At 47.0% G+C, this 72089-nt stretch overlaps 1 protein-coding gene and 1 long non-coding RNA gene across 3 annotated transcripts; both read right to left on the reverse strand.

Annotated features, from left to right (window-relative positions):
• Positions 1-19016: 19016 nt before the first annotated feature.
• On the reverse strand, positions 19017-23285 carry LOC112883127 (wall-associated receptor kinase 5-like). Of its 2 annotated transcripts, none has more exons than XM_025948359.1 (4): positions 23210-23285; positions 20823-21744; positions 20560-20706; positions 19017-20311 (listed from the first exon to the last, which is right to left on the reverse strand). In XM_025948359.1, the coding sequence occupies exons 1-4, from the start codon at positions 23222-23224 to the stop codon at positions 19125-19127; spliced, it is 2271 nt and encodes a 756-aa protein (XP_025804144.1). In that variant the 5' UTR covers positions 23225-23285; the 3' UTR covers positions 19017-19124. The 2 variants fall into 2 exon arrangements, with proteins under 2 accessions (XP_025804144.1, XP_025804143.1); XM_025948358.1 differs by having other exon boundaries at positions 19017-20320.
• A 19490-nt stretch (positions 23286-42775) lies between these two features.
• On the reverse strand, positions 42776-45424 carry LOC112883094. Its single transcript, XR_003226756.1, has 3 exons — positions 45276-45424; positions 44683-44733; positions 42776-43073 (listed from the first exon to the last, which is right to left on the reverse strand). It is a non-coding gene; the product is annotated as an uncharacterized LOC112883094 (long non-coding RNA).
• Positions 45425-72089: the final 26665 nt, after the last annotated feature.

Raw genomic sequence — 72089 nt, forward strand, 5'->3', positions numbered from 1 at the left:
CAGCCTGCAGCTCCACCTCCTTGTCCCGCTAATCAGCACGACAGCAACGCAGCAGCGCCTCCTCGAAGTCCACACGTATAGGGTGGGAACGCTAGTCACCGGTGTGCTAGCACCACGCGCTTGGCTAGGGCTTCGTGGAGAAGAGAGGCAACGACAACTAGAGTTTGTAGTGCAAGAGTATTGGCCGTCCGCAGCCCCTCATTATATACACCCCACTAATGGGCTGTCACGCCGGAAGCCCATTAGGGTTCTAATCTTTTTGAATCAATATCCGGCCCACGCATGATTTCTTCTTGGACATATCACCAACAATCTCCCACTTGCACCAGAGACAATCATATAGGTAAGTTTTCGTTCCCACCCGTTAAGTTCGTGACCTGTAAGGTTTATGTGTGAGTAGCTATACTGCAAGAACCATTCTTGCACTACTAATCAGCAAAGGCACCTAGTAGGGCATACTGACTCCCACGTACACATAAAGATCATATCGGCGAAAAACTTTTGGATATATACATTCACTAGTCCCTTTGACTCAGGATACCAGTCAAGCTCAAGGCGAGTTTCGTGCCACCCTTGTGATAGCTTGACCACTTAACTCAATCTTGCAGCGGATTACAATTTATGACTAACTCTTTAGTCATTGTGATTACTCTGTAATCACTTTGGCACGGCCATACACTTTCTTAATCCAACCGCATTGAGGGGCCCAGAGATATCTCTCCCATTATTTAGGAGGAGCAAATTCCATCTTGATCCGCTCACATCCCATTCCATATTTCATGATACACCAAAGACTACTTTTATAGCCACCCAGTTACGCAGTGGTATTTGGCAGCCCCAGAGTGCACCACTATGCATAGTAAGAAACAATGACGATCTCAGGTCTAAGGATTTAGCAGGTATACCACTCGAGACAACTAATGGCACATTTAAGACAACTACCTCCGCAGTGTCTCGAGGTGGGTCAATCCAACACCATATTCCCTAACATGTGTCCATATTATTGATTTGATATCTCCATATCTATGATCTGTGAAACATGATCGTCGATCAATACATGTGCTAGTTTATAAAACTATTATTGTTCCTGATAATGGTAAAAATTAGGGATCATTTAGAACAACAATATAATAAAATAAGAGAGTTTCACAAACAAGTCACACACTTGTTAATCAATTTAATTAATTGCCATTCAAGAAACAAATAACACTTTATTGAATAAAACATAAACTTAGATATGATTACAATAATCTCCCACTCACTCTAGAGTCAACCATGCAAATATCTAATATCCATGGAACTCATATGTGCCTCATGCTTCTATTGTGAGAGGGGTTTCATTAGCGGATCAGCAATGTTTAAATCCGTGTGCACCTTGCAAATCTTCACATCACCTCTATCAATTATCTCACGAATAAGGTGATAGCGCCGCAATACGTGTTTGGAATTTTGGTGTGATCTAGGCTCCTTAGCTTTTGCAATGGTACCGTTATTATCACAATAGAGCTCCATTGGACTGGACGCACTAGGAACAGCACCCAACTCAGAAACAAAGTTTCTGATCCAAACAGTCTCCTTCGCAGCTTCCGAAGCTGCTATGTACTCGGCCTCCGTCGTGGAATCGGCTATAGTATCTTGCTTAGAACTTTTCCAGCTCACTACCCCTCCATTGAGGCGTAACACAAATCTAGATTGCGATCTAGATCGTCCTTGTTAGTTTGGAAGCTAGCATGGGTGTAACCATTTACAACTTATCCTCCTCACCTCCATAGACTAGGAACTTATCCTTAGTTCTTCTAACGTACTTCAGCATATTTTTAGCTGCGACCCGTGAGCCTCTCCTAAGTTTGACTGGTATCTACTTGCAACACTTAGAGCATAGGCTATATCAGGGCGTGTACAAAGCATGGCATACATGATGGACCCAATAGCCGAAGCATATGGAATCACACTCATCTTCTCTTGCTCATCAGGTGTCGAGGGACACTGACTCTTGCAGAGACTAACACCATGTGACATTGGCAGAAAATCCTTCTTTGAATCCTGCATATTGAACCTTTTCAATACCTTGTCAATATATGTATCTTGGTTTAATCCAATTAGTCTTTTCGATTTATCTCTAGATATTAATACCCCAAATATATGCAGCCTCACCTAAATCCTTCATTGAGAAACTTTTTCTTAGTGAAGATTTAGTGGCTTCCAACATTGGAATGTCATTTCCGATCAACAATATGTCATCCACATAAAGGACCAGAAATGCAACTGCGCTCCCACTAGCCATTTCATAAACACAAGGCTCTTCTTCATTCTTGATGAATCCAAACCCTTTGACCACTTCATCAAAACGAATATTCCAATTCCGAGATGCTTGCTTTAACCCATAAATGGACTTTTGAAGCTTGCATATTTTTCCAGCATTTTTAGGATCGACAAAACCTTCTGGCTGTATCATATACAAATCCTCACTAAGGTTTCCATTCAGGAAAACCGTTTTGATGTCCATTTGCCATATCTCACAGTTATAAAATGCGGCAATAGCTGGAAGAATCCGAATAGACTTTAGCATTGCGACGGGCGAAAATGTTTCATCATAGTCAACATATTGAATTTGTTAAACCCCTTTCGCCATCAATCGCGCTTTATGGATATGAACATTTCCATCCACTTCTATCTTTTACTTAAAAATCCACTTGCACTCCACTGGTCTTACACCGTCAATGGGATCAATCAAGTTCCAAACTTGATTGGCCTGCATGGATTCTATTTCAGATTTCATGGCTCCAAGCCATTTCTCAGAGTCTAGGTCCCATTATTGCTTCCATATAGATCTTAGGCTCTTCATTATCCGATAACAATACATCGCGCTACCCCGTGGTTAGGAGCGTGAACTTTTCAGGTGCGCGGCATGCCCTTACAGACCTTCGTGGGGATGGTTCTTCTGCAACAGGTTCCACAACTCCTTGTTCATCCAAGAAGGTTCAGTGGGGCCTAAAACCGTTTCAGGTAAGTTGCACCGTGTTCCCACTAACTCCTTTTGAGATAAACTCTTTCTCTAAGAAGACACAATTGCGGGCAACAAACACTTTGCCTTCCGCTTGATTATAAAAATAATATCCTTTGGTTTCCCTCTGGCTATTGTCAGACTCGGGCCCACGGGATTGGGCACATGGCATACATCTTACAGGATAAGGGGTGGGACATGACCCACGCACTACACCAGTTGTAACTACTCGTAACGTAGTAGAGCTACTCGTACCGTAGTAGAACTAGTCGGAACAGAAGGAAGCTACCCGAAAAGTACTCGGGTAGGACTCCTGAGCTCGTATCCGGCTAGGATTCCCATGTAACCCTGTCCCCCCAGACTATATAAGGGCGGGCAGGACCCCCTCCAAATAGGATCACCCAAGATCACCCCGATCAACACCTAAGACAATACAAACCACACACAGGACGTAGGTTATTACGCTCTCGACGGTCCGAACCTGTCTAAACTTTGTGTTCCTTGCACCTTCGAGTTCCTGATCTTGGCGACACCCTACCTACAAACTCACCACTTCGGGGGTATCCCTCAGTGGGTGTGGCGGTAAAACACCAACAACTATTGAGCTCATCGGTCCACATACATCGGTAAGTACAAGTCCCAACAAGTCATTTGCCCTCTCACTTTGGCCGTAAAAGGCGTTTTAGTTATCTTCCCAAGTAAACAAGACTTGCACGTGTCAAAGGATCAAAATCAAATGAGCTTAATAGACCATCTTTATGGAGTTTTTCTATGCGCTTCTCATTTATATGACCTAAACGACAATGCTAAATAAAAGTGGGATTCAAATTATTCGGTCGAACCTTTTTGCATTAATATTATAAACAAGTTTATCTCAAGATCAAGAACGTACAATCCATTCACCAATGGACAATGAGCATAAAGAATATCATTATAATAAATGGAACAACGCTTGTTCTTTATTACAATCTCATAACCATCAACTTCTTCCAAACATGTAGAAGAAATAATATTGTTACTCAAAGCAGGAATGCAATAAAAATTATTTAATTCCAAAACTAATCCTGAGGGTGATGACAAGTGATAAGTGCCGAACGCCATGACCGCAACCTTTGCTCCATTGCCGACACGAACATCCAACTCGCCCCTTCCAAATCTTCGAGTCCTTTGAAGTTCCTGCAACGATTTGCAAGTGTGAATCATCGACCCAGTATGAAATACCCATGATTCACTAGAAGATATAGCAATATTAATTTCTATAGTATTTATAACATTTATACCTGAGGCGGAAGTCTCACTTCCCTTCTTCTTCAGATCCTCCAAGTATTTCTTATAATTTTTTGACCAATGTCCCTTAGCATAGCAATGGAAGCATTCATCATTAGGAGTAGGGCCAGATTTGACCTTCGGCTTTTGCTTAGAGCTCGAGGGCTCATTAGGAACCTTTCCTTTAGCTTTGCCTTTAGGAGGCGTCCAACCTCTTTTTGTTCTTCTTCTGAACCACCATCACATAAGTGGGATTTTTGTTAATGCTCTCCTATGCTATTTTTAGCATCCCATGCAATTCAGCCAATGTTTTCTCCATGCCATTCATCTGAAAGTTCATGATAAAAGGCTCATTGCAAGCAATTGGAGAATGACATCAATAGCCAGGTCAGGCTTGAGTTCAGAACCAAGTTTCTCCAAAGTCTCAATGTAACCAATTATCTTTATCACATGAGGACTGACCGGACTACCCTCTTCCAGCTTGCACGCAAACAAGGACTTTGAGATGTTGTACCTCTCAGCCGTAGCTTGGTTCTCAAACATTCCACGCAGCTCCCCAATCATGGAGTGAGCATCGGCATGCTCGTACTGCTTCTGCAGATCAGGAGACATGGTGGCAAGCATGAGACAGCTGACATCGAGTGAAGTCATTGCAGTGCTTCTCATAAGCTCTTCTGGCTGCAACAGTTGCTCCGTCAGGGAGTTCATCAGGGTATGGCTGCTCAAGAACATACTCCTTTTTCTCTTGCCTGAGAACAATTCTCAGGTTGCGGTACTACTCAATAAAGTTCATCCCATTCAACTTTTCTTTCTAAACAACAGATCGCAAATTTAAAGTGGAAGTGTTACTGGTAGATATGATCTACAACATTAAAATAAAAGCAATATTTTGGCACTAAGTTTTATGTAATGCTTCTATTAACAAGTTTAATAAAAGACTCCCACTATATTAACATCGTCTTCCCTCTAACGACATATAGGGGACCAAGATCCATATTCACTAAAATCCTATTGATAGCTTTGGCTTCACTGCTAGAAAGTTAGTGATATAGGTAAACAACAAATTGCTAAGCATATCTCTATATGACTCTTGTTTGTTGGGTGGCATCCAATGCCTCGGCTCCAACTCCATATCCTAAAGCCCAAAACCATTTTGATAGCTTTGTTAAGTAAACCGATACTATGCTAGTGAATGTCCGACACCCACTCTATTTATGGTGATAGTTGATGGTACTCTACTTTGGTAAATCTACCACACAACGATCAAAATTTAAATAGGTGCAGCTATTGGAAAAGGATATCAAAGTTATCAACTTTAATGAGGGAAGTTATTCTATCATGATTAGAAGCATATTGACCTATGAAAGAATAATATGATAGGAAAATAAACATCACAGGCATATAATTATATTATATTGTGAATAGTATGGCCTTTTGCATCACAATGGGCTCCATCGCCATGGCTCCATGGTGACCTCCATTGCCATCCTTCTTATCTTGTGGTGATCATCATCGTCACCATGCTTGAAGACTCCAAGGATAAATATTAAGCTTTACATCTAATAGCACTAGTAAAATACATTATATGAGGGGATCAAGCATCATATGTCGACATGTAGGCGATTATACAATAATTGGACAACCTCACCCCGGTTGTTTTAATTGGTGACATGCAGGTCACACAACATAATACACATAGATCATCACATGATATTGAGACCATACCATTCACATCATACCCTGCAAAAACGAGTTTGGCGCAGAACGTATTCTACCGAAGGGGTATGAAGAGCCCACTATCAACATATTGCAACCGTGGGTCTCAGGGCAGCGCCCTGAAAGCTCTTCGGAAAAACATAGATCGCATCTTTAGAATCACTATGAAAATCTCATCAGATTGATCCAATCAAGCCGATTTAGAGCCATTCACAGTGTCCCTTATTTTTACTAGATTAATCACATTGACCATCGTGATAGGTGCATCGAAGAAGACTGCAACACACGACTTAGACACGTCGGCTCAATATCTTCTCATTTGCACAGTTAGCAAAGATGGTGATTCCAGCCGGTATGGGCAAGTCGTGCGCACAACCGAGAAAGAACACGAACAAATTTACAGTCATCCTGATGCTATCAACTCATACCGATCCTGTCAGACCCGGGCCTACGGGACTGCGCACATGGCCTACATCTTACAGGATAAGGGGTGGGACATGGCCCATGCCCTACACTGGTTGTAACCGCTCCTAGACTAGTAGAACTACTCATACAGTAGTAAAACTAATCGGATACAGTAGAAAACTATCAGAAAACCACTCGGGTAGGACTGTTGGGCTTGTATCCGACTAAGACTTCCATGTAATCCTGTCCCCCCAGACTATATAAGGGCGGACAGGGACCCCCACCAAACAGGAGATCACCCGATCACCACCTAAGGGAATACAAACCACACAGAACGTAGGGTATTACGCTCTCACCGGCCCGAACCTATCTAAATTTTGTGTCCCTTGCACCTTCATTTTCTGATCTCGGCGACACCCTACTTACAAACTCACCACCTCGGGGGTATCACTCGGTAGGCGTGGCGGTAAAACACCGACAGCTGGCATGCCAGGTAGGGGTGTTCATCAAGTATCCACCGGAGAACTCGATGGCATCGTTCAATTTCACCGGTGCTGTGCTTGATGAGGGCACAGCGTCCGCCTTTGGCTCCTGGTTCTGCATCGCCGATGATGGTGGTGGCTTCAGCAGCCACCTCGCTGAAACAAGGGAGCCGGCGAATTTGCTCCAGCATCCTGCCGCGACATTGACGACCTCGCTGATGGTCTCGGCGGAACTTGATTTTCCGATCTAATCGGAAACCGTGAGGATGAGTCTAGATCCATCCCGGCTCCTACTCGTGATCGACTCGAATTCAGCCCGTGCCACAACGACGACGCGCCATCGCTGCCGACCCTGACGACGTGGCTTGATTTCAGCTAGCGTCGTGGTGCCGACGTGCTGCTACCACTGGCTACGACTACCTCGACAAATCTGCATCGCCAACGGTTACTTCAACTACTCGTCTCGACTAGAAACTAGTCTGGGATGAGCCTTAAACAACTTGGCGACTAGTTCTACATGGTCAACAACTGGTCAGGATCAACTTCGACATGTTGGCTTCATCAACGAACCGTCGCACCATCTACGACTGTTGAGGTTTTGTTGACAATCGTCCACGAGTGAGCTTGTTTCGACTACCCCGACTACTTGTTTCGGCTAGAGAACTTGTCGGGAGTGAGCTTCACACCGTCATCAACTAGTTAGAATCGACTCCGACTAGTCGACTTCATCAAAAAACCATCACGGCTCCATCGACGGCCGCTGCGGTTCATAGAAAATCATCCACGAATCAAGCTAAGTCACTTATACCTTTTACAATTTTTTTTTCACATGATCGGCTACTTATTTGTGTATGTCTCTCGATGGGCATGAAACCCTCCAGAACTACGCTTCGCTACCTCCTTTTTGGGCAACGCGCATTCTCTTCACATGCCATGTCATGCCTGTTCCCGATTGCCTGCACGGTCCGCCCTGCAACACGGGTGATCAGGTTACACCCTATAAGGGCACTCCACATGCGTTCTCTTTTTTTGCGCTGTGCCGATTGCTCTAGTTTCCTCTCAACGGTTGCTATAATGCCCGGTTAGCGTACGCTTTAACTTGTGAAACCTCGACTCTTCTGTACGCCTATGCAACTACGCGTGCATGTGGCTACGCTCCCTGCGCAATGGTTTACGACAATTAGGGATCAGGTGCCTAACGTAATAGGCTACCTACCCGGGGACATTATGTGACCTAGTAAGAGTACAACGCGAAAAAAATTTCATGCATTTTACAATGCTGGGATTTGCTCCCGACACGATATCATGTATATCAATTACAACATACTTTTATGTTTACCTTGCAGGGACCTGACCTGGACCATGCTGTTGGGCGAGTTGGATTCAACTCCGACTAGATGGTTTCATCAACAATCGCCCACAACTACTTGACTTTGTGAGAACGCTCGACTTTACATCGCAGACTACTGTTGTCGATCAAATCCCACCGGCGAGAGATGACAGGCAACACGAGGAGCCGGGAGGCTGCCGGGACGGCTGGTGGGCCCCGGTCCCTCGGTCAACGGCCCAGAACCTGGCACACGCTCTGGCTTGATGAAGTACTTGGCGTGCCACCTGATCTATACCCGACCAGGAAGGTGGTGAAGATGTCACTTTCGCTTTCCTGCATGCACAGACACAACAAAACATCAATCCGAGCCGTGCTCGGCTCTAGGTTGCCCCGGAATCGGCTGCAAGTAGCCGATGGCACTTTTATTAGGTCAAATTACCCAGAATTACATGAATACATAGGACAAAGAGGCATACTCGCTCTGTATTTAACCAGCTAATCCGATCTACGACGGTACGATTCTCACCATACAACCGGAACGTCTTACGCGTGGTTGAGCCTAACGTGTATGATCGATGGACAGAGCATTAACCCAATCAGAGGCCTAAAAACCGACAGGAAGTCGATTCCCGGAACAATCCCTTCTTAGGCTATCGCAAAGTATTGATCATACAGCCGGAACATTCAACTCGTTTGAAAGGCCTAATTACATGGATATTGAATCAAACCTCCGCGGTATGCAAGTTTACCGAAACAGATCAGATCTACTAGTTAATCACAGAGCAAGGTGCTGTACTTTACACAGCTAAGCGCATAAGTACAGCTAATCGCTTATGAAACAACTCAACAGATTAATAACATCATGCAGGATCATAAACGATAGGATAACTAGCATTACTCACCATCAAAAACGCTTCAGCATGAGCAATACCAAAATAGCAGATCAAAGCTACGCCGCCCTGATCATGCTAGGCATGATCAGGGCGGCATGGCAATTACCTGGTGAAAACCCTAGAACAGAGGTGGCGGTGCGCCGGAGGTTGTATTAGATTGATTTTTTATTATTCTGAATTTGTTTGCACGATACATATTTATAGTCCGGGGACTTAATCCTAACTGATCACGACTTATCTCTAATCTTACCATATTTAAACTAATCCTACTAGATACGCGGCCCTTTGGGCCCTTCTCTTCCTGCGCAGGGCCGTTTCCACAACCTGTCACGATACTTTGTTGCAGCCCACATTGCTCTCGGCCCATCTCCTAGCCCAGTCAAAATATGGCGATAACACATGCCCCCCTGGTTTTGGAAATAATAATTCCAAAACCATTTTCCTCAATGACTCGCCCCTTCAACTTCCACCGTTTGTACGGGCTCATGCCGCTTCCCCTGCCACCGGCCGCGCCGCTTCGACTTCCGGAGCCTGCATACGCGCTCAGCCTTTCAGATGCGCCCCTTCAGCTTCTCTCTTGGGAACCGGCACCGTGCCTCCTCGCCTTCCATCCTTGCTCTATAAAATGATACTGGCGGTTCATCTCCTTCCTCTGCCTTTCGCTTGCGCCGACGCACCCTCCTTCTCCCGACCATGGCTTCTCACTCTTCCGTCGCCTCCAACACTTCCCCATCTTCCAGCATTGCCCTTTCATCCCCCAAGTCTTCTTCTCCTCCCGTTTCTTCCCCGATCTCGATCTCCTCCAGCTTCGAGAGTTCTCGCGCGGCGACGCCAGAGTTCGACTTGACGGCATCGTATGAGGCCCTCGCTCCTCTGCATTGGGACGCAGAGGAGTGGGACTTCGACATTTGGTCAGAGGATGACATGTCCTTGACCGACGATGAAGACCTCCAGGTCCTCCTCAGTGATGACCTGGATGAAGCCGAGGAAGACTCTTGGGACGGCGACTTCTCTTCCTCGGAGGAAGACACCGAAGACTCCACCGATGGCGATTCAGCGGCAGGAGGACTCCTATGCCAGGAATCCTTGACGTCGGAGGACGGTGAAAACACCAGCGACACCGCTGGTTCGAGTAGTGACGGCGACGACGACGGCAGCGGTGGCGGCAATGGCGGCGGCGACGATGATGATGACGGCTCCAGTACCTCTCCCCCGTACAAGCGCCGCAAGACCCTAGGGACCTACTGGTGGTAGATCATAGGTCTCCAATCTGTGTAAAGCCGTTAGATCGGCTTCCTATTAAAGTACCCGACTTTCCTTCTTTTATGTTAATCTTTGTATAAAAAATACTTTTGGTGATCTGATGTCTTGAATCTTCTATCTTATGAGGAACCGATGGCACCGCATCGGTCTTTTCCTTGTACTCCGATCCAGATCCGATCCTTGCGTAAAAATCTGAACTTATCAGAGACTCGAGTACTTTGTAGAATCTCGCATATCGAGTAGGACTTGATAGAGGGACGGCCATATTTTTGCAAAGATTATCCCTTCTTGCTGCACCCCCCCCCCCCCCGAGCCCAAGCCAAGGCGAGGGTTATATTTCTAAAGTCGATGGCTCAGCATCGGCTACTCGATCTTCGAGCATTAATCCTGCCTGTGCCCCTGTAGATCGACTTGTTTTGCCCGCCTGACGTCAAACCATCAGTCCCTTAAAGTACTTGATCCCATCGATTTCCAACCTGATGTACTATACCGGCTTTGCTACTCGTCTTCCCACATGCTTGGGAAATACTTCTTGAGGTGCTGACTATTAACTGCTACTGGGAACTTGACTCCATCTAATTCCTCAAGCATATATGCATTCCCCGGCAGAACTTGATCAACCCTATAAGGCCCATGCCAATTTGGAGACCACTTACCATAAGTCGCATCTTTAGTCCCCAACGGTAACACCGCTTCCCACACCAAACCTCCAACATGGAACTCCTTTGGCTTAACTTTCTTGTTGTACACACGGGCTACCTTGGCCTTATTTTCCTTAATTTTTTCCAGCGACCACAACCTGAGTTCTGTTAGATCCTCCACATTGTCATTCATCAATGCAGCATACTCTCCGGTAGTCAAGTCGTCCTGGAACTCTATTCGTCTTGACCCGGCCGTAATCTCCCATGGCAATACGGCCTCTTGTCCATATACTAGATGATATGGTGAGGTTCTTGTTGCTCCGTGGCATGAAACGCGATAAGCCCATAATGCCTCTGATAATACCTCATGCCAACGCCTCGGGTACTCATCAATCTTTCTTTTAATCAGCTTGATCAGACTTTGGTTGGACGCTTCGGCTTGGCCGTTTGCTTGTGCATAATAGGGAGATGACCTAATCAATTTGATTCCCATACTAGCAGCAAATTTTCTGAACTCATCTGATATAAAGACTGAACCTCCATCTGTCGTAATGGTCTGTGGGATCCCGAACCTGTGAATGATATGTTCTTTGACGAAATTGACAACATCTCTTGATGTTACTGACTTCATAGGAACGGCTTCTACCCACTTGGTGAAATAATCCGTGATGGCCAAAATGAACTGATGGCCCTTACTCGATGGGGGGTTAATCTTACCGATCATATCCATACCCCAGCCTCTAAATGGCCAAGGTTTGATAATGGGGTTCATCGCCGACGCTGGTACCATCTGTATCTTCCCGAACCTTTGGCATGCTTGGCATCCTCTATAATACTTAAAGCAGTGTTCCATCATCGTTGGCCAATAATACCCTGTCCGTCTAATCAGCCATTTCATCTTATGGGCCGATTGATGAGTGCCACAAGTACCCTCGTGTACTTCATGCAAAAGCCAATTGGATTCGACCGGCCCTAAGCACCTGAGCAACAGCCCCTCCATTGTTCTGTAAAACAACTCGTCCCCTATCAGGGCATACTTCATTGCCTTGTATCGTATCTTCCTGGGTGCCCCCCTAGCCGGATCCTTCAAGTAATTGAAGATATCGGCTCTCCAATCGCCCTGGTCTAACAAGTGCACCTGGAGATCGACTTCTTCGTCTATGACTTTGTACCCCGAAGCCTGTTGTGCTAGATCGTTAGCTTCGGCATTCTGTGCCCTCGGGATCCAATAAAAATTAATGTACTTAAACTGGGCCATCAACTCCTGGCATTGTACCTACAACGGGAATAGCACCTCGCTGTCACATCTATACTCCTCGGTGAGCTGAGAAACCACCAGCTTGGAATCCCCGAAGACGTCAACTGCTTCGGCCCCAGCTTCGAGTAGCAATTCCATACCTTTGTGCACGGCTTTATACTCGGCTAGATTGTTCGTGCAAGGGATCGGCAATCTGAATGAAAAAGAATACGTTGCCCCTCGGGGTGAGACGAGCAAGATGCCAATACCAGAGCCGTCTCCACAGACTGATCCATCGAAATACATGGCCCAGGCCTTAACAGACAGCACTGCTATGTTGGTATTGATTCTTTCCGCGATGAGATCCGCCAGCGCCTGCCCTTTGACCGCCTTCGCGGGTTGATACCCGATGTCGAATTCTGATAACGCAAACATCCATTTTCCAAGTCGGCCTTTTAATACGGGGGCCGACAGCATATGCTTGATAACATCCGACTTACAGATGACAATTGCCTCGGCAGATAGCAGAATATGGCGGAGCTTTGTACAGGTAAAGAACAAACACAGGCATAATTTTTCTATCTCGGGGTACCTGGTCTCCGCATCCAACATCCTTCTGCTGAGGTAGAATACAACCCTTTCTCTGCCATCGCACAGTTGTACTACGACCGAAGCAATAGACTTGTCGCTAACTGACAGGTAGATGTAAAAGGGCTTACCCTGCTGAGGTGGCACCAATACAGGCGGTGCAGACAAATATTCCTTAATCTCATCGAACGCCTGCTGCTGTGACGCCCCCCAGCGAAACTCTTCATTGGCTTTGATCTTCAACAGTTCCATAAACGGCTCGAGCCGCCCTGACAAGTTTGAAATAAATCTTCTAATGAAATTAATCTTGCCAATAAGTTGCTGGAGTTCTTTCTTCGTAGTGGGCGGCACCATTGTTTTTACAGCTTCTTGGCTCTTCAGGCCGATCTCAATTCCTCGTTCATGCACTAAGAACCCGAGGAACTGACCGGCCGAGACTCCGAAGGCACATTTCTTCGGGTTCATCCTGAGACCGAACCTCCTTGTTCGTTCTAGAACTTGTCGCAAATCTTCCAAATGCTCCTCGACTGATTTTGACTTTACCACCACATCATCGATATAGATCTCGACTAGGTTGCCGATTAAATCATGGAAAATGTAATTCATGGCCCGCTGATAAGTGGCACCAGCGTTCTTCAACCCGAAAGTCATTACCATGTACTCAAATAATCCCACCGCACCTGGGACTCTAAATGCAGTCTTGTGGATGTCCTCCGGGGCCATGAAAATCTGGTTATAACCTGCATTGCCATCCATGAAGCTCAACATCTTGTGCCCTGCGGCCGCGTTGATCAGCGTTTCAGCCACAGGCATAGGGTACTCATCCTTTGGCGTTGCTCTATTAAGGTCTCTGAAGTCCACGCAGACACGCCATCGGCCGTCCTTCTTCTGCACGGGTATCACACTGGAAATCCATTCGGCGTACCTGCACGGCCTGATGAAGCCCGCTTCTAACATCTTCTCGACTTCTTTTTTGACTTCCTTCAGAACCTCATCTTTCATCTGTCGAGCTCGCTGCTGGAATGGATGAAACCCTGGCTTGAGAGGGAGACGATGTTCAACGATACTTCTGTCTAACCCGGGCATCTCTGTGTAATCCCAAGCAAAGCAATCCGGATATTCCTTTAGCAATGTTACCATCAGCTCGCGTAACTCTGGGCTCAACATCCTGCTGATAAATGTCGGTCGCGGCTTATCACCAGGACCAATATCGACTTCTTCTAACTCATCTGCGGATGTGAACCCGTATCCTAACTTTCCATCATCCTCTAAGTCAATATTGCAAACAAACAAGGAGTATGATGAAAAAGAATTTGGCCGATCGCGCGGATCGGCCAACTTGGTACGTTCACTTGCTATCGCGGCTCTATGATCACAAAGCCTGCTGTGAAAGTGGGCTTCTCCATCTTTATTACAGCGGAACATCTTGGTAGACGAAAACATATTTCTTTTTAAATTTTGGGGCCGATCGCGGGGCTCGGCCTTTTGTTCAAATCTTCCTACACCTAGTCCATAAGGCCGGTGGATAAGACCAGCCTCACCCCATTTTTTGTAGCCTCTATGCGGTCGCAGCCCTCCAAACTGATTCCCGAGATAGGCTCCTGATCTTCCGCATCCCAGATACTCATGGCAGCGTGCGAAACTTCCGCGGAACCGTCCGCATGAACCACCTCGACTTCATCTCCGTCCCACTGAATCAAACACTGGTGCATTGTAGAAGGGATGCAACAGTTGGCATGAATCCAATCCCTTCCAAGTAGAACAGAATACGAGCTCTTGCTGTCGACGACGAAAAAGGAAGTAGGGGTCGTCTTGCTCCCCACTATCAATTCTACGCTCAAGACTCCTTGCACCTTCGATGTTTGCCCGTTGAAGTCGCTCAGCGTGATATTCGTCTTGATCAGATCCCCAATTGAGTGACCCAACCGACGCAGCATAGAGTAAGGCATGATGTTAACTGCCACGCCAGTGTCGACCAACATTTTGCTGACCGGTCGTCCATTAGTATAGCCCTTTAGGTACAGGGCTTTGAGATGCCTGTAACTCCTTTCCCGGGGCTTCTCAAATATAACAGGGCGCGGCCCTAAGTCCAACTGGGCCACGGGTAGTTCTCTTCGACTTGGTGCATGGAACTCTTCGGGCAGAACAAACACCATATGCACATCAGCCGATGTCTTGGCATCGGCTCCCGTTTTCTTGGGGCGCCAGACCCTCCTAGAGACGCGCGTCTCCTCAGTTTGATCGTGGCGAACCTTCTCTGCCAGGTCCGGTCGCGCCTTCCGCAGCGTCCCTAGGTATTGTGCCTCGGCTTCTTCTAGGCTGCGCAGCCGTTGCACTCTTCTCTTCTGAGATCGACTAAGCCCATCAGGACACCAGCGAGGACGATGACACCTGTCTTCTTCTTCTAAAGCACCGTTTTCTTGTGGTGACTTGACTTGATCATGACGAGACTGAATCGGTCCCAGACGTCGAAACACCGAAGCTTCTCCCTCTCGTGCCCGAGGTTTGCACTCTGGGCAATCCTCCATGGTGGGAAGTCGATTCATACCGGAATCCCAGCAATATCTGAAGAACGGGCAATGCCAGTGGTCTTGAGTATCTTCCCGTCTCCTCAGCTTCTTCCCAGTGCGACTTTCGTATTCTTCTTCTACTGACTCGTGACGGAGTCGTTGCTGGTATTGGTACTCATATTTCTTCAACAGCAATCCAGCAATCCCAGCAATCCATGGTGGGAAGCCGAAGATGATAGTTGAAGTAGTCGCAACCGAACTGGTCAATGAAGGTTGTCGAAGCAGGTGGCGACTAACGAAACAGTCGACACAGTTGATGAAGCAGTCGATGAAGAACGTCAACGTAGTCGAAGAGGTCCCACTGGGCATGCCAGAATGTGTTGTCGATCAAATCCCACCGGCGAGAGATGACAGGCAACACGAGGAGCCGGGAGGCTGCCGGGACGGCTGGTGGGCCCCGGTCCCTCGGTCAACGGCCCAGAACCTGGCACACGCTCTGGCTTGATGAAGTACCTAGCGTGCCACCTGATCTATACCCGACCAGGAAGGTGGTGAAGATGTCACTTTCGCTTTCCTGCATGCACAGACACAACAAAACATCAATCCGAGCCGTGCTCGGCTCTAGGTTGCCCCGGAATCGGCTGCAAGTAGCCGATGGCACTTTTATTAGGTCAAATTACCCAGAATTACATGAATACATAGGACAAAGAGGCATACTCGCTCTGTATTTAACCAGCTAATCCGATCTACGACGGTACGATTCTCACCATACAACCGGAACGTCTTACACGTGGTTGAGCCTAACGTGTATGATCGATGGATAGAGCATTAACCCAATCAGAGGCCTAAAACCCGACAGGAAGTCGATTCCCGGAACAATCCCTTCTTAGGCTATCGCGATCATACAGCCGGAACATTCAACTTGTTTTGAAAGGCCTAATTACATGGATATTGAATCAAACCTCCACGGTACGCAAGTTTACCGTAACAGATCAGATCTACTAGTTAATCACAGAGCAAGGTGCTGTACTTTACACAGCTAAGCGCATAAGTACAGCTAATCGCTTATGAAACAACTCAACAGATTAATAACATCACGATAAATTACTGCAGGATCATAAACGATAGGATAACTAGCATTACTCGCCATCAAAAACGCTTCAGCACGAGCAATACCAAAATAGCATATCAAAGCTACGCCGCCCTGATCATGCTAGGCATGATCAGGGCGGCATGGCAATTACCTGGTGAAAACCCTAGAACAGGGGTGGCGGTGCGCCGGAGGTTGTATTAGATTGATTTTTTATTATTCTGAATTTGTTTGCACGATACATATTTATAGTCCGGGGACTTAATCCTAACTGATCACGACTTATCTCTAATCTTACCATATTTAAACTAATCCTACTAGATACGCGGCCCTTTGGGCCCTTCTCTTCCTGCGCAGGGCCGTTTCCACAACCTGTCACGATACTTTGTTGCAGCCCACATTGCTCTCAGCCCATCTCCTAGCCCAGTCAAAATATGGCGATAACAACTACAACGACTACTTGCCGGATACGACTTCGACTAGTTGGGCTCATCGACAACCGTTGGCAACTACTTGACTTCGTGAAGAAGGCATGACGACACGCTGGCGACTACTTCGACTACTCGATTCACCTGTAAGACTAGTTGGGGACGACTATGCTTGGCGACACGCTGGTGGCTACATCGACTACTCGTCTCGCCTACAAAATAAGTCGGAATCGATTCCAACTAGTCGGTTTCATCGACAGTACAAGATCCAGCGGCAACTTGGCTAATGCCTAAGCTCGGGGGCTGGTGCCACCGACTACTTGGCATATACTATGCGACTCATCTAGCTCCCAGTCTTTGGGGGGCTGGATGTGATAAGGTACTCAGCGTGCTTTCAGCGACAGCTCTCATGCTTTAAGGCTGGACGCTGTAAAACTACTCGGAAGATCCTGATTCAAGAGGCTTTTGAAGATTTATCTCAAGAAGATAATTGATTAACCATTATTTCTAGGATTTTGGTCCGAAATAAGGGGTTTTTCAAATTATTAACCTAGAGGTCTCATCTAGCCATTGACTCAGGGAACAAGATCTGATTTGAGTGGTAAATTAGGGCGTTTTGTGGAGAAGTTATTTGTTTAACCTTTTTTTCCAGGAATTCATCCTGAAAAAAGCGGTTTTCGAATTACTGAGCCAACTTGCCCATCTTAACCATCAAATCTTTACTGTTATATATTGCATGCCACGATTCTTTTGGATCCTTTATTCCAAACTTTGGAGATTTGGATTTAAGGCTCGGGGGCTGCAGGACACGTGTCATCATCGACTTATTTTTCAAATCTTTTTGGAAGATAAGGACAGAAGATTCAAGATTAAATTGACCCTCAGCCTGATTCTATGAGTCAACCTAAGGCTCGGGGGCTACTTCATATGGAGTGCGAGTTCAACCGCACCCCATATAAAAGAAGACTTGACAACTACTCAGGGCATGAGCACCTCACAGCCTCGATGCAGCCAAAGAAGTACTCGGAAGACACCTTCAAGATGGAGTTTGGCAGTACTTGAAGACGTCTTCAGAAGTACTCGGACGCCTGCAGTACTCGACTATGAAGAGTTTAGGGGCTTATCAGACCCGGACCTACGGGACTGTGCATATGGCTTACATCTTACAGGATAAGGGGTGGGACATGGCCCACGCCCTACACTGGTTGTAACTACTCATAGCCTAGTAGAACTACTCATACAGTAGTAAAACTAGTCGGATACAGTAGAAAACTACTAGAAAACTACTCGGGTAGGACTCCTGGGCTTGTATCCAACTAGGACTTCAATGTAATTCTGTCCCCCCAGACTATATAAGGGCGGACAGGGACCCCCTCCAAACAGGAGATCACCCGATCACCACCTAAGGGAATACAAACCACACAGGACGTAGGGTATTACGCTCTCAGCTGCCCGAACTTGTCTAAACTTTGTGTCCCTTGCACCTTCAAGTTCCTAATCTCGGCGACACCCTACCTACAAACTCACCACCTTGGGGTTATCTCTCGGTGGGCGTGGTGGTAAAACACCGACAGATCCCACACCATGCACCAATCTATACATCGCATATGAACAGATTGCAAAACCCTAAGCAAAGCATATCTCTGTATGCGCATCCAGACCAAAAGCTAAACATGATCGCTGTGATACAGCGTTCAACAAGGATATCATGTAAGCAGATGATCATGGATCGTTGCCACTAGATACGCAGCGCAACGGAAGTAGAGTTGGGGTAACTCGCCCCAATGTAGTCGCGCGTCGGTGAAGAGGAAGCAGATCGCAGCTTGCAGCTCCCCCTCCTATTGTCCCGCCGATCAGCACCACAACAACGTAGTAGTGCCTCCTCGAAGTCCACACGTATGGGGCGGGAACGCCAGTTACCGGTGTGCTAGCACCGCGTGCTCGGCTACGACTTCGTGGAGAAGAGAGGCGATGACAGCTAGGGTTTGTGGCGCAAGAGCATTGACCACCCACAGCCCCGCTTATAGACCCCAGACTATCACGTCGGAGGCCCATTAGGGTTCTAATCCTTCTATGATCAATATCTGGCCCACGTATGATTGCCCCTTGAGTATATCACCAATACATAGTTCATAATTTATAAGAGACCTGACTTCTCATAAATCACCAACACAGAAGATTTTTAATAACCTGACTTATTCTTGAGGGCAGGGATGGTATCTATTTAAATGTAGAAATACAAATTTTAATAGAGTATTACATTCATTTTAGTCACCTTGCATAATACGAACTTACTGGGTTTATCGGCTGGTTCGCACCATCCGGCCCAGGATACCCTATACCACTACTTTCTGTCTCAAAACTAGTATCTGCTGGTCCACGGAGAAGTCGTTGTGTCTCCGTCTCTTCCATAGTGAGTTGTACCCAAGGATGGATTGAAAGTTTCCTCAATCTGCTGAGCTCGTGAGCGATCTCTTTCATGGAGGGCCTATTGCTGCCGCACATATCGAGACAATTCTTTGCTAGCTCTGCAAGTCCTCTAATCAGTTCAGTGCTTTCTTGCTCTGTTACATGGCTTGCCACCACTGTAGAAAGACTATTCTCTTTCATGGCAGACAAGAAATTTGACGTCAAGCTTCGTGTTGCCTCAGGCCCGTACAGTTTTAGTGGAACCTCGCCGGTGAGGACCTCAAGAAGAATAACCCCAAAGCTGTACACGTCACTTTTCTCGGTCAATTGGCATGTCTGCATGTACTCTGGGTCAAGATAACCCACGGTGCCTTGAACCATTGTTACGTACTGCTCCTTGTCAGATGGGGCTAGTATGGACGCCCCAAAGTCTGAGACTTTTGCCATGTAGTTTTCATCAAGAAGGATGTTGGCGGTTTTCACGTCACCATGGAGAATTGGGGGAGATGCGTAAGAATGTAGGAAGCTGAGTCCTTCAGCTGCTTCTTGTGCAACCCTTAGGAGAGTGCTGAAAGATGTTTGCAATTCTTGATTCCCACCATGGATAAGCTCGTACATTGTGCCATTTGGGATGTACTCATAAACTAGCACAGGAACTTCCACCTCAAGGCAGCAGCCCACGAGCTTGACAATGTTTTTGTGATTGATTTGAGAAAGTATCAGCATTTCTTGACCGAACTCCTTCTTTTGCCTTTCATCAATGAGTGTGCATCTCTTAATTGCAACGGGCTTACCCTTAAGTACACCCTTGTAGACCGTTCCATGGCCTCCTTTTCCAATTATTCTGCTCTTGTCGTAGTTGTTTGTGGCCTGTCTGAGTTCATCTTCACTAAATACCGTGAAAGCAAGACCTTTCTCTGACTTCATTGTCTCGAACAAAATCAATCCTCCGTGCTGACGAAAGTACTCCTGTTTAACTTTTTTCAGCTTCCTTTTTTGAAGAATCATGTACCCGAAGAAAGAGAAAATCATGAGACCAAGAAAGCCCACTGTAACTCCTACATAACAGCATCAGCAGATAATTAAGCGCAGAGTCATAAAAATAAAATTGTCTTTCCAATTTCTACAAAGAGTATAAACCATGTTATTAGTCAATTTGGCACCAAGATCGGCAGCCATGTTAATAAGGGTCTTGTTGGCTGCAGATGTTCTGCATATATGTTAATTTTCATAACATTATCACATAACTTACTGAGAGGCAGAACTATTATTGCCTATTAGCTACTTAGAACGTTACCTATTAGTAAGCCAGTATCAAAGACACATGTATTGTTTGACTGAGAATATTTCCTTCCTGTTGGACAATAGCATCGGTATCCTCCGACTGTGTTGCGGCAAACGCCGTCCGGAGGACATGGCCGCCCCTGATTGCATTCATCCACATCTGCAGCAAGATGAGCACCGTCAGGTCGATAAATGCAAAACTTTTAATTGTCAGGTTTACATGATATGCACATTGAATCATTGATATGGGGGATAGCTCAGCTGAATTATTGGTACCTTTGCATCCATCTGGAAGATACGGATTGCCCTCATAGCCTTGGGAGCAGTTGCACACGTACCCTGCAGACCCACTGGTGGAATCAAAGCATTTGCTATTGGCGCTGCGGCACGCGTAACTCCCTGACAGATTCCGCTCGGCCACCTCACATGTCCCGTTTCTAATAGACCAGTCAAGAACTGCAGGTGCCCGCCCAGCAGCCATGTCACTGAATCCTGTCGTGGTGATGTACGTGGTGCGGAAGCTAAACGCCGCTGCCTCCGTGACCACGGCGTAGCTGCACTGCTGGCCGAACCCCTTCCAGGTTCGGCTTGTGTTGGAGGCACCCTTGATGACTCCCAGGCCAACTTCGTTGAAGTCCATCCCCTTGGGTATGGTTGTCTGGCAGCAGCCCATCCCTGAGCACGAGCTGTCCATCTGGGCAGACAGATTTCTGCCGCAATACGAGAAGCACCCGCTCAGGTACTCCGAGCCGCTGTTGTTGTTGGCAATGACGCCAAGGGTGTTGCACCCGATGACGGTGAACTTGTTGCGAATCTCCGAGAAACGGAAAGGGGAATTCCTATCGGTTTTCAACCACTCTGAGGTACCATTTATGAGCTGCTGCTCGGGGGTGGTGTCGTTGTAGCAGTAGGTCGTGATGGGGTTGAGCACCCGGATCGTGCTGTTGGTCAAGGAAATGTCGAGAAGCTCACGGCCACCGATGAAGGGTTTCGGGAAGCCATTTAGGTCCCGCTGACAGGTGACGTCGAAGCCTCCCGGCATGGAGCAGTTCATGCCGATGCCAAACGGGTAGGTTATTTCAACATTGCCACACTGCCTTCTGCATTCAGAGCTAGGAACAGCTGTTGCAGGTGTGCAGTTTGCCGCAACAAGAAGAAGACCAAGGCCGAGCATCAGAACTACTTCCATACTTTTTGGCTGGAACATAAAGTAGAAACCATATTATTGCAGCCGTATGTCAAGGTACTAAATACATATTATCCACAGTGACTTCATATATATATGAATAGGAATCTAATATCCAATGAATAATCTGGTTGGTTGTAATATCGAGGTACTAAATACATATTATCCACATTCATACTATATCTTATTATATGTTATGGAGTTTCTATTTATTACCAGCAGGCTGTTATTATTGTTGTGCTCGATCAGCTTTGGATGGATGAATTGCTTGTGGTTCAAGATCTCCTTGTCTGTTTTCGTCTGCGATTTCAAACTTGCTCTAACTGGGCTTAACATTGGATTGCACTAAATTGGAGCTAAATGTGTTTAGCCTAACGACCAACGTGCGCCCTAGTGGCAGGTTATCAACTATTCACTCCCTTAATTATTAAGTATAGGCAAATTGGATTCTTACTTATCTAAAGTTACTGTTCTGTTTATTATTGAACTTTATTTATATGACAAGAAAAAGAGTTCCACTGTCTTACTACATCCAGTTTATTCATGGTCCAAGTCACAGTAGCATGACAGAAAACTAGTTATAATGTTGCACCTAAACGCTACACGGTAGTCAGTTCGGTCACCCCTTGAGTAGCGAGTAGGCCGTGTACACGTCGTGTAAATGGTGTGTACACAGGCTACACGGTTTGTACGATAGAAATAAAATTCATATATTTATGCAAGTAAAATTCTGAAAATCTAATATTTTATCAACCAAACATTACAGATTACCAAGCTTTAACTGTTAAATAGACCAAATATGTAATCATACGCTGCTTATCAATTGATCATACTTATGTTACGTGACAAATCACAATTTACAAATAACAAATGTCATTCCGTTTAAAACATAAGGTATAGTTGATACTCTCTACAGCCTAAACGTTGTTTTAAACTGTCTACCCGTCCTTTTTTTACACCGTGTAGGCCGTGTAGCCTTGTTTTTTTATCGTGAACAGTTAGACCGTGCAATAGGTCCTAAACTGCACGGTAGCTCGTCGAGTAGCGTATACACGGTGTGTACACGGGCTACACGGCCGTTTACGGCAACATTGGTTGTACCATTATAGCATGACAGTAAAAGAAATGGTTTGAATTTCTGATTTTATGAACAATTTTGGTTTAAAATGATCTTTTAGACCTTGCCTATAGCAAGCTCTCCATTTCTTTAAGAAAATGGAACTTATTTGTATATTACATGCTAGAGGCGAAGCCAGCCACGAGCTCATCGGGGTCATGTCTACCAAACAACGGGGTCATCGAGCACTATTAACAACTATGAACAGTGATTTCTTATTGCTTTTTTCAAAATTCGTTGGGGTCAGCTGACCCTGGTGAGAAGCTAAGCTCCGCCACAACAGAGAGTGCAAAAGCAGTACTAGGAACGAGTTTGAATAACAAGAGAGCATATGAAACGCAACATCAACAGTAGAAGTACCTTGGAGGTGTTCATTTGCCAGCAAGCAAGTGTTCTTTCTTCCCTAAGACGCCGAGAGGATGTCTTCGGTAGTTGTATATTCTAGCAAGGAATGAAAGCCTGGTATGTGTATGCCGTACTTATACTTGAGCAAATCCTGTTGTTACATCAGGTCAAGTCAACACGCAGAAGCATCACGGGTCAAGTCTTAACAACAGCGACCCTATCATGAAAACAACTCTCCACATCTTCTCAAATATGGAGCAAAAGAAAAAAAAAAGGCAAAGATACTGGCGCGTAACGTACAGACTTTCTCTTCTGCGACTAGAATTACGAAGCATGCATACACACCGGTACTCACATAAGTACACTGCCATACACGCATCTAGATCGACTTCTGTTATAATAACACGTAAGTGTGTTGCTATATTACTGAAAGGAGTTGTCTATACAGAAAAGGCGTGCTAGAAAAATGATTTAATTTATTAAATGATGAGGGAAATCATAAATCTAATCCTGACAAAAAATTTCAATTTATTAATTGTTTCTAAGAGCCCGAAGAGATGATAAACGAAGCATCCCCATCGTGTCAATTTTTTTGAAAGCTACCCTGTCAATTTTTTCCATTGCATTTATCTGTGACACATGAGACTGGGGTCGGATGAAACCTGTGGGCTTCTCCTCAGTCCATCTTCTTCCACCACACGTGGGTAACCAACAAGCCATTGAAGTATCTTCCTTACCATATAGTGGTTTCCTCTTTACACACCTGTTCATCTTCATCTATATACCGTGGAAAATACACCGGTTGAGTAGGATCAATCAATGTCTTGAACAGTTGCTCTAATAAGCTGCCCCGTTCGATTGTTAGTTGAAGAGTCCACCAAATAAATAGAGGAAGAATAATCTTTTGCGTCGCTTGTCGTTGCCGATAACGACGCTCCTCATGTCGGCTAAATCATGCTGCTACAAGTGGCAGTGGCTTGGAATTAGCTAGCTAGTGGCTCAAAGCGTGTTCTCTGTGACTGTACATCCGGTGTGACTGTGAGGTGGACTAATAACGTGTCCATCGGCGCTCTCTTCTCCTGCTACGGCGAAGATAATTCCACGTGCACCAGCGCTTGGATTTGGAGGCAAGGTTTGCGTCTGCAGACAGTATGCCTCCAAGCACAAGCCGTCTCATTGGCCGGCTGACTGGGTATGGCTAACTGGCGGTGAGCAATCACCAGTCAGCCAGCTGATGGCTCCTAGACTCCTAGGCAGCGGTCGCTAAGGCCACTAGACCCGTGCGGCAATATATATTTTTAAATTTATTTTGGATCCAAGTGCTAATGGATGAAACTGCTAAACTTTAGCACTAAATTATCCAAACGAGAGTGCTAATAGGGTGGGCTAAATTTTAGACAAGACTTAAAAATTTTAGCACGTGCATGAATGCTAATATATGCTAAAGTTTAGCACTCAACTTTAGCTCCTCCAAACAGACCCTTAATTTGCACTACTATTTTACGTTTCTATTCTATTCTATGTATAGTTTAGCATGTCTGTTGGTGTTAATGTTCGTTTATTTGCGATATTTCATTCCACAAACCAGAACTTGAGGCCAAATTGTTGGCCACCAAGTAGATCATACAACTTTATTTGAATAATTCAACTGTTCACACTACTAGAAAAAAAACTTATAGTGTCGGGTCAAAACACCAATTATTACCGTTTCTACAACCAGTATTAAGCTAGCAACCGAGGTCATTAGTACAGGATGCATGATGTGGTACAAAAGAAACTTTTAGTACCGGGTCATACCACCAACTAGTACCAAGCATAAAATGTAAAAAAATATTTTAAATCCGGGAGGAGGTGCGCACACACGATTTTTTCAAACAAAACACATGCACATGTGGTGTGAGGATTCAAACTCAGGACCTTTTATCTCACGTGTACCTTTCTTACCATCTCACCTACACAACACTTGTGATTGGGGGAGAAATGCTTTCCTTTTGAACTAACCTGTGAACTCTTTAGTGCCGAGTGGTAACACCAAAAGGTACTAAAATCTATATATTAGTACTAGGTTGTGTTACCAACCGTACTAACGTGGGTGGAGGTATTAGTACCAGGTGGTAACACCAACCGTTACTAATGCATAAGTTTAGTACCGGCTGGTGTTACTAACATGTACTAAAAGTCCCCGGAACCTTGCATCCATTCCAAATATACAAGTACCAACTAGACCCGGCAGTAATGCTATTATTAGTACCGGATCTAGTTGGTACCGGTATATTTGAGGTGGACGGATAGCTCTTTTTTATAGTGTCAAACGATATGATTTCAACTATGTTTGTGAAACCTAATTCAATGCTCAACTAATCTGACCCTAATTTATCACCTCGCAGTTGTTCCTCTGCCCTCATTTCCATATGTTGTTACTAAGGCCTAATGTGAAACTTGGCCATAAATAAATGTATTCCTTAATGATTCTTCGTGGCATGTACAATAGGCCAGACGGCTGCTGTCTGTAAGTACATTCTATATAACATAGTGGCAACAAAACAAACAACTTCTAAAATGATATGTCTATTAGATTGTTTGTAAATTATTAATTCATATAGGGACCCTTGAATCAAGGTGATCAAGCATGGCTTTGATCTGTGTATTCCATTTTATTGCTTCTGAGAGGCTCATAGATTAAATATATTAAAACCTATTAAAAATAAAGGAAAAATAAGAGTATAGGAAACTAAAAAAATAGCTAAAAAGACCAAATTACACCTTATCTCTTTCTGAACCACTATCTCCAATAGTTGAGGTCCTCGACTTAATTGTTATATGTGCTCTCTCCCTCACTCCCCCCCCCCCACAGCACACACACCTTTTATGCACGGCGCGACAAGGGGCAACACAATCAGCCTTGTAGGTGACACTACTAAAAAAAAATTCTAGGTGTGGGTCAACAGCCTGCCCCTATTTTTATAAAAAAAAATAGAGCATTTGCAGGAACGGATGATGAAAATGCATTTACAGGGGCGGCCCGGGTCTTCACCCACCCTTGAAATATGCATTTCTAGTGGCACCCGATGACACTGACCACCCTTGTAAGTTTGTTTTCCGCCAGATTTTAGTTTTCTTTATGCCAATTTTTTAAAATCTAGATGCTTGCTAATATCGATATACTTGGAGTTCATATTTGACCAAATACTCAAACTAAATAGATATTGCAAGAATCACACGTTGGTACATCAATACTTAAGATCTTTAATATAATAAGAATCACATATTCATATATCAATACTTAAGATCTCAAATATAATAAGCACCATATGTTCATACATCATTTTATTTAATATCTCTAATATAACAACAGCACAAGTCATATCTCTCTAATTTTGTAGCCTAGCACCTCATCAATCTAAACTACAGCATAAATTAGTGCACTCACCCCCACTTCACATCGACGACCAAGTGTTTTTTCATAAATTATAAACACTATTTTAGAGTGTGAATCCTCATGAAAATTGATATGTTCCTTCCACTTGTCATCTATGGTGCGTTCGAACCCTCCAGTGTGGAAATGACACCCCAATGTTTTAATGGCTTAAGATAGAATAGCACTAAAGTTCATTGCTACAAAGGTTTGTTCATGATCATGACAATAATATGGTTAATAGATAAAAGGTATACCGCAATGAAAATAATATAAGATGAAAATAACATGATTGATTAATAAAACATTCCATAGTATATCATTGTGATTGACCTGTGCAAGCCTCTCATTAATCACAGTAACATTTTGTTCATCCTTCTCAAGCATCTTTAACGTGAGAAGTCTGGCCCAAATACCCATGCTCCATAAGCTACGTTAGACACATTTGAATGATGGATTTTTTTTTCATAACTGAATCTAACATGTGATTGTTTTCTGCTTCCAACAATTTGAACCGTCATGGACATATCTCAAAAGAGAGAGTTCATTTCACGAAGATATATGTGTATTGGAGATCCTTGGTTACATCACAGGAGTACTACCATCTAATGCTTCTACTACATCAGTAAGCCTTCTAAAAAGGTTGATGGCCTACAATGTAAAATAAATTCAGTAGTAGCTATCCATTGTCACATAAAGAAGTTATAATAAGATAAGGATCTTATTATTTTGGGCGTTGATCCGCTATAGCTGGCAGGTTGCAAGTGGGTAAAACCTTGGGGAATGTGGCACACGAGGCCAAGCCATAATAGGAGTATGCGGTGGCAGGTGTAGCCATGGCCATCACGACATCAGAAATTGATATCACGACTCGGACATAATTAGATCTGAAATTTCTAGTCATGAATTTTTAGTTAAAATTCTAATCACCACTAATCACAAATTTTCGTCAAATTTGTAAAAATTCCATCAAATGTCTAAAATAATGTGAAACCAAGTGAATTATACCAAAAATCACTATGCAAAAGTAGGAACGAGCTCATCTTATAATCAATGGTCGTATCCGGAGTGATGTTCTTATCATCCTCCCCTTCTTGACAGCAAACCGTCCTCGGTTTGGTCTTAATTCGAGGATATGTAGTAAGTAATAACCAGTAGTGCTCTACTTCTTGTGACTTATTATGTTTCTTTAAAACAAAACTAGAGGAACTGGATGTAACAAAACTAGAGGAACTGGATGTGACATGATTAGTGTTATTGCAGCCCTCTAATTGATCACATTGTTGCCCAACTAAAGAAGATTTCAAATTTGAACAAATATAAACTCTCTGTACCATATATTCTTCTTTACTATTATATTTACCAATGAAGTGATATGTATGTCTAGACAAGCGTGGCAATCGAAAATATTAAGATAATCTCTCCTCCAAACAGCTTAGATTACACATAACATCAAATTTAATATAACCAAAGTATTTAAAGAAGATAACAATTTTTGCTCATCTTGTGAACCAGTAATGGGAAAGAAAACTTTATTTTCGGCACAAGTGTTCATTCACTAGTTGCGGCATGGACATAAGTGAAGCACTATCACACAACTCTTCTTTATCACAAGGAACATCAAGCAAATCACCTTGCGATAAAGGCAAATCATGAAAAAAGATTCCAATAAATGTTGCTCTATGATAGCATGATCCGTGGATAAATTCGAAACACCAAAAGAATTCTCACCTTGCGTGAGTGCAGCACCATAGGCGTTACATGTATTTTCATTTTCAGCAGGAGTGATATGTGCATTGTGAAGTGATGGTTCTGAATTTGCACATGAGGTTGTGAGCTCCTTATTTTCTTTCACATAATCCTTGTCCTCTAGCTTTTACTCATAATCCTGCAAAAGGTTGGGCATAGCAAGAGATACAACAATAGATTGATCCTCTAACTGATGCACCTTATCATATGAGCTAACTATATGAGATGGATTAGAAAAAGTTTCTCTCAAAGAAATTTCATATCGTCCCAAGTTTGAGGTTTAATTGATGGACTTAAGGTCTCCCACCAAGTTCAAGCCGAATCTCGCTAAACACTAGTTGCATTCTTAACCTTCCTTCTTGCACACATAAAACGATTAGCAAATATTTTATCTATGGCCATTTCACACTTTTCGTAGTCAACAGCACCTATGCCATCATAAGTTGGTGGATATGAACTACCTGCCATTGTTAGAAGATAGCAAAAGATAACATAAAAGTATTATTCCTATCAACTACTACTCAGGTACAGTGGTGCCTCTCAACACATCAAAAGGAAGCGTCTTACCAAGCTCTTACAAGGTTCTTACCGCTTACCGCCTCAAAGCACAGGATAGACAACCAGTGGCTGGTTCTTACCTTGAGAGAGTGGTACAATGATTGCAAAGCTCAAATTCTTGCAGAAACCAGAGAGATATGTGGAGCTTGGGAAGGCAACAAAATAAGTATATGTGGAACACAAGTTAGCAGCAGATAGTAATGCTGAATAAATATCCAAAGCACAAGTCTAGTTGTTGGCCTAAACTTAGGATGAACCAGTTATTGCTGAAGTGATAAATGAAGGCAACACAGACAATGGCAATGGAAAAAAAATAATTCAGCTTACTATGTGTTCTCTTTATGTGCCCTTTCTCTTTCTTTTTTCGCTCTTCACACTTTTTTTCTTTATTTTTCTTTTAGTATTTTTTTCAACCAGGAGCACAAGAGAATGAACCACAGGAAGTTTCATAGCAACTAGATGTAGGCTCTGATCAATAGAAAAACAAGAAGATGCTCCGAAAATTATGTTGGAACTTGTTTGCTCGAAAACTCAATCTTCACAGCGGAATTTTAAAATTTTAATTTTTGTAGAACTGAAAAAGTCAGTCACCAACGGATGGAAAAGTTTAAGTAGATGTCCGTGGAAAAATAGTTTGTCCAATTTTGAGTCCGTATGCAAAAGTTATGACTACTTTATGAAGGGACCTGAGTTGAGAAAGGTTACGATTAGGGTTTGATGGATGGAACAGCAGCAGAAGTATGGATCAACGAACTGATGGATGAAACAAATCTAAACCAGCAACCAAACTCGACCTAGAATACAAATTCTACACTATGGACTCTGAAACTAAATTATGCAAAAGGCTAAAGGTGATGGTTATGGAATAAGAAAAAACAAACGGCGATGAAAAAGGTGACAAAACTAGGGCGGATTGTGGACTATGGGACGAAGGTGAAAATGAGGATGGTGGAAATGCAGACCTAACGGTATACCTGAGTCTCTAATTACCACTTGATGGGAACGTGAGGGTGCCCGATCTTCCGTCAGAAGCATAACTATCGATTTATCGACAACCCGACACAAGCGATCTAGCTTCCGATCAACAAGACCCGAGCCTGCGAATTGAAGAACACAAGCAAGAATGAGAAAGAACACAACCAAATTGCAGATGAATGATTAATCTCACGAAGTTGGGGTCTCACAAATCGATAACAGCGAAACTGTTCTGGATAGAATAATCTAAGCAAAATCCAAACCCTAACTTGGGCGACTCTACTGAATATAAAGTGTTTAGGGCGTGCAAGACCCCTGGATTCATCCCTAATGGGCTCCAATATGATACACGGGCTAACGACCCAAAAGATGGCAGCGCAGCACCTTGACAGATTCTCGATGTCCAGTTGTTTTGAGGATTCCTATTGACTCCGACCTGGTAATGATGTGGAACCGGTGGTATTGAAAATCTTATCTCCTTACCTTTCCATATATATGTAGAACGTCAAATTTGGACTCCATTATGCGACCTGGGCGTCGGTTTTACCATATACTGCTCCTGGAGTCCGAGATGGACTCGAACTTGACATGGGTTGGGCCTCCAACTTGACTTGGACGCCCTTGCTTGCTTCCTAAGGAGATGGCTAAGGGGAAGGACGTCCAAGGGATTTCTTGGTGTGTTCCACATCTCCTTGGGGCATGCTTCAACTTGGGCCAGGATCCCAAGGATGAATAACAAGCCCATGACGATGACGTAGCTCCTGGCAGAAACAGCGACAGCTAGTCTTGATGATTTGGAGACCTTGCCGACGTGACATTGAAGTGGGAGAAGATCTATTTGAAAACTTATCAAGCAAGCTTTCCATCAAGTGCTCATTAACCTCAATTGCAGTCCGGATGGATGAGTTATAACCTTACCAATGAAGCAATATTGGCCTGTTGACAAACTGACAGTTCAACTTTGATGGACTTGCACTTTGAGACACATTTGTACCTACAAGCAAATAATGTCATGTACATGTGGAACCAAGTGAATTGTACCAAAAATCACTATGCAAAAGTAGGAATGAGATCACCTTATAACCAATGGTCGTATCCAAAGGTGTGTTGTCCTTACACCTCCCTTCTCTTGATCCGCCACTATCACAACGCAAGAGAAGGAAAGAGGCACGATTTTCAGTGGGTTGCAGTTGTGCATATCTCGAAGGTTGCCTACAGTAGGTCTATGAGGAAGATCCAGAAAGTATGAGCATATCCGTGTGTTAGAGTCTAGTCTGCGTGCGAGAGCAAAAGGAAACAGAAAATCATGTGGGAGATGATACATGGTTAACTCAAATTAAACAATAAGGTTCTTGTGATCTTCCTATCACAGCCAGTCCACTGCATCTACATCGAGCATCAGCATGAGATGATACTTGCAGTTGTGCATATCTCGAAGGTTACCTACACAGTAAGTTTATGATGTTCCTAGCACAGCCTGTCCACTGCATCTAGATCGAGCATCAGCATACGCTGTACTTAATTTTGTTTGGTTCTATTGTGTGTGCATGTGGAAGTATATGACCAAAATCCATGTTTGTTTATGTGGTATACTGCTGCATAAACCGAACTTATATTAATGTGGCATGACGTAGATGTTAACTACAAGGATCTGCTACTGCGCGATTAGATTAGGAAAAGCTCTGTTTGAATTGGATTAATCGGGTAACAGAGAGGGTTAGAGAGAGAGAGAGAGGAGTGCACGGGTATACCTTCATGCCCTTGGCCGGCGGTTGACGCAGACGTGCCCGCCATTAGTGATGCAGTGCGGGAGCTCGGAGTAGTCCGGCTGCAGGCGTTCGCGCTCGCGGTGGCCGGAGGTGAGGTTGCGTCCGGTGGCTCGGGGTCGAGGTAGGGGCGTCGAAGGTGGCCGGAGGAGCTTCCCGCCGCTGACCGCGCAGACTAGATCGGCTAGGGTTGACTGTGGGTGGGGTGGCGGCGGCCGGTGAACTTCGTTATCCGAGCCGTTGGCCCCCACCTTTCTTTATAGCGCGGCACGACTGGGGCCCACCAGCTAGGGATCAGCTGGGATGCCCCCGATCAGGGCGCGGGGTGAGGTGGCCCATCGGGCCCGTTGGGATCCGATGGTCCAGAAAGAGATCAATTCTAACAGTCTCCCCCTTGATCTCACCCTGTACTATTCTTTTACTTTTACTTTTTTCACGTTTCGTTATAGATTTGTGTATAGAGCATGCCTCATCGTCACGATCATCTGTCGATGGATTTAGCAGCTACAATTCACGCTTCCATTCAGAAACGGATTCTTTAACCTTTTGGGCCCTTGTAGTCCGAAGATCACAGGCTACCCCTTAGCCCCATGCCGGCTACGTGTTCCTTGAACACGCTGGGTGGTAAGCCTTTCATTAGCGGATCCGCAAGCGTTTTCACTTTGCTTATATGCTCGAGATTTATGATCTGATCTCGGACTTTATCTTTCACAACATAATACTTTATATCTATGTGTTTGGCAGCACCACTTGTCTTGTTATTGTGAGCATACATTACTGCGGGCTCATTATCGCAGTACAACTGTAATGGTTTAGATATATCATCAACCATTCTCAGACCGGGTACGAACTTCTTCAGCCAGTTCACCTGCCCTGTAGCCTCATAACACGCAACAAACTCGGCATACATAGTGGACGATGTAGTGACGGTTTGTTTGCAACTTTTCCATGATATTGCTCCCCCGGCCAGGGTGAACACATATTCTGACGTGGATTTTCTGTCATCACCTGCATAATCGGAGTCTGAGTATCCTACGATACGCAGAGATTCTGTTTTCCTGTATGTTAACATGAGGCCTTTGGTTCCTTGCAAATAGCGCAGAACCTTCTTTACCAATTTCCAGTGTTCTGGTCCTAGATTACTCTGGAATCTGCCAAGCAACCCGGTAACATAAGCTATATCAGGGCGTGTGCACACTTGTGCATACTGTAAGCTTCCCACAGCAGAAGCATATGGTACCGTTTTTATTTGATCGATCTCATACTGAGTCTTGGGACATTGAAATTCCCCATATCTGTCGCCCTTAACTATAGGTGCAGGTGAGGCACTGCATTTATGCATGTTGAATTTCTTTAGGACCTTTTCTATATATGTCTTTTGCGATAGTCCTAATACCCCTTTCAATCTGTCTCGATGAATCTCGATTCCTAGAACGAATCTTGCTTCACCAAGGTCTTTCATCTCAAAATGCGAGGATAAAAATCTTTTCGTTTCCAGTAGCAGACTGACATCACTACTTGCCAGTGGAATATCGTCCACGTACAAGATCAGGAAGACGTACTTCCCATTCTTGAACTTTGCGTAAACGCAATTGTCCTCGACATTTTCTCTAAACCCGAATTCTTTAATTGTCTTATCGAACTTCAAGTACCACTGTCTTGAAGCTTGCTTTAGCCCATAAATCGATTTCCTCAGACGGCATCCCAATTTTTCTTTGCCTTCCACGACAAAATCTTTCGGCTGTGCCATGTAGACGGTTTCTTCTAGATCTCCATTCAGGAATGCTGTCTTCACATTCATCTGATGTAATTCTAGATCATAATAAGCTACAAGAGCCATTATGATTCTGAAGGAATCTTTACATGAGACTGGGGAAAAAGTCTCGTTGTAATCAATTCCTTCTCTTTGTGTGTAACCTTTTGCCACGAGTCGTGCTTTAAATTTATCTATATTCCCTTGGGAGTCATATTTGGTTTTGTAGACCCATTTGCAGCCTACTATTTTGGCTCCTTTAGGAATTTCCTCTAAGTCCCATACTTTGTTGGTACTCATCAATTTTATTTCATCTTCCATGGCATCAAGCCATTTCGACGAATGTTCACTTCTCATGGCTTCTTCAAATGAAGTGGAATCATCCTCCATTTGAATTTCTTCACTATTATAGACTTCATAGTCATCAGAAATAGTGCGCTTCCTTATTCTTTGAGGTCTCCCATGAGCCTGAGCCTGCGGTGCCTCATCTATTTGGGGCTGCTGTTGCTCCTCTTCTTGTGCGGCAATGGGCTCATCAGGAGCCTGATGAATAGGTTCCACTTCCTCATTCATCGTCACCACAGAAGGAGCCATTACAGGTGTTGGCATCGCAGTGACTTGCACTGGCGGTGCAGACACAGCGGGCAGCGGGAAAAAAGATTCCTGAATCACGGGATTGGGTGTATACACCCGCTTCTCCTCAAGATCAATTTTCCTTGCTATGCCGCTCCCCTGGATCATTTGATCTTCAAGGAAGACTGCGTGTCTCGTTTCTACAAATTTTGTAGATCTGTCTGGGTAGTAGAAACAAAAACCCTTTGACCTTTCTGGATAGCCAATAAAATGGCAAGATACCGTTTTGGAATCTAGTTTTGCAATGGTCGGGTTAAACACTTTTGCCTCAGAAGGACTCCCCCACACCCGCAGGTGATTCAGTGAGGGTATTCTTCCTGTCCACATTTTATACGGCGTTTTCGGCACCGATTTACTTGGAACTCTGTTGAGAATATGAATGGCGGTTTTCAGGGCCTCCATCCATAAACTCACTGGCAATGTAGAGTAACTGATCATGCTTCGCACCATATCCATCAGGGTCCGATTGCGTCTTTCAGCCACTCCGTTCTGCTGAGGCTCGTCCGGCATCGAGTACTGGGCTACTATGCCTTGTTCCATCAGGAACTTCGCAAAAGGTACTGGAACTTGGCCATATTGGGTATGTCGACCGTAGTATTCCCCTCCACGATCGGATCTTACGATTTTAATCTTTAAATCGTATTGATTTTCTACTTCGGCCTTGAATATTTTAAATTTATCCAAAACCTCCGATCTTTCTTTAATTGGATATATGTATCCATAACGGGAATAATTGTCTGTGAATGTTATGAACGAGTCATATCCATCCACACTCTTTACATTGAACGGACCACAGATGTCTGTGTGAATTATTTCTAATACACCTGTGCTCCTCTTAGCATTTTTCTTTATTTTCTTAACGAATTTGCCTTTTATGCACTCAATGCATTGTTCTAAGTTAGAGAACTCTAATGGAGGAAGAATTTCATTTTTAATTAATCTCTCTATTCTCCCCCTCGAAATATGGCCTAAACGACAGTGCCATAATTTCGACGACGCATCTTGAGTTCTCTTATGTTTTCTATTCGCGAGTGTAGACGAGAATACATTCGCACTCTTATCGCATACGAAATTCACACTTGCGCGTAACGATATCAAATAAAGATCATTCTTTCTGAATGCAATGGAAATTACTGTATCATTACATTCGATCAAGCATCTCCCATCTCCAAATAGACAGGAATAACCATCTTTGTTCAGGCGAGACACACTAATTAAGTTTCTGTGTAAAGAAGGAACAAATAAAACATCTCTGAGAACAATAATGAAGCCAGTGTCGAGTTCCAAATGAACGTATCCTACTGCTTCAACGTCTGCCTGAGCTCCATTTGCCACTCTAACTTGCTTTTCGCTTCTTTGAGTGGTTCTCGTCGAATGGAATCCCTACAACGAATTTGCAACATGAACAGTTGCTCCTGAATCAATCCACCAAGTGGTTTTTGAATATTCTATATACAAGGATTCATTTAAAAATGAAATAACGTTCTCACCTCTCTTCTCCATGATCATCTTTAAATATCGGTGACAATTCTTCTTATAGTGACCCCTTTCTTTGCAGTAGAGACACTGATCCTTCTCTACTAGAGCCTGTCCTTCCTGCGGTCTGTGTTGATGAGAGCTTTTGCCTTTAGAGGAGGAAGAAAAATTACCCTTGAAATTGGTATTTTTCTTCTTGTTTACATAATTTAAAGATCCGCCTGTGGTGGATCTTATTCTTTCCTCCTCCTGAACACACATTGCAATGGTCTTTTCAATGTCCCAAGTGTTTGGTTGGGTGTTGTAATTGACAACAAACGTGTCAAACTCTTTTGGTAATGAAGCAAAAACCAGATGGACAATGTGATCCTCCTTGAAGGCAAGGTCCAATGACTTTAGCTTGTTATTCTGGTTGACCATGCGATGGATGTGTTCTCTTATGCCACCACCATTATATCTTTCTGAAACCAGTTGTTTGATCAACTGGATTGAGCCCATAATTGCAGGCTCAATCGTGTTCTTTACCACTGCCAAACACTTCTTGTTGGCAGGAAACCATTTTGCATAAAGTCTCTCATAATCTGCTCTTGCTTTCTTATAAGCAAGCTCTGTTTGCTTCCAAGAAGCATTTGTGTCTGTGTCCTCTCTCTCAGGAAGCACAGGCTCTTTGGGAGTCGGTGTAGCTAGGACCCAATCCAATTCACCCATGATGAAATAGAGGTCCAGCTTTCTGTACCATTCATTGTAATTGTCTCCCTTTAATATAGGAATATCGTTGATGGAAATCATCATCGATAATCCTCCTGAAAAACATTCATGAGTGGTGAAAACATTAAATTAAGGTCAAATAAATTATTGCATATGTATAAATACGACGTTGGTCATAAATTAAAATATGCAATAACCTTGTGTATTAAATCTAAAACACCGTTGGGCAGAATTAGAGATAATACATGAAAATTATCTATCAAAAATTGAGGCATAATCTCTTTTTGTATTAAATCTAGAATACCGTTGGGCATAAACAGAAATAATACATGAAAAATATCTATTAAAAAATAATACCATTGCAATATTGTTATTGTTAACGTTGGTCAAATAATAACAATATTACAAGACAAAATTATTCATATGCCGTTAAATTTAAATTATCTCGTTCGTTCAAATTTAAATAACAAGGCAAATGTACATTAAAAAATGGATCTATGTAATCTTTGCAGCGGAAAATCTTAATTCTATCAAAAAAGGGTCTAAAATTATCTTGTATAAGCAGTGCATCAAAGTTCATTCAAGTTTGAATTTGAAATGCATCAAATTCAAACAAATTCTATGGAAAAATACTTATGGAAATTGAAAAAACGATGCACGATTCTTTCTGTGGCAAGCGGCCCAGCCGGCCCACTCCTTCCGCGAGGCCCAGCTTAAAGCCGGGCTCACGCGCATGCGCGCGCGGCCTACTAAAGCCGGGCCCGCGCGCCCCTGCGCACGGCTCCGCGTGCGCTCGCAGTTCGGGGCCGAGCCAACCTGGGCCCGGGCCGCCATTTCGCTCGCCCGCCTGGGCCAAAAGTAGCCCACACACGCGCGGAACGATCTCTGCCGTTAGATCGAGATCAACGGACGTGCGTGGTTTTCGGCGGATCAAAAACGCACAGCACAGCCCCTCCCCGGAACCCTAGCTCATTCGCTCTCTCCTCCCCGGCGCCTCCTTCTTCTCCACCCGAGCAAGCGAGTGAACGACGCCGGCCAGTGGCGATGGAGCGGGCAGCGCCACGGCGAGCCCCCTCGCCGGCGCGCGCGTCCACCGCAGGGTGGGCACGCCACCGTCGAGCGGCATCTCCGTGGCGCCCAGATCTATGGCATGGCGAGCGGCGCCACGGCGGCTCGCGCGGCCCCTGTCCACGCGAGGTCCAAGACCTCGCTGGATCTTGTCGGTGCACCGGCGTCCCGAGCACGCCGACGGTGGGCGGCGCAAGGAGAACCAGGTAAGTTCTCTTTTGGCCCCGCCCCTTTTCTGTGTGTTTGCTAGGGTTAGGGTTAGGGTTAGGGCTTCGCGGGTTTTGCACTGGGATTCTCTCTAGGATCTTTTCTGGGGTGCTTTTTCTCTTTATCTTCCAATACTAATCAACCGAAGTAGATTAGGCAACTGATACCAATGTTAACTACAAGGATCTGCTACTGCGCGATTAGATTAGGAAAAGCTCTGTTTGAATTGGATTAATCGGGTAACAGAGAGGGTTAGAGAGAGAGAGAGGAGTGCGCGGGTATACCTTTATGCCCTTGGCCGGCGGTTGACGCAGACGTGCCCGCCATTAGTGATGCAGTGCGGGAGCTCGGAGTAGTCCGGCTGTAGGCGTTCGCGCTCGCGGTGGCCGGAGGTGAGGTTGCGTCCGGTGGCTCGGGGTCGAGGCAGGGGCGTCGAAGGTGGCCGGAGGAAGCTTCCCGCCGCTGACCACGCGCAGACTAGATCGGCTAGGGTTGACTGTGGGTGGGGTGGCGGCAGCCGGTGAACTTCGTTATCCGAGCCGCTGGCCCCCACCTTTCTTTATAGCGCGGCGCGACGGGGGCCCACCAGCTAGGGATCAGCTGGGACGCCCCCGATCAGGGCGCGGGGTGAGGTGGCCCATCGGGCCCGTTGGGATCCGATGGTCCAGAGAGAGATCAATTCTAACAGTAGAGAGATAGACATCTTCTCCTTGATGGACGCGTGACACAAGAAAAACAGCAAAAACATAGCAGCAGTGGCGAAATCCGAGGCACAAACCCCTTGTGGAAATGATCGCTTCAGTGCACATGCAAATCGATCTTTATTGACTATTTTGATCTACATATATATGGTTCCAATCTGACCAGAAACACATAGACATTTATCACGAAGCTAGTGTGTATAGTAAAGTCTTAAGTTTCGTGCATACAAACTAATTCCTCGAACACCTAGTAACCTCATGGAATGGTCTGTATTTATTTGTTACCTTCCAGAACCAAGGCTCAAGAGTCTAAAGGTCCGTAATCCTTTTCGTTTTCTGTTCAATCCTTCTAGAATGGTTACGTGAGGAATTCATGCTGCAACCGATCCTATTTATTTACTGATGCCATAACATGGCAGATATTTTTACAGCTTTAGTTTATCATCCCACCCGCCAATGTTGCTGCAGGTGTTAAATGGTAGCAGTAGCAGTGCGTGGATATATACCAGAAACCAGATGCCACAAAATTTAGGGCAACCGCCCCATGGAAGAAGAGGGCATTCGTGTACTATTGCGGTTTGCTTGTTATGGGTAGGCTTGGAAGGTACTGGGAATCAGCAATCCGCCACGGGTGTGGGGAACTTACTAATCCACCAAAGATGTACTGGTGATGGTTGTCATGCTGAAGCAACAGGGACATGCTAATTCACAGGCATGTTCTTTGATTAGTTCATGAGATTTTGTTTTTGAGGGAGGCATGCATGCGCGTTCGGGAAGGCTGCGATATCCGGCGAGTTCCGCTAGTGCAGAATGCAGATTACATCCAGGCTTGCATGCAGTGGCTCCACGAGCGTGCGGTCCTGACGTCCAATCGTGTCCAGAGACTATGTGTACAGATCAGCGTGACAGCCGGAGCGCGAGGAAAAAGAATAAAGGAGAAACAAAAGTGATGCGTGTGACTTTGCATGATTAGCTAAAATCATACAATAATAATAAGGTTATGATGATGTCTCTGTCCGGTTTCTGTTGTTTGTTGTCCATGTGAGAGTAATATCCAAATCCAAACCTTCTTTTCCTGTTTATGTGCCAGTGTTGCAAGAACTAAACGGACATTTAAGTGGGGCACGACATACGAGAGGCAAACATTATTAATCTTGACTGAGAGCTCCATTGATCTGCTGCCTACTAATGGTCATCATAATTTTGTTTCGAAAGTGATAAAATGGCAAAAATACTTCTGCTATCCTTGTTTTCATGTTTTTATCCTCCGGTAATTTTCTGAGAAATTGTGGAAGTAATTTGCATGTCTTTTAAAATTTAAACTTGTTTAGAGTAGCTGAAAATTGTGTTATGCATAATTAATTCTATAAAAATATTTTTGCTGCAAATTCAATTCCTATAAATTCCTTATGATGTTCCCTGTATTGTAGAATTAAATCTTGATTTATGCTTGCTATCTGATTTATTTTGAACAATCCTCGCTTTAGGTCCTTTAGTAAGAGCATAGTAAGCGAGATCTTGTCGCTAGCGTTCGTGATGTTTGTCTTTCTTGAATGTGCTATTCATTCCTCATTTCATATTATATCATTTTCATATCATCGGCATCATGCTAATGCATGCATCTCATTCATGCATTATAGTGACCGAAACACCGGAGAACGAGCCCACCGAGACCATCGAACCCGAGCCCGGAGTTGAGTTTGTTATCAAGCCGGAAGAAAACCAAGACAAGCAGCTAAGCATGTTACTTGACCCGTTTAACTTGATTTAGTTTAGTTATCTCACTTAGGTATATGTGGTTATGTTATATGTTTATCTATTGCATCGTTGATCCTACTTTCTTGCATTTATCTTCCTTGTTTTGTATCCATGTTCTTGTCACTTGCCACTTGTAGTTAGTAACTAATTAATTGAATAAATGCTTAGCCATGCTTAGAGTTGGTCTATAACTTGTAAGGAAATTTTGGGAATAGGATCAATATGCTCACTATACGACTTGTTTACCTTGATCGCACTTATCCGGTTTCGAGATGTTGGAAGGATCGGAACGGTCTAGTTGGTTATATGTTTTCGTGGTTTGGGCAGAATGTAGGGCCTAGAGAAATGAGTCTCGAAGGCATAGTCCGCTTGAATCGGTTAAGGACCGTCCATGGATGACCTCGGTTTTGAGCAATTTATCGTACTACCACATATCCAATCATGGTATGGATGAGCCGAATACCTTCTAAGTTTTAATCTTTGATGCATGGTCCTAGATGTGTGGCTATAGGGCTTTGTAGAGAGGCTTAAGGGTGTCCCTAATGGATCTAGGTGACTCTCCGCGCAAATTAGGCGTGATTTTCAACGGTTGAGACTTGTTGGAAAAGATTGATGCGAGTACCTCCTTACCCAACGTGATCGGTTGGGTGAGTCGCATGGTCCTTGTATCATATGGGTAAAGAAGTACAGCCTTGCAAGGTTAATTAATCAATTCGAATTGTCACGCTCTCGGTTACGAGCAAGCTCAATATCCAATGAATTCTTCGTAGAAGTATCGTTTATGTTTGGTTACCTCATGCCTATGCAAACTTACTTAACCCTAAAGTCTTATCTTGTGAACCCTCATTTGTATACTCCTTGGTTATTTATTTGCCTAAGTCTTGCGAGTACCTTTGTTGCTTTCTAAACTAAGTTGCAGGTGAGCCGGAAGTTGTGTTTGGCCACTTCTACCCCGCCGATCCCGGTGCGGGTGAAGAGTAGGTCGTTGAGGCCTTGATGGTGTCCTTGATCAAGACTCCATTACTTTATTGCGTTTGTCAATTTATCTGCTGCGCAATCGTTCTTTTGGGATATCATGTTAAACACTAAACTTTATGATTCATGTCCCTTTCAAATGCTAATTGTAAGCCCAAGGCTTGTATTTCGTTGTTCAACCTTAAATTTCAAATTTCACTCCTCCCATGTGAATTTGTAATGTTTAATTATTGAACCTTGAAATGCTTAAAATTGCTCTTTGTGGTTCATCGGCAAAATATGTGATTATAAACGGTATGTATGTGTATGCATGATCTTGGGCATATGGTGGAGCACGTACTGGGACTACCGGACTTGATATTATTTTTGGTGAATGACGTGTTGGTTGTTCATGATTTAGATGTGCATTAACATATGGCACGCTTCCGGGCGAGTGCGTGTTAGCTCTCATCTTAATAATAATAACCAGCGGTTCGTTTAAAATGGTGTTAAATTGAAAGATTCTTGCAGCATAACCGTTTAGGCGTACCAAATTAACCTTGCGGTGGTCCGTCGTGTGCTAGGGGAGCGTAGCCCAGACCCAGAGCGGCAGCAAGATCTACCTCTCTTAGAAATGGATGGCCCGCCTTGCCACGGTGGTGACAGAGCGGGAGGCAGCTCCAAAGCCACGGGCTCATATAACATCCTAATTTTCAAATCAGAAATCTAAATAAATTTTATTAAATTTGTTGCAAGCTTGATAAGATTCTATTTAAATTTCTTTTGATTTTAGAATATTTACCGTGAATTAAAAATAATTTACTTAGCTATAAAAAGAAATATTAGGAAAATAGGTCTTGTGCATTTTCATGCCGCACTGCATTGTTTATTGTTTGTTTTTCATTTGAATTCAAATTTTAGTTTTAAATTCAAATGCAGTTTTAAATTTCGTCGGCTGAGATGTCCGCGAGTTGCTCGTTGTTGTACTCGGGGTCCAACTCGTCATACTTGGGTTGAAGGCTTGAAGCCAACCTCAAATCCATGTATTTCGTTATCAAAATAAAAGTCCACTAGGCTGGGTTGAAGGCTTGAAGCCAACCTCAAATCCATGTTATTTCATTATAAGAAAAAAGACCATGTATTTTGGGGAATGTCATGTTTAGAAGCTCCAGCCACAGCATTCATCTACTCTTGCACTGAATTGCGCAGCCGTGACATGTTTCTCATGTAATATCTTACTTCTGCAGAATGGTATCTTGCTCACTACGCACTTTCTTCTATTCTCAACTCACCACTAGTTTTAAGGAGATCGCCTCGGTTCAAGAGAAAGTATGCAGGCGTACAAGTAGTAAGAACCTCAAAGGCTTACGCTGTTCGAAGTTATGTGAACCATAAGTATCCTGACGGTGAAAACAACCCACTGCAACTTACAAAGCAAGGAACCTCCAAGGCAAAACTCAGTGGCTATAGTCTCAGATCAGTGAGCTGCAACAAGAGTTGCAAGGAACCTGATGCCGACCGCATGATCCATGTGGTATATTACCTGTTCGCTTTACACGGTTGGTGCTTGTGCCTCTGAAATAACCAATATTCATCTTTTTTTTTTCTCAAATAACAGGAAAGGAAAGTTGTGGGTTACAGATGCAGCCCACATTGCATTCCCGAAATAGTTGGTAGTTTGTCCAAAGATCAGAAGGGGTTTGTCGAGAAAATTGGTTTTGGGAGTATCCTACCAATGGCAAAGTGCGAGTTACCCAAGGAATTGACATTGTGGCTGCTAGACAGGGTTGATTGTACGAAAGGTACTTAAGAGGTGGGCGGGCAATCGATACTCATTAAGCCATTGGTGAAGATGGTGACTGGAGCTCCTCGTGGTAACTTCCCAGTCGTATTGTCAAAACCTGTTGATTATGAATTCGAATCGAAATTTACAGAGAATGGAAGGGGGGTCTCGGTGAATTTAGCGGTTTCTGAAATGATAAAGGAAACAGACGAGGTGGAGTTCTGCCGATGGTTCATGCTAGTGATTCGGGAGGTCTTGTAGGTGAGTCGCCATGAAGTGCCAAGAGATTAGGCCAAGATGGGGCCAGGTCTTCCAAGCAGGTACCACAGCCGCACTTCTGAAGTCAATAAAGCTGCTGCAGTCACCACATGATATCTGCAACATAAATAGTAAGCTGTAAACGATGAGAAATAGAGGAACAAACAGAGCAAACGGTCGAAGACCTATCATTCAAGAGTAAGTGAAAGGGGCAATCAGAACCCATAGCTCCAAATACGACATGCCCAGTCAGAAATCACAGCTTCAAAGTATGAGGATTAAATATAAATAGAGCCGTTAAAATTATTTCCTCTGTTTTAAATCCAAGCACCATCAGTGGTTACTAGAGTAGCTTGAATCTAGTTGTAAGCGGTACATCCTTATAGCAAGAGTAAAGGTCACATGTAGAAAATTTTCAACCTGAACGTGTAAGATGGATCCCTTCAAAAGTAGCTAACATGGAACTGATTCAAGCATTACAAAAGCACCACGCCACGGAAAAAAGTGATAAAAGGATAGATGCGATATGAAGACAAGCAGGAAGATTATACAGACATGATGTTTTATTTGTAGACATTCCATATGCACAAATACTAATCAAAGTTCTGCAGGGAGCTAACGCCTGCTGCCATTTTGATGACAGATATATTTTTTACTGAAACATGCACTATACTGACTTGCCCATGTCAAGCTAAATCACATTTATTACTCTCATAAGCTGAAAGAACATAATATAGAATTCCATAACTCTCAGATGCAGTAGACAAAGATATGGTAGGTGGTGGCACAGGCAACAATGAACCAAAACTACAGCATTAACACTTTCCCGCATATATGACTGCAACAAAGCATTATTAACATCTATAATAGTACCAAACTGACAAGAAGGCAAATCTATAGCCTTAGAAAATGATAGCCGAACAATATAGACATTGTCTGCAAGAATTTTATTGAGAAGGCATAGACAATGGATACAAGTTCAAATAACTATTGAACATAACCAGGTAGGTAACTCAGGATAAAACTGGCACCTTAAACCATCAACCACTCCTCTCTTCTCCAACACCCGAACATTGTTTCTAATCACACGATACATAAGGAATAAAAGCTGACTGTGGACACACTTATGCAAAAAATGAAATAGTTGGAAAGTGTCTTGAGAACATGGGAAGAAAGCTGCATAGTTGGAAAGTGTCTTGAGAGATGTCAAACAGGTACATTGCTACACTAAGGGCAGAGAGATGCTGCTGGATATCGAGTACTGTAACGAGCAATTCGTTACTTCTTTTGAGCCCAAAATTGTATAATACCACACAATCACACAGCACAAAACAATATAAACAGAACTCATATGCTCAAATATCTCTGAGCCACAAACAAACGCAACCACACAGCAAAAGTATATAACTCATAGCTACTTGGAATACACAACCCTTTCACTATCAAGATAGCACTATCGGCTGAACAGGATAAACATGCTCAGTTCTTGTTGGAAAATGTGTCTTCACTAATTCTGAACAATAAACTTGAATGCTTAGACTTGAATGCTCAGAAATGTGCAAGCTTGACTTATCTACTATGCTTATTGCTCTGCTCACTCAGACTGAACTGGAGAAGTTATACTTGCTCATGCTTACTCATACACCTAATATCAGTGGGAACTATCCCCACTGAAATTACAACTATCATCGACAATCAACCAGAGAAGATGAGCAGACGAACTCACATAGAAGAGCTCCCAGAGAAGAACTCCCAACCTCACCCCCACCAGGTTCATCTACATTTGGAAGCATGCATCTTAATTAAACAAGTCAAAAGTTTAGCAATAAAACAACACAGAAAGGAATTAAGGAAAACAATACGAAAGTAGTACAAAAGAATCGAAGCATGTGCTGTACCGTGATGACACTAATCTGTTCACAAGAATCAAATTTAACAAAAAAAAATGACAGCAACACACCCTACACGTTCTACAGCAACCAAGAGGCTAGGTAGTTCGCCTCCATCCCTACCTGCAATCATAATATTTCTACATATGTTCGATCATTTGTCAGGTAACTCAGAAGACCGAAGCCCGCAGGGATGCACATGATCGTTTTCCAATTCCAGTTCCAAGACTTTGTTCAGAACAAAAGGGGGGGCAAGAAAAGGAACAGTTCCAAGTGGATCTATCAACTACCGCTGTTAACAAGTAAAACTAGCAGCTTCCACCACGGGCACAAACTTCGAACAGAGTACAGACAATTCTAGTTCATGTACAAGGAAATGAAACAACTCTAGGCGACAGAATCACTACAAAATAGGGATGCTTGTGCCAACCTGCATCGTTGCGTGCCGCTTGCCGCTTGCCGCTTGCACCTCCGGAGTCCTGACATCATCACTGCTAGACTGCTATTCAGATTTCAGAGGGAGAATTGCCAAATTAGCGCCTCGCAAGTCAAACAAACGCAACCACACAACAAAAGTACATGGGATGAACCCGTCGTAGGATCTGGTCTTGATGACCACGTCGTCCACATAAGTTTTAATGTTGCGATGTAGCTGATCCGCAAAGCACAGTTGGATGGCCCGCTGATAGGTGGCTCCTGCATTCTTCAACCCGAAGGGTATGGTTGTGTATGCATATGCTCCAGAGAGGGTGATGAATGCCGTTTTGATCTGATCTTCTTCCTTCAGGGCGATCTGGTGGTAACCCGAGTAGCAGTCGAGGAAGGAGAGCAGGACAGTCATAGAGTTGATGACCTGGTCGATACCTCCGATCAGAGCAGTCTTGGATGGATCGCCTTCTTGCAGCTGGATGGCCTTGATGCCGACATTGCTAGGGTTGGGTTTAACAGTCGACTGGCTAGGCCTCTGTCTGGAGATCTCCGTCTCTAAATCGGTGAGTTTTTGCGCGGCCACGAGTACTTCTGCAAAAGGCTCTGGCACGCGTGATGTCGTGGCGTACTTGATCGCCTCCTGGTCCCAGTCGTACGACTACTTCAGGTCGCCACGGAGCGTGAGTACGCGTGTCTTGCCTGGCATCTTGAGTAGCAGGTAGACGTAGTGGGGTACTACTATAAACTTGGCCGATGCTGGTCTGCCAAGGATGGCATGGTATGACAATTTGAAGTTAGCCACCTCGAACTTGATGTACTCGATGCGGTAGTTGTCCTTCGTCCCAAAGGTAACTAGCAGGACCACTAAGTTGAGTGGTGTAGCCGCGTTTCCCGGGATGATGCCATAGAACATAGCTCTGCTAGAGGTGAGCATCTTGGAGATGTCTAGGCCCATCTTCTTCAGAGTACTCGCAAAAAGTAGGTTGAGGCTGCTCCCATCATCGATGAGTACTTGGGTCAGCAGTGAGCCCACCACGATAGGATCTAGGACGAGCGGGAATTTTCCCGGCTCGGAGAAGCTGGTCCATTGATCATCCCTAGAGAAGGAGACCGGAACATCGTTGTATCTCAGAGGCTTTTGCGTGGCCGGCTCTACAGAGAGGATTTCACGCAGGGTTAACTTCTGCGCGCGCTTGGAGGGGAATCCGCCGTCTCCGCCGAAGATGACGTTGATGATGTTCTTCAGGTCCTGGAAATCCTGAGCCCCCGACTTGTCACACTCGTCATCATCCTCTTGATCCTTTCGCTTTCCTGCTTGGGGAAGGGTGGCGAATTGAGTGACTTGCGGAGGCTGACGCACTTGAAGAGCGTGTGTCATGACTTCAGGTGCATTGGACATTGTTTGTGCAAGACTTTCTCAAATTGTGTGTCATTGTTCCCCGACTTCTTGCCACACGGATTGCGCTCGACAGCCGCGACTTCTTGGTCTGGCTTGCACTTTCGAGGGTTTCCCAAGTGGTTCCACTGACCCTTGTCGAAGTGGCCATTGCCATTGCCCTGTTTGTCGCTGTTGCACTTGGGGAAGCGGTCGTTCTCCTTGTCCTCCTGGTCAGCTCACAGTGCCATCATGTCACGTAGCTCCATGGTAGTAGTCGGGCAATTGCGTTTGAAGTTGTGGTACGTGTGCTTCGAGAAGAGCCCCTTCTGGAAGCAGCAGATGACGTCCTCGTCGGTGATGTTGGCGATGGTGGCGCGTATCTCGAAGAAACATCGGGTGTAGGAACTCAGGGTCTCGCTCATCTCTTGCTGGACCTAGGACAGATCGTGGCGAGTGCATGCTCTGATCATAGATCCTTGGAAGTTGTCGATGAAGGCCCGCTTGAGGTCCTCCTAGGAGTCGATGGAGTTTGGCTTGAGGCTTTCAAGCCAAGTGAGGGGCGAGGAATCCAAAGCTACCGGGAAGTAGAGAGCTTTGGTAGAATTGGATCCCCTGAAACCTCGATGGCAACAGAGTAGCATTGGATCCACTGGTGCGGGTCCTGCTTGTCGTCGTACTTAGGGATTCCGACTGGTTTAAACTCCTTGGGATAGGATTTTTCAGTGATGTTGGAGGTGAAGGCGGGTAAGCGGTCGTTGTCATCGTCGTTGTGGTACTTGTCGGGAAGGTCCCTTCTCCTTGCTTCGATAATACGCCACGCGTCGTGGCCATCATTGATCTTTTGCCTGAGGTCGATCATGGGAGCATCGTGAAGGCTGGCCTCGAGTTGAGCTTGGCCTTGAGGCCTTGCGCCACGCTGGTTGCGAGGTTGGCGAGTAGATTGTTGTACTTCTTGTTCAGCATGGCCATGTGCGGACTGGTGGCCCTCGTTGCGCTGGCAATTGTCAGTCCTTCGGTTCCTGGGGCCTTGAAGCGTCCCCCCATCAGGGAAGACTTAAAAGTGTCACTTTATCAGTCCCAGGAGGCTGATAACACTTTTATTACATCAGATGGTACATCACCGTACAACTCTTCGCGGTAATGGGCAATGAAGCGCCACTATCGCGAGGATTACAACCAGAACCCACACAACTACACTAGCTACGAACAAAGGATCATCAGAGTCTTGCGCCATGCGGAGCTCCAACGGTGACCTCACCCACAGGCAAGACTGGGTGCAGGACGGGACCCTACTCGTCGTTCTCGGGGTTGTAGTCGGGATCCTCCACTGTAAAGTAAGAACGGGGTGAGTACAAACGTACTCAGCAAGTCCAATTACACCCACGGGGGGGTATAGCAGAATTAGATGCACAGGATAATTCAAGGATAAAGTTACGGTTCTTTTGCGGAAACACAATTATATGCAAGGGTTCGTCTTAAAAGCATTTTTCAAAAACAAGTTTTCAAGTGTCTAAGTATGCACGACGTCGATCCCCACGGATCCAGGTTTCAAGCCGCTACCGGACTCCCCGTCCGTCGTAGCACACAGCACCATTGCCGGATACTTTTAAACAACTCACACCAGTTCAACCCTTCCCAGAGAGAAACACTAGTTATGTGACCACACCGTAACCTGCCCAATACCGTGGGCACGGCTATTCGAATAGATTTTAACTCTGCAGAGGTGTGCAACTTTACCCACAGGTGGGGTACCACAGCACGAACACCTTAGTGCCGGTGCAGATCCCATCGAGGCCCTTACCCACCGTAGCTAGACCTGACTAGCCATCACGGGATCTATCAAGGGGTCATTCGACCTATCACCGAGGCTTGACCGGGGCATAAGTCACACAGAGCTTATCCCGTCTCCTTGATCACCCGTTGCTCCCAGCTCTCCTGATGGCTATCAGACTAACTAACGGGGTTAGGCCAAGCCGTTGCCCATACAACGGTCAAGTGGTTCGCACTCCGAGAAGCTAGGTGAGATGTCACATCAACTCGGTCCTTAGGGACGACAAGATGGATATCTCCCATCCACGCTCAACCACACAGGTACGAGCACACCAGCGGCAATTCACACAGAAATGCCATCCATCTCATCTAACTTGCTTTTCAAAACTGCATTTTATCCCTTCCCACACACACGCATTTTCTTTATAAATCAGGCAGTCAAAGTATGGTTATTTCAAACAAGGGTGGCTATCCTACCGGGTTTCCAGCACGCAAAACAATGCAATTTTATAAAACAGGCCACTGGGTTGTACTTATAAAAACTAGGACAAAAATATGCATCAAAGGGCGGAATTGAACTTGCCATCGTCAAACCCTTGCGGGAAGTCCTGATCGAAGCACTGTCCTTCGGGTTCGGGGTCGCAGTACTGGTCCTCAGTTGCTTGGTCGCGGTCGGGAACCTCGTCGTTCACTCCGTGTCCTACGACGCAAACAAACAGACACACAATCAAGCGAAAGAACTAAAAGCTTTTACCGATAGGCTTGAATCGGAAATAATTTAGTTACGGAGTTAGGGGTGATATCTTTGGGTGGTTTCTTAATGGCATGGCCAGAACCCTACTAGAAATGGTGTGGTAAAGTTTCGGGTCGATCGGAGGTCGTTTCGCACATAAGATGACGAGCTAAAGGAGGTTCGGGTGACTAAACAGGGCTCTAGGGGTTTATTCGTAAGTATCCGGAAAGAGCGAGGGTCTTTTTGTAAATCTTATAAACTCTCGGGGCATGCTAAAGAGTGCCAAGTGTATCTAGGTTCAAGTATTAAAGGGTTCTATTTGAATTAATGGAAAGTACGGGGCTTCTTTTGTAAAAGAGGAGTGAATAAGGGAGTGCCCATAGGGAGGGGGGGGGTTTTTGGGGAAAACCAGAAAGGAAAGGGGGTTTTGTGTAAAAACGCTTTCTTCCTCCTCTCCTCCCCGTGACAGAAACAGAGGAGGGGGGCAAGGGCGCCGGCGGCGGGTGGTGCCGGCCGGCCAGGGCCCACGGGCGGCCCTGGGTAGGGGGAAAAGGAAGGGGAGGGTGAGGGGAACCGGTCCCCGGCCTCACCTCGGGCCGGGGTGGGGCGAGGTGGCGCGTCCACGGGGGCGGCGGCGGCGGCTCACTGCGGCTCGGCGCGGCGACAGTGGGGGCGCGGGGAGGGGCAGGAGGCAGCGGTGGGAGGTGTGGGGAGGCGAGGGGCTGCGCGAGGGCCCATTTATAGGCGGGGAACGGCGGTGGGCGGTGGTGGCCGGTGAAGGGCCGGCGAGCGGCTCGGGAAGCCTTAATGGCGGCCGCGTCGTGACGCCCGTGTCGTCGAGCGGCGGCGCGAGCAGCGAGGCCGGGACGCGACGGTGCGGGCACGTGGGTGGCGCTGTGCTGCTGAGCGCGCGGCGGGGGAGACAGCAGCGGGCCGCACGGTTGGCGACGGGCGGCGCGCGCGCGTGCGCGGGCGGCGCGGCGAGGGCGAGCGCGGCAGCGGCGCGGCGCACGGCGCGGCGCTCGGGCACGCGGGACACGCGGGCACGCGAGGCGGGCGCGAGCACGCGGCGCGGCCGGGGCAGCGCGGCGCGGCGCCCAAGGCCGGCGCACGGCCGTGCCGTGCTCGGGAGCAGGGGAAAACAGGAAGGAAGGGAGGAGAAAGGAAAGGGAGGGAAGGGAGAAAGGGAAAAGAAAGAGAAGAAAAAGGGGAGAAAGGAAAAAGAAAAAAGGGAAAGAAATAGGGGGAAAGAGAAAAGAAAAAGAGAGAGGGAGGGAGAAGGGCCGGCGCCGGTCGCGGCGGTGACCGCGGCCGGTCGGCCACGCGCGCGGCAGTGCTGCGCGGGAAAAGAAGTCGCGCCGGCGCTAACTGCGATGAATGAACGCGCGCAGGCGGCAGGTCTCCGGACGGCGCGGGATGGGACGGCGATAAGAGATTAGTGTCGGTCAGAAGGGGTTAGGGCTAGGGTTTCGGCAACGGGTGATTTTTAATTGAAACACTCTAGCGCGTGATTTACTTTGGTAAATTTTCAGGGCGTCACAAACCTACCCCACTTAAATGAATCTCGTCCTCGAGATTCGGCTGGCTCCTAAACAGATGGGGAAATTCTTTCTTTAGAGCCTCCTCACGCTCCCAGGTTGCTTCCTCGACTCCGTGTCGGCTCCATTGAACCCTGCATATCCGAACTTCGGAATTTCTTGTTCTTTTAGTGACAGTGTCTAGAATCTTGACCGGCACTTCTTGGTATCGCAAATCCGGCTGCAGGTCTATTGTTTCCGCCGGCACATGTTCTCCTTCGGGTATTCTCAAACACCTTCTTAACTGCGAGACATGAAATACTGGGTGTATATCTGACATTTCTTCCGGTAACTCCAGTCGGTATGCCACTGCTCCGACTTTCTTCAGAACTCGATACGGTCCTATGTATCGAGGGGCCAATTTTCCCTGCACCTGGAATCTTCGTGTCCCCCGAATGGGTGAGACTTTGAGATAAACAAATTCTCCCGGATCGAAACTTATTTCTCGCCTTCTCTTATCTGCGTAGCTCTTTTGTCGGGATTGAGCTGCTTTCAATTTCTCGCGGATCTCCGCTACTTTTTCTTCTGCCTCTTTTATAAAATCAGGTCCTTCTAGGGCACGTTCTCCGACCTCCGACCACATTAAGGGAGTTTTGCACTTTCTTCCGTAGAGGGCTTCGAATGGCGACATACCCAGGCTGGCTTGGTAACTATTATTGTACGAGAATTCCGCGTAGGGCAGACTCTGTTCCCAATCATTCCCATAGGTTAGTACACATGCTCTCAGCATATCTTCCATGATCTGATTTACCCTTTCGGTTTGACCATCCGTCTGTGGGTGGTATGCGGAACTAAAATCTAACTTAGTGCCCATGGCTTTATGTAGGCTTTTCCAAAACCTAGATGTAAATTGGGTCCCTCTATCCGAGACGATTCTGCTGGGCACTCCATGTAGCTTCACTATATTTTCCACGTAAAGTTTTGCCAGCTTTTCTCCACCATAAGTGGTTCTTACGGGTATGAAATGTGCCGATTTAGTGAGTCGATCCACAATTACCCATATGGAATCATGTCCCTTCTGCGTCCGGGGCAGTCCCACTACAAAGTCCATCCCTATCTCGTCCCATTTCCAAACCGGGATAGGCAAGGGTTGCAATAATCCCGCAGGTTTCTGATGTTCAGCCTTGATCCTTTGGCAAGTATCACAATGAGCCACAAATCGTGCAATATCCGCTTTCATTCCATTCCACCAATATTTTTGCTTTATATCCATATACATCTTGGTGGATCCCGGGTGGATGGAATAGGCCGAGTTATGGGCTTCGTCCATGATCACTTGCCGGAAATCTCCATTCTGGGGTACACAAATCCTATCCTCGTACCATAATGTCCCCTTGTCGTCTACTCTGAAACCCGGCGCTTTGTTTTCTCCAGTTTGTTTGCAGATTTTCATTAACTCCTGATCCGAGCTTTGAGCCTCTCTAATTCTATCCTCTAGGGTTGATTGGACGCTTAACACATGGCCGGAACCTCGAGGAACAATGTGCACATTTAATCGTGCCATTTCCTCGCGCAGGTTGTCATCCTTGGGTCCATAGAATTTCCGGCTTAAGGCGTCGGCTACTACGTTGGCTTTCCCAGGGTGATACTGAATTTCCAAATTGTAGTCCTTGACCAATTCCAACCATCTTCTTTGCCTTAGATTTAGATCTGGCTGAGTAAAGATATACTTCAGGCTCTTGTGGTCGGTGTAAACCTCGCACTTATTCCCGATCAGGTAATGCCTCCAAATCTTAAGGGCATGCACTACAGCTGCTAGTTCCAAATCATGGGTCGGATAGTTTTGCTCATGGGTCTTGAGTTGGCGGGAGGCATATGCAACGACTTTCCCGTCTTGCATCAGTACGCACCCTAATCCTTGTCGGGATGCGTCACAATAAATGACAAAGTCCCGATGAATGTCCGGTAGGGTCAGCACTGGGGCGGTTGTCAGTCTTCGCTTCAATTCTTGAAAGCTCCTCTCACAGGATTCTGTCCAAGCGAACTTTTTCTCCTTCTTAAGAAGTTCCGTCATGGGTCGAGCTATCTTAGAGAATCCCTCAATAAATCTCCGATAGTATCCGGCTAATCCAAGAAAACTTCTGATCTCACTAATGTTAGTTGGCTGTTGCCAATTGGATACGGCTTCAACCTTCTCTGGGTCCACTGCTACACCTTCCGTGGTTAGAATGTGACCAAGAAAAGCTACTCTTTCCAGCCAGAATTCGCACTTGCTGAACTTGGCATATAACCTATGTGCCCTCAGCTTTTCTAATACTACCCGCAGATGTTGCTCATGTTCCTGAATACTCTTAGAGTAGATAAGTATGTCGTCGATAAAGACTACGACAAACTTATCCAGCTCGTCCATAAACACTTTGTTCATGAGGTTCATAAAATAGGCAGGGGCATTGGTTAGTCCGAAGGACATTACGGTGAACTCAAACTGTCCGTAGCGGGTGACAAAAGCTGTTTTGGGGATGTCACTTTCTCTAATCTTGAGCTGGAAGTACCCTGACCTTAGATCGATCTTGGAAAAGTACTTGGCTCCCTTTAGCTGGTCGAAAAGGTCATCAATCCTCGGGAGGGGGTACTTATTCTTAATGGTAACTTCATTCAGTGCCCGGTAGTCTACACACATCCTCATACTCCCATCTTTCTTCTTGACGAATAGGACTGGGGCTCCCCATGGTGACGAGCTTGGTCTGATGAAACCAATTCGTTGCAGCTCTTCTAGTTGTTTCTTTAATTCTGTCAACTCGGATGCCGCCATCCTATAGGGTCTTTTGGCTATAGGGGAGGTTCCAGGGATAAGGTCAATGACGAACTCTATATCCCTATCCGGTGGCATACCGGGAAGTTCTTCGGGGAAGACATCTGGGTATTCGTTTACTACCGGAACTCCTTCTAAAGGCTTGGCTTCCATGCTAAATACCATTGGATCAAATTTACTATCTCGGGTTCGGCAGATCACTTGTACTCCTTCGTGGTTTGTTAGGTGTACCACTTTGTCGGTGCAGCCTATGAGACCATTGTGTCGGCTTAACCAATCCATCCCAAGGATCACGTCTATTCCCCCAGGCTTAAGTACTACCAAATCTGCTAGGAAGTCTACCCCACTTAAATTGATCCTTACCCGGGGACAACCTAATTGACAATTGATGTCGCCTCCAGGCGTCCGGGTTAATAGGGGTGTTTTTAGTAGTACTGTAGGTATTTTGTGTTTCTCCACGTAGCTCGAGGATATAAACGAGTGCGATGCTCCAGAATCAAACAATACTGTCGCCAGAGTTGAGTTGACTAAGTACTCACCGAGCACTACGCCTTGGGCCTCTTGAGCCTCCTGCGCGTCGATGTGGTTGACGCGGGCTCGTCCAAATGATTGCTGCTTCACCTGCTGGCTGTTGTCGTTGTTGCGGACGGGCACTCGGTTGGCACCAGTCAGGGCTGGTCTGGGCCCATTCACTGTGTTGGAGAAGGCTGACGTTGCCGGCTTATTCTTGGCGTAGGGGCAATTGGCGATGAAGTGCCCTGTCTCTCGGCAGTTGAAACAAGCCCTAACATTGTTGTTGTCGGGGGTGGCCTGACTTGCATTGCTTTGCGGGGCCCTCGAGGTGTTCTGGCTTCTAGGCGGGGCCTGTGATCCTGTCACCTGGGACTGAGTTCTATACTGCATTGGGGACTGAGTTCCTGGTGCAGTATAGCTGGAATTTCTCGGCTTCTGGAAACGGTCTTGTTGGCGAGCCTTACTTTCCAAGAACTTGCGTTTGTTGTCCTTTCTTTCTTCGGCCTTGGCCCTTTCTGTGAGGATGGCCTTGTTCATCAGGGTGTTGAAGTCCGGATAAATCTGGGGAGTGAGTAAGGTCCGGAGCTCTGGGCTTAGCCCCTTCTTGAACATGTCTTGCTTTTTGTCGTCGTCGTTCACCTCTTCCGGCGCATATCGGGCCAATTCTATGAACCGGTGGGTGTATTCTTCCACCGTCATATTCCCTTGTTGTAGTGCGCGGAATTCATCCGCCTTGCGCTTCATAGTGGCTGAAGGGATGTGGTAGCGGCGGAACTCCCTTACAAATTCTCCCCAGGTGATGGTGGAGGCATCTTCGGCCGCAGCACAATAGTTCTCCCACCAGGATAATGCCGTCCCGGTGAGCTGGTGGGCTGCCAGAAGGACTTTATCCCGGTCCTGGCATTCGAATGGTTCAAGCTTCCTCTGAATTACTCGCAACCAGTCGTCAGCGTCCAACGGGTTGCAAGATCCGGCGAAGGTTGGTGGCTTGGTCCTTAAAAAGGCCGTCAGCTTGTCGTTCATATTCTGCCCTCGCGGCTGCCGGTTAATGAGGGCATTCGCCAGGGTCTCCAGTATGAGAGTTTGGTTATGGATGATCTGCGCCAGGTCTCCGAGGGGTGGGGGTGGCGGTAGTTGTTCTCCTTCTTGGCTTCCCCCTCGGTTCTGGCTTACTTCTTGTTCTCCTTGGGGAAGATCTTGTTCAACGGGATGTGCTCCGACACTAGCGGCTACGGGGTTCCGGCCGCGGGAGGCCCTCGCGGTGTTCCGGGGGGTCACCTGTTGATTGGGTAAATTGGGGTTACGGTTATGTGATGTTTAAGTTGTTTAATTCGTATATATATAAGGCAGAATCTACCTTCTGCCGATATAATTGAGCAGCACACAACACATCAGCACACAACATCACAAGCAACGAGCACCAACTATTTTATTAAGCAAGGGGGATACAACTTTAGGGGTACGACTAAGTCTCGTGCTATTCGGCCAGGGTCTTGCAAAAGGGCACGTCTTAAACAGAAAGGCTAGGGCATCACTGGGATGGTGTCGACCATTCTACTTGCGTGGTGTGTCTTCTTCCGGGGCGGACGGGGTGAGAGGTTCTCGCTCGCCGTCTTCTGAGTTCCCATTGGTCAGGGGTTGCATCGCAGCATCCCCTTCGTCGGCGGCAGCAGAGCTTTCAGGGTTCCCGGGTGGGGCTCGTGCGCTCCCGAAGAGTGATCCCCACCCTATGACGGGCGTCCCGAGTAGAACGTGGTCTTCCCCTATCGCCGGGACTGGTGTTCCACTTTGGGTCCAATCTTGCATACGCCGGTCTCGGGCCTGTCTAAGGCTTTCTTGGGCGACAGCTTCGCTACTGACCGCGGCTGCGGCTCTTGCCTCGGCATGGGCGGTTCGGATCTGCTGTATCCTCACCGCGAGCTCTGCTTGCTCGGCTCGGTGAGTCTGCTCCCTCAGAAGGTTGGCTTGCTCGTCAAAGAGTTGGTCCAGGGCAGCTAGGTAAGTAGCCACTTGGTACAGGGGGCCTTCTTCGTGGCGACGTCGCTCCAGGTTTCTCATGCGCGCTTCCCAGACTGGGGTTCTGATGGCCGGCGGGAAGAACTTCGCTGGTGTAGGGGCGAGGTGTTCTTCAAAAATCCGGCACAAGTAACGGAGTGCTTTTCTGATGGCCAAGGGGTAGGTGTCTTGGTGCCTAAACCCTGTGGCGGTCGCTCGCCAGGGTTGAATGTCGGGGTAGCGGTTGCTCCTGGCGATGACCAGGATCACCCTGCAGCGGAGGGTACCATGGTGCTCGTACTCTCGGCTGTAGTACCTTGGGCGCTCCGTAACGCCAAGGTCTTCCAGGGTGTTGATCAAGAGGCTGGGAAATCCAGGTGCAGCTTGGCAATCGCCCTGGGTCCATCCTTCCTCAGCCATCTGAAACAGAAGTAGGGTAAACAACATGGTGCAAAAGCGAGTAGATGATATTTATTACTACAACAAGGATGGTACAGTTTTCATGGACACGTGGTCGTTAGGGTAGGGTTTTTGCTAGGGGTGCTAGTCCTATGGAGATTCTTCCTCGGTCCTGATAGAGCGCTTCTTTATTGGAAGGAACCGATCCATCTCGTTTTCGGTCTGAGTGCCCTTGTCCCAATGGGTTTCCATGGGTTCTTCTTCTTCTTCTTCGATCCATCCACCTATTCCGTTGCGGTTCTCATATTCTTGCATCTGGGCTTGGAGGGCGGCTACGGAATACTCGGCGCTTGCGGCTCTTGTCCGTTGTTCCTCCAGCTCCTGGGTTAACTTTTCAACTCCATGGATTAGCTTCTTCAGTTGTGCCGACTGTTCGCGGCAGAGTGCATCCAAGCCAGTAAGGTAGATGGATAAGTGGGAGACTGCATCTTCCAAATCTTCTTCTTCTCGTCCAAGTCTCCTCATCCGAGCAATCCAAGTGCGTCCACTTCTTTCAGCGGGTGGGAAAAATCCCATAGGAGTCTGCTGAAGGTGGTGCCTATAGAGCACACGCAGTCGGCGTAGGGCTTTACGGGCGGCCTTTCGGTAGGTGTCGGGGAATCGGAAGCCCTTTGTGGAGATGAACCAAGGGTCCACCTCAGGGTAGCGGGGGCTTCTATCCACAAAGATCATCGTGTCGCACCGAAGGGTGCCGCCGGAGATGTATTCTCGGTAGGCGTACTCCGGCGTTTCCATGACCCCAACGCGTTCCAGGCTGAGCAACAATAACTTAGGAAGGCCAGGCTCTGCGTAGCAGACTCCGTTGACCCATCCGTTGTCAGCCATCTGGAACAGGGTAAAAACCAGTGGTGAGTGTTCGTGCAGAAAAATATCGAAGTCAGAACAAGTCCTAGGGCCTAAAAAGGGGTCTCGCTCCTAGGGTCACGTCCTACGGCCAGCCTACGGCTCTGATACCACCTGAAGCGTCCCCCCATCAGGGAAGACTTAAAAGTGTCACTTTATCAGTCCCAGGAGGCTGATAACACTTTTATTACATCAGATGGTACATCACCGTACAACTCTTCGCGGTAATGGGCAATGAAGCGCCACTATCGCGAGGATTACAACCAGAACCCACACAACTACACTAGCTACGAACAAAGGATCATCAGAGTCTTGCGCCATGCGGAGCTCCAACGGTGACCTCACCCACAGGCAAGACTGGGTGCAGGACGGGACCCTACTCGTCGTTCTCGGGGTTGTAGTCGGGATCCTCCACTGTAAAGTAAGAACGGGGTGAGTACAAACGTACTCAGCAAGTCCAATTACACCCACGGGGGGGGTATAGCAGAATTAGATGCACAGGATAATTCAAGGATAAAGTTACGGTTCTTTTGCGGAAACACAATTATATGCAAGGGTTCGTCTTAAAAGCATTTTTCAAAAACAAGTTTTCAAGTGTCTAAGTATGCACGACGTCGATCCCCACGGATCCAGGTTTCAAGCCGCTACCGGACTCCCCGTCCGTCGTAGCACACAGCACCATTGCCGGATACTTTTAAACAACTCACACCAGTTCAACCCTTCCCAGAGAGAAACACTAGTTATGTGACCACACCGTAACCTGCCCAATACCGTGGGCACGGCTATTCGAATAGATTTTAACTCTGCAGAGGTGTGCAACTTTACCCACAGGTGGGGTACCACAGCACGAACACCTTAGTGCCGGTGCAGATCCCATCGAGGCCCTTACCCACCGTAGCTAGACCTGACTAGCCATCACGGGATCTATCAAGGGGTCATTCGACCTATCACCGAGGCTTGACCGGGGCATAAGTCACACAGAGCTTATCCCGTCTCCTTGATCACCCGTTGCTCCCAGCTCTCCTGATGGCTATCAGACTAACTAACGGGGTTAGGCCAAGCCGTTGCCCATACAACGGTCAAGTGGTTCGCACTCCGAGAAGCTAGGTGAGATGTCACATCAACTCGGTCCTTAGGGACGACAAGATGGATATCTCCCATCCACGCTCAACCACACAGGTACGAGCACACCAGCGGCAATTCACACAGAAATGCCATCCATCTCATCTAACTTGCTTTTCAAAACTGCATTTTATCCCTTCCCACACACACGCATTTTCTTTATAAATCAGGCAGTCAAAGTATGGTTATTTCAAACAAGGGTGGCTATCCTACCGGGTTTCCAGCACGCAAAACAATGCAATTTTATAAAACAGGCCACTGGGTTGTACTTATAAAAACTAGGACAAAAATATGCATCAAAGGGCGGAATTGAACTTGCCATCGTCAAACCCTTGCGGGAAGTCCTGATCGAAGCACTGTCCTTCGGGTTCGGGGTCGCAGTACTGGTCCTCAGTTGCTTGGTCGCGGTCGGGAACCTCGTCGTTCACTCCGTGTCCTACGACGCAAACAAACAGACACACAATCAAGCGAAAGAACTAAAAGCTTTTACCGATAGGCTTGAATCGGAAATAATTTAGTTACGGAGTTAGGGGTGATATCTTTGGGTGGTTTCTTAATGGCATGGCCAGAACCCTACTAGAAATGGTGTGGTAAAGTTTCGGGTCGATCGGAGGTCGTTTCGCACATAAGATGACGAGCTAAAGGAGGTTCGGGTGACTAAACAGGGCTCTAGGGGTTTATTCGTAAGTATCCGGAAAGAGCGAGGGTCTTTTTGTAAATCTTATAAACTCTCGGGGCATGCTAAAGAGTGCCAAGTGTATCTAGGTTCAAGTATTAAAGGGTTCTATTTGAATTAATGGAAAGTACGGGGCTTCTTTTGTAAAAGAGGAGTGAATAAGGGAGTGCCCATAGGGAGGGGGGGGGTTTTTGGGGAAAACCAGAAAGGAAAGGGGGTTTTGTGTAAAAACGCTTTCTTCCTCCTCTCCTCCCCGTGACAGAAACAGAGGAGGGGGGCAAGGGCGCCGGCGGCGGGTGGTGCCGGCCGGCCAGGGCCCACGGGCGGCCCTGGGTAGGGGGAAAAGGAAGGGGAGGGTGAGGGGAACCGGTCCCCGGCCTCACCTCGGGCCGGGGTGGGGCGAGGTGGCGCGTCCACGGGGGCGGCGGCGGCGGCTCACTGCGGCTCGGCGCGGCGACAGTGGGGGCGCGGGGAGGGGCAGGAGGCAGCGGTGGGAGGTGTGGGGAGGCGAGGGGCTGCGCGAGGGCCCATTTATAGGCGGGGAACGGCGGTGGGCGGTGGTGGCCGGTGAAGGGCCGGCGAGCGGCTCGGGAAGCCTTAATGGCGGCCGCGTCGTGACGCCCGTGTCGTCGAGCGGCGGCGCGAGCAGCGAGGCCGGGACGCGACGGTGCGGGCACGTGGGTGGCGCTGTGCTGCTGAGCGCGCGGCGGGGGAGACAGCAGCGGGCCGCACGGTTGGCGACGGGCGGCGCGCGCGCGTGCGCGGGCGGCGCGGCGAGGGCGAGCGCGGCAGCGGCGCGGCGCACGGCGCGGCGCTCGGGCACGCGGGACACGCGGGCACGCGAGGCGGGCGCGAGCACGCGGCGCGGCCGGGGCAGCGCGGCGCGGCGCCCAAGGCCGGCGCACGGCCGTGCCGTGCTCGGGAGCAGGGGAAAACAGGAAGGAAGGGAGGAGAAAGGAAAGGGAGGGAAGGGAGAAAGGGAAAAGAAAGAGAAGAAAAAGGGGAGAAAGGAAAAAGAAAAAAGGGAAAGAAATAGGGGGAAAGAGAAAAGAAAAAGAGAGAGGGAGGGAGAAGGGCCGGCGCCGGTCGCGGCGGTGACCGCGGCCGGTCGGCCACGCGCGCGGCAGTGCTGCGCGGGAAAAGAAGTCGCGCCGGCGCTAACTGCGGTGAATGAACGCGCGCAGGTGGCAGGTCTCCGGACGGCGCGGGATGGGACGGCGATAAGAGATTAGTGTCGGTCAGAAGGGGTTAGGGCTAGGGTTTCGGCAACGGGTGATTTTTAATTGAAACACTCTAGCGCGTGATTTACTTTGGTAAATTTTCAGGGCGTCACAGGCCTCCTCAGGGGGTGCGACTGATCAGCGCAGTTTCGCCATGGCACTCAGATCTTGAGGGCAGATTCCGAGTGGAAGACACTAGATGTTGCCCATCAAGCTGCATGACTGCATGAGCATGCGCTAGGTCAGATATTGCAGCCTTTGTATCTGAGCGTTGGGTGGTAGTTGTTGGGCTAGGAGCGCTGCTTCAGCGATGACGCCAATCGGTGTACGGTACTCCCGATCCGCGGCTGCTGCAAAAGCGTTGTTGCGGTTCCTTTGGTACATTGGATCGCGAGCGCAATTTTCCACGTTCCGCCTGCGCTGGACGCGCTTGGCATTCTTCACCCGCTGGATCCTTCGGTGCTCCTCGTTCTCGTCCTAGGGGCGTTTGTCGTGGGCTTGTTGGTAGACACGTCCGCGAGTTGTTCGTCGTTGTACTCGAGACAAAGCTCATCATCATCCGCATTGCGAAGGGAGGCCATGTAGACTTGACGATCCGGCGAGTTGTTAACCATATGGCTGTACTCGAGTAACTCTGTGTTATCGTCTCCCTCTTCTGCAATGGGAGAGAGAGGTTTGCCCTCCTGGAAGGGCAGTTCCTGCGTGAATGCCACAAGGCGGGAATCATAGTCAAGTAGTTTGGAGGGCTCTAAGCCCTTCCAGTACACGAAATGGCCTTGCGGCGTAGAGTTTACGGTTAAACCCAAATGGTTGCCCAAAAACGATTCGGGGTAGTCATCGGGTTGCGAGTGGTTTTCAAGAGCGGGGGCCCCCCGACGGGTGGTGGCTCCCTTGTCTCCAAGTCCTACTTGACTCTAGCTTGAAGGTGTAGTACTAAACGATGAGTACTCTTCGTTGGAGTTTGAGTAGTTGTCAAAAACAGAGCCCCCCCGGCAAGCGGTGGCTCCCACGTCATTGAGCTTGAGCAGCAGATCTAAGTCCTCCTCCAAGTCGGAGAGGGACTTAGATTGTGTGGTCCCCTCAGATAGGTTTGAGTCCGATCCGACTAGTTCTGGTGCATCACAAGTGGAAGTCGTGTCGAAAACGGACATCTTTTCGATCTGCAGGGCCAGATCAAGGAGCAGCAACTCATCGAGGTTGTCGATGAACTCGTCGAGATCACTACTTCGAGTTGATGCAAAGGCCTCCGACTTCCTGTAGTCGACTAGGTGGCTGTTGAAGCCACCCATGCCGTTGGCGATGCAGATCTAGGAGCCGAAGATGAAAGTTGTGCCCTCGTCGAGCACGACGCTGGTGAAGTTGAAAGATGCCATCGAATTCTCCGGTGGATGCTCCATGAACACCTCTACCTGGCGCGCCAGCTGTTGGTGTTTTACCGCCACGCCCATTGAGGGATATTCCTGAGGTGGTGAGTTTGTAGGTAGGATGTCGCTGAGATCAGGAACTCGAAGGTGCAAGGAACACAAAGTTTAGACAAGTTCGGGCCGCCGAGAGTGTAATACCCTACGTCCTGTGTGGTTTGGATTGTCTTAGGTGGTGATCGGGTGATCTCGTGTTTGGAGAGGGTCCCTGTCCACCCTTATATAGTCTGGGGGGATAGGGTTATATGAAAGTTCTGCTCAGCAGGAGGTGTTGAAAGGAGAACGACGGCCGCACGGACGTGAAGCAATTTATAACCGCATGCAGAAGTCGAACGGGTGAGGCTAGGCAGGAACCGCTTGGCGAGAGGTGGGCACCACGACGCGGTGCTTCGGGAGGAGGGGAGGATGCGTGACGTCCATGCAGCAGGTGTAGTTAATGCGCGGCAACCGAAGGTCGCAAACCATCTGTGCGCTTCATCTCCCACAACCAACCAAGGCCCACGGGGGCCCGCGGGGCATGCCAATTGGCCCAAGGCCCACGGTGCAATCAGGCCCGCGGAAGCACGGGGCTCGTAGGCCGGGCAATACGCGATGGGCACGAGGCCGCCCCAGCGTGCAAAGACTCAAAGAGCTAGAGGCAGGACGGCGGAGGCCCCAACGGCCGCGAAGCGGGCCAGCGCGAAGCCGCGCGCGACCACGCATCCATGCGACCTAGTCTGGACTACGCTCCCGCTCTAGGTGACCCCGACGAGTGTGACACCCTAGGTGTCTAAAAGATTAAACAAAGCTCCATAATATGATTTCAGGCTTAAAGAGCAAGAAATGTATAAAACAGCCTATCAAATCTGCAAATGAATATGTGTATATATGCATAAACATTTGAACTCTTGCAAACAAACCCTTATAACTTTCAAAGTTGATCACAACTGACTCTAAAAATTGAATGGCACATCTATCATATCAAGAGCAACAAAAGTCTAGGTGAACTCAAAGGCTAACAGTGCAAAATTTCACATGAAATGACGTGTCATTTAAATACTTATTTTCAGAAATTAAAAATAACTTTTTATGCATTGCTCAAATGAATATAGTCATAAAAGAGAACATGTATATCTTGAAAAGTTGAACAAAAATATTTTTGATTTGGCCTTAGGAAGAATGAGTTTTAGCTCCTTTTTCACCAAGGCCCCCGATATTTTTGTTTCCTGCATATAAGTCCCATCATCTTCTCCCTCCTCTCTCCTACCCTGCCCTGTCCCATCGCTGGCAAGCCAGCTGGCCGGCGCACCACAACGCAGCTGAGCCCGCCCGACCATGTGGACTCTCTGCCCCCTGGAAATCTTCCACGGACCCACAAAATCTCGCGCTACCCCTTCAGGAAGCCTCCACGCGGCGGCATTCCTCTACTGCGGACACTGCTAGCGCCACGGCGAGCCCCACTGGCGCCAGCAAGGTAGGTGCACCCCGGTTTTGTCCCCTGGTCGGGTCTTCCCCTGTGGCACGAGCCCAAGCCACCACCCTTTCCTCGAGCCTATAAAAGCCCCACCAGAGGCCCCTAAGCTCGACGCCCCAACACCAACTCCGATGAGCAGCCACTCGTGCGTGGACGCACCACTCCACCCCCACATTATCTAAACCAACCTTCCCACCACCTTCCCCACCTCACACAGAAGCTGAACGGCCCGTACTGGCGCCCTCTTCCTCACCGGAGCGCAGCCACCAACGCCCACACCCGCCCCCGGCTCTGTGCAACTGTCGGCAAGCCGCCTCGGTCCACCCCTTCCGCACCCAAGGTCCCAAACAGGTGCGGTTTGTTTCCCACTTGCCTCTCCCACCTTCGCTCCTCACCACCGGCGACCCTAGCCGCCGGATTTTGGCCGGCAGTCGCCGTTTCCCTGTGTAAAGGACCCTTTTGCTCCGATTTCAATCTTTTCAAGAACGGTTCCGTAAAATCTCAAGGACTCTTTTGTAAACCAGATCCTAGAACTTTGAAGACCAATCTATTAGCTTTGAAGATGCAAAACAACTCGCAGGAAAATATAAAAAATACAAGCTAAGATGTTCTGGACTTGTTAAGTTAAGACCTACAACTTTCTAAAAGGATTTTGAATGGTTTTCACATAATTTTTAGCTGTAGATTTAAATCAGGTTTAAATATCTTTTAATTGTTCCAAGAGTTTCAGAAAAGAACTGCTCATGAAATTTGGATGGTAGCTTCAGTATTAGGAGTGAAGTCTTTCATAAAAATTTCATGCTCTGAATCCAATCGCAAACAGATGTTTCGAGTACTTTGTTACATGCTAAGATCTAGTTAAAATAAAATGTTAGCCTCTGTTTTTTGCATTGGAAAAATCTACAAAATTTTCAGTAGCCTACTCATGCAATTATGTTTGTTCAGTAAAAAGTTGACCAACAGTTCTTGTAACACCCTAAAATTCTCAAATTTAAAGATTCAAATAAACATGGCTAGTTGTCTCTTTTGGTCTCTAGGGTTCTTTTCAATCTTTAAAGCTTTAGTGCATTAATGGTGTTTTTATAAAAACTTAAAAATAAATATAAGGCTACCTAGGGTGTGTGCATCTCATGCTGCCATGCATTGGTTTAAATGGTTGATTTGGTTTTGTATTTAAAAATTTCATCTCATTGTTCAAAAGAATTTAAATGGTTTTTCTCTTTTCTATTGTGTTCCCTCTCTTTTCCTCCTTTGGGCCCGGCCCACCTGGCCCTCTCTTCTTTTCTTCCTCCCTCCTTCTTTTTCTTTTCCTTGCAGCCCAGCCCGGCCTTTTCTCTCTTCTCTCTTCTCTCCGCTCGGTCCGGCCCACCCCGCGCGGCCCAAGGCCCGCGCTTCTCCCCCTTTTCCTTCCCCCGCGCGCTCTCTCTCTCTTACTGGGCCGCAGCTCGCCCGTCGGCCCAGCCCTGCGCGCACACCCCCGCCTCCGCTCTCTCTCTCTCTCTCTCTCTCTCTCTCTCTCTCTCTCTCTGGCGCTGGCAGGAGGGCCCCACCTGTCGGGGCCTTCTCCTCCCCCGCGCCCGAGTCGGACTCGAGCTCGAGTCCGAGCTCGACCCGCTCCTCCGCGCCGCCTCCGCCTCGGGCCCGCACACCTAGGCACCCCGGCACCCCTATTTAAAGCGCCGCCACCCCTAGCAACCCTCCTCAACCGCCGCAGCCGCCGCCCCGCGCTCCAAAACCCTAGTCGCCGCTCTCCGCCGCCGTCCTCGCCTCGGGCCGCCGTCGTCTCGCCGGTCCGTTGCCGCTTCCCGGCAATCAAGTGCCCCCAGAGCACCGCAAGGTGGTGAGGAGACTCAGCCGCCACCCCTTTTCCCTCCCTCAAGCCTTTTCCGTGCCGCGCGAGCTCGCCGCCGAGCCGCTCCGCCGTCCGCCATCGCCTGGCCGCCTCGATCGTCTTGGCCGCCGCTTTTCCCCCCAAACCGACTCCCCACGTCCCCCTCTATCTCCCCGACCAGATCCTGTCCCGAATCGTCGCCGGAGACGCGAGATCGCGTATCTCCGGCGAGCCTCCGCCGCTCGGGTCGCCGCCGACGTCTGCCCTCCGCCGCCTCGCACCCCCTCGCTCCCCTGGACCAACCGATCAAGATCCAACGGTCTGGATTACATCCAGACCGGTACCTAAACCTAGCCGCCGGATCGGGATCCAACGGATCCAATCTGATCTAAACCAGAGCCGTCGGATTTCAATCCATTGGCTACCCCTATCCCAGCCCTAGATCTATTCCTGACCGTCCGATCTAGATCCAACGGCCGCATTTTAATCTAGCCCAAGTCAACAGATCCGTATACTGGTCAGCCGTGTCAGTTTTTCAGTTTAGCCCTTCAAGTTTTTAGAAATCAACCCGCAGTCCTATGTAGTTCAAAAATAATTGCAGTTTAGTCCTTTTTCTTCTGTTTAGCCCCTGGAGTTTTCTAAAATTTAACCCGCCGTCCTCTAGCCTTCGGTTTTGCGTGCTAGCCCCTCTGTTTAGGGTTTATTTTCAATCTAGCCCCCGGTTTCTTCTGTCAGAGCCCTTATAGATCTAGATTTATCACAGATAGGTCCCTGGAATCCTGTTTTGGCCCTAGTTTCTTCGTTCTAGCTCCGTTTTCTGCGATTCTTGCGCTCACACGATCCTTGCAGCATGAAAAATACCTTTTTAATGCTTTTCTTTCTGTTTTCATTGATTGGTGTACTGTTTCTTATTTTATTCTTTTTGCTTTGTGTGTATGTGCTTGTGTGTCGCGGTAGACGGTGCGCAGTTCGAGGATCCGCAAGGCCAGGACTTTGAAGACGTTCCCGAGCAGCAGCAGTTTGTTGAAGAAGGCAAGTGGTCCTTGATCATATTCCTGTCCTATTCAAATGCAATTTATACACCTTTACTTATATGCATGCATGTGTCTATAAATTGATGGGCCCCAAATTAAGGATATGCCTAGTTTGATTTAACCTTCCTTGTTTAAGCCTGGGTTTTATAATTATGTTATAGTTACGCTAGTGGCTTAAAATCTTTATGTCTTGAAAAGTTTGGAGACCTTGCTATAACTTATTATGGTTGTGATCTGGAATATATTCATGGTTATAAATAAGATCGTTGCATTAATTGGAACATGGAGAACCACCCAGGAAAATAGTACAACCACAATACTATATGGCTCTGGTCTTGGCTAATTAATTAGAAACTCTAGCTTGTGATGATCTTACCGAAAGGGCAAGAGGGGTTGCATTGACGGGGTATAGCTCGGTCCTCTTGAGGCATATTGGTATGTGATCCTTGTGATAAGGTAGCTGCCGTGAATGATCCTTGTGATAAGGTGTTTTGCCTCATTAGAAAGTGTTATGACTGCTTTGACTTGAAACCTTAGCGGATTATTATAAGTTAGGGAATCTTTGTAAAGGCCTCGTAGTGAATCCCTTGCCACTCACCTCGGAAGTGTTTAAGTGGCTAGCTACCTCGGGCAAATCGGGAAACACGAATTGTGGGTAAAGTGTACAACCTCTGCAGAGTGAAAACTGATATATCAGCCGTGCTCACGGTTAAGAGCGGCTTGGACCCTCACATGATAAGTGAACTTAAAGATGATCTAAGCTGAGGTTCTTTTGTTGTGTTATGGATATCAGTTATCTTATTGCTTTTAAAGGGGGTTGGTATAAACTTACACATAGTTAAGCTTGCTTAAATAAAACTTGACCAACTAAAATTGCTTACCGCAGTTCAACCATGTCAGCTTATCTTTGATTTGGCCTTGCATGTCATATTTTTCCCTCCACTTGCTGAGTACCAACCATAAGTGTACTCACACTTGCTTTATTACAATAAATGCTGCTCAGAACAAGATAATTGTCCGGTGTTTCCCGAAGAGTTTGGAGATTTCTAGGCGTATGTCTCCCAGTCAACTGCCTGTGAAGATGAAGTCCGCTGCTAGTTTAAACGTTTATTTATTTGTTATTTGTTAAGACTGTCGGTCATGTAATAAGGTACTATTATACTCTATTAATTTCGTTATGACATTGCTACTGTAATCACTTGTGACGTCTATCGTATGTGTGGAACTTGATCCTGGCGTATATATGAGATGCATTCAGTTATCATTCTTAAACCGGGTGTGACAGTTCTTGTGTGAGTTGTTGTGTTCAAATATATCTTGATCCTACCAGTAGCCGTTTAAAATATATCTCTTTTATAATTAACCTGCTGAATAAAAATAGCTAAAACTTTTACAGTGAATTTGCACTTAAGTTGCGAGCTCTGCATAAAAATCTCAACCCAGAAACTACCTCTACGAGTAGTTTTGCACGAGCTCTGCTTAAAAATCTCAACCTAGAAACTACCTCTACGAGTAGTTTTGCTTAAACAAAACTTACTGTGAAAATGGCCGTTAACAATATGACAAAACCACTCACAGACTTAATGAAGTCAGTTAATCTAGATAAATACTCGATAAATGACTGCCCAAGGAAAAGAAAATGAAGTACTCAACTGCTTAACTTAAGTTTTGACTACCGTATAGTGCAATAATGTTATCTTGTACCATTAAAACCACTCATACATGCGCATTCATATAGAATCGACTACTCTCGCCGACGGAACCTAGGAGCTGGTGCCTGAGTCCGAGAGTGAGCTGCGCGAAGCTCAAGTTAATCTAACAGAAGTCGCTGAAGGCCCAAACCAAAGTTCGAAAGAACCCTCGACTAGTTTTGCTCAAGAAGGCAAGCTCCGGTGCATGATCCTAGTATTTAATTAATGCAACTAATGTTTCTTTTTACCTGTGTGCATTTAAGTTCATAGGAGTTGATTGGAATCCTAGCTGCATGATCCTAGGTACCTATGTATTGAATACTAGAACTAGGAGCTCGAGTAGATGCTCTGCTAATAGGTACGGTAAAAGTCCAGTGGTTTCCTACCACTCACGAGAATTATAGGAGTTGATTGATTTACCGCGTACTGCAACTATAAGGTCGACGGGCGGGGCTGTGGTACGGTACTCATGGTTAAGGCCCCATCTGAGTAGAGAAAAAAATGCTAAGGCCGCAGTGTGTGGTAGCAGTGGTTAAGTGTTTGAACCTACTAACCACATGTCGAAAATATGGTACTCAAGAATCTGAGTACCTGATTGGCATGGCAAGTGGACTTTACTTTCACCCTACTTGAACAAAGTTCAAATGGGTATACACATGCGAGTGCAGAGCATGGCTCTGTAGTCGGGGAGGGTGACCCTGATCCACAACCCGGAAAGAAGGGGGAAAGTTGCTTGGGGTGACCCTTCAGTAATCCAGGCGTGTGTGTTAGGTTTACCTTGCAAGGTTAAGAAATTTGATTCGAATCATCCGTTTCTCGCGGTAATTGAGACTGCTTAATGCTCTTGCCACATAGAGTAACAAGAGGAACTATGATTATGATGAAACTTGTGGATGATTAAATGTTTTCCACCATGTTTGCTTAGAGATAGATGCTCACTTAGAATGGTTAGATGAACTAGAATATTGAAAGCTAAAATATAAAATTAAGGACTTACTCTTTATTGCTTTTTAGCAAAAAGAAACCCTAGAACCTTAGAGCCATGCATGCTTAGTAGTCGGTATTTACATACCACTGGTCGGGTAAGACTTGATGAGTATTAGTATACTCAGCCTTGTTTGTGGCAATATTTTTAGGTGTGTCTTTTGAAGATATGATAGCTGGTATGGCTTGGCTGAGTACTTTTCCAATTGGTTGGTCAGTGGAGTGGGATCCGTCCCCGGCCAACAAGAACCCTGCCGAGTGATGCCACATATGGGCTTCATCGTGGTACCGAATCGACGATAGATGATCGTGTTTTCTTTTCGCTGCTGTTAAACTCTGAATAAAATTTTTATGTTTGAACTCTAAAGTACTCGTTTGATGAACTCGACTTGTAATAATTAATGGCAGACTTGTGAGTTAAAAGCTATGGAATGTTGTACTCTCTGGACTTGCCTTCATGCGAGTTGTGTGTATGCTTTGGTTTCGATCGAAATATTCAGTGGTCGCTTCGGGAATTACCCGACAAACTATCGGATTACTCCGTTTGAAGTGCATGGTAGCCGTTATGCCTTTATGGATGATGGTTAGTGCACTTGAGCCGGATTAATTCGGGCGGACGGTTCTGCTACAACGAGAGGAGGCGCTGAGCTGCCCGACCTCCCGCGAAGGAGGTCGGGAACAAGAAGAGTGGGCGGTCGGGATTCATGGAGGGTCTCCCAGCAAGGCACAGCGGAACTGCCACGCAAGGGAGGCGATCGGTTCCACTCGGTCAACTCAACGATGCTCGAAGAGCACGCCGTTCGGCAAAAGTAGCTAACGGCGCACGACTCATCCGCGGAAAAATGTGGGACGAGGTCCGACGACGGGCCTCACCCTCAGCTAAAAAGCAGCAAACGAGTCATACATGAATTGAGGTGACACAAAAAGTAGCTCCTTTATTAGATTACAAGGAGGAAACAATTACATAATAGCCAACCCAAGGCCGTGTACAAAAGCAAAGATATAGACGCTACCGAGCAAGGTAGTGCTAGAAGTTGCCGCGGGCATGCTTCTGCACGGGTGTGATCACCCACGGATGGCTGTGTAACAGCCCATCCTCTAACAGCAGAGCAGCCCTGACAACGGAGGCAGGGAGGATGATAAAGAGAGACTCGGAGCCATAAGCCCTGGGAGCAGCTCCCGCCACGCCTATCCATGCGACGTCGAGTAGAGTAGATGCTCCTCCACAGAGACGGGGCCAATTTGGTGAAGTCCACTTGTGCCTCCCAACGAAGGGAGCCCAAGGAGCTGCCCCTTCCCCAACAATTTCAGGTGGAGGAGCCAACCTGCCCGCACCTCGAAAGGACGCCAGCGCTGGAAGCACGGCAACCACCTCACGACGGCCACATCGAGGGACTGGAGGCTCGGGTTCTCCTTCCCGATGCTCCACCACTAACAGCCGATCCTCTAGCAGCGACTGGCAAACAATCGAAGCCCGGCATAAGTACACCGGAACCGGGCTTTGGGAGGCCTGGACAAACTACTAAACATCAAAAGCTTAAGCTCGCCTAACTTGGTCAGAAGTCAGGAGCCCAACATCGCTATTTATAGCTGAGAGGAACGCACAGCTGAGGCAACGGACGGCGACCCGACTGAAGACCAGTGTTAATACGCCCACCTACCCTCGTCACCTCATCTACAACCCGCCGGACGGGGTAGTGATGGGCGAGCTAGGATGGGCAGACGGCAGCAGAGGCAGAAGCCACACAGTGGGAAGCGTGCGACACACGGAACCAGCCAGGACGAACGAATCCACGCCAAGAATCCCAACGTCATCACAGCGGTGCCTGGTCACTGTCATCAGTGACGTGACCAAACGAAAGCACCCGCGCCAAGGCAACCAGCTGTAGGAAATCGGCTCAGACACACTAGCTAACCCTCTGCGCTAGTCCCTGAATCGCCTGGAGGCTTAGGGGCTACAATGGGTGCGCTCGCGTGCACCCACGTGAGTCTGACTGAAGGAAATTCCCACAGATCACATCAACCCAGATACAGAATCAGGCGACGACATCCAACTCCCTGGCCGAGGCCACAGCAGTCCCCTGGGGGCTCGGGGGCTACATCCACTAGGTCTGCTCGCGCGGACCCATCAGCGACACACCCAACCCAGCGTGTGCTGGACTTGGGAAGGCCTCGCTCCGAGCAAGGCAAAGCCCCGAGCCGCGCGTGGGCTCGGAGGCTAGTGACGGGGTCAAATACCATGGGTACTCTTAAGCACGGTTTTTAGGGATCTAAACGCAAGTCAGCCCATCTTATCCAGATGGTCTGCCCGATCAGGTAAGCGCACAGCGAGGATGGGCCGGATGGCGAAGCAGATCCTGGCTGCCCAGCTGCAGGCCGGGCCCGGGACACGTGGCGGCCTCCCGACCCATGACACGATGGAAGAGGTCGGGAGGGCAGGCTAGTCCCGAAACCGGACCCAGGCCCAAGGCGACCTAGGGAAAGCGTCGGGGAGGATCAAATGCACCAGTCTTGACGAGACGTGCATGCACACCCCCCTGATAGCCAGGGCAGGGGTCCCGCCAACAAACCAGAGGAACAAAGGGCGCCCCCAGTCAGCCAGGTCATCATGAAGCCGTGACCGGCGCTCACGCGGGTCACGCTCCTTCCACAGGGCGATCGGACAGCCCGTACCGGGTCACCCTCCGCCATCAGGTGTAGGGAGAGGAGGTCACGCCACGCTAGCAGGCCCCACCGCAGACCACGCGGTGAGAAGAGGAGCAGTGCGCACGACCTCGTGACGGCGAGGGAGGCTTGGCGTGCCAACCAAGCAGGAGGCCCGCCCCCGGCGCATTAGGACGGGCCCACAATTGGAGTACCATGCATGAGGCCTAAATGGGGAGTTGAGAGTGGGATGAGCTAACTTAAATAGTGAACTCTAGAAAGCATTGCAACCTTGGGTTAACCCTTTTACACGAAGCGAGAACAAAAGCGTAAGCAGGTTTCAGTGTAGGTATGGTCCACTCCGCGTCCATGAACCGTTTTCCTAGGTTAAGTCAAAATCCACCTCAATCCCCTCCAATCCCTACCAATCCCCTTGTGAAGGGGATTAACCGAGCAAGCCCCTTAGGGGGCCCAATTTGTCCGGTTTTAACAGTTGTATGACCCTTGTTATCTGGTTTGTAGCAGAAGGAAGAAAATTAGATTTTTATGATAGTTTCAGGGTGTAAACTAGACTTTCCGTAAAAAATTTAACTCACGCAAACCAGTGCACGAACTCGACGCATAAAAAGGATTATAGGTACATCCAACCGTGCGCCCTGGTCCACAGCGTACGTGGACCATTTATATTTCTCATTATCTACAGATCACTCCGTTAGTGAG

The sequence above is a fragment of the Panicum hallii genome, chromosome 2, assembly GCF_002211085.1.
Source record: "Panicum hallii strain FIL2 chromosome 2, PHallii_v3.1, whole genome shotgun sequence".
In the NCBI taxonomy this organism is placed as follows: Eukaryota; Viridiplantae; Streptophyta; class Magnoliopsida; order Poales; family Poaceae; genus Panicum; species Panicum hallii.

Excerpts from the sequence above, each read along its gene's own strand:
- LOC112883127 (XM_025948358.1), bottom strand. Across the intron at positions 20,707-20,822 it reads TCTTCCAGATGGATGCAAAG|ATGTGGATGAATGCAATCAG; the intron begins GTACCAATAATT and ends ATCTTGCTGCAG. Across the intron at positions 20,321-20,559 it reads TGATACTGGCTTACTAATAG|GAGTTACAGTGGGCTTTCTT; the intron begins GTAACGTTCTAA and ends GCTGTTATGTAG.